The sequence below is a fragment of the Malus sylvestris genome, chromosome 2 (assembly GCF_916048215.2).
Source record: "Malus sylvestris chromosome 2, drMalSylv7.2, whole genome shotgun sequence".
Taxonomy (NCBI): Eukaryota; Viridiplantae; Streptophyta; class Magnoliopsida; order Rosales; family Rosaceae; genus Malus; species Malus sylvestris.
Window position 1 is genome coordinate 10761163 of NC_062261.1, and position 71100 is coordinate 10832262.

Genomic DNA, 71100 nt, shown 5'->3' on the forward strand with positions numbered 1-71100 from the left:
GAAATCGCCATAAATTATGCATGTACTAAGAATTGTGGGATCGAAATGAAATAAGCATTGATGACATGTTCGCATTCATAGTAGCCATTGAAATCATATTAAGCGATGATATTGAGCCCTGCTCTGTCGAATGCAAACAGAAATAAGATTGGCCTAAGTGGAAAGATGCAATCCAAGCAGAATTAAATTCCTTGGAATGGCGAAGTATTTTTGGACCAGTAGTCTAAACTCCTCCTAGTGTAAACCCCGTGGGTTTTTCCTATTAAAGTAATTTTAACAAGGTAACATAAGCATGCTTAACATTATATCAACAATCCAAGTAAAGTTGTACTCTTTTTCCTTCGCTATGGTTTTTCCGAGTAAGGTTTTAATGAGGCAACTGATGTTGGTATATGGGCATCCAAAGGGGAGTGTTGTAAAATTGTGAGGATGAATGAATGCCCATAATAAGTGAGACTTGAGAATATTAGATTAATAGTGGTGGTGTGGTGTTTTCAAAAGGAGCAATATTTCCCACTTTTGTTTGTTACGAATGTGGCTATATAAATAGAGTACTCTGTGTGTGATTAGTACACACTATGAAACAAAATAACTAAAAGCAATAATATCAGTATCCCTCACTTCCTCTTTTTACCTGCAATTCTTTTGTGTTATAGTTACAAAACTAAATAATGTGATAGTTTGCATCCGCTTCTCTCATGTTCCTGACAAAGGTTATCTCTCTAACTTTGGCCTATTTATAACAGTTTGAGTTTTTTTTTTTTTGGGTAAATCTCAGTTTACTACCCTATAGTTTCATGGTTTTCAACATTTATTACATAAAGTTTTTTTCATCTCAGAATCATACCTAAAGTGTTAATTTTGGGACTGTCTCATACATCCGTTGGTCTGACTGTTAAGTCTCCCGTTAACAGATGACGTGACATCCATGTGAAAAATGATTGAGCACCTCGTGTCATTAAAAAAAATTTTAAATACTAAAATAATAAATTAAAAAAAAAAACCCAGAACCCACTTCTTCTTCCCCACCCGACACCCGACACCCGACTCGCAAAGAACTTCAAATCTGAGACAGAAAAGCTTCAATCACTGGATTCAATAAAAAAATATTGGGATCATTACAAAACAAAAAATTCAACTCTAGTCAAAGGAAAACCCTAAATCACTTACCAAACTGAGCTTGGAAGAGCAAAGAGCAGAGATTCCACTGAGATAGAAAGTCGATGACGATTGCAACAGAGCACATTTAATGATCGAATCGAAGAAAGGGAGAATTTGAAAAACGATTTGCTCACACGCAATGCGGAGTAGAGAGAGGGAGAGAGACTGAAACAGTCCGGAGCTCTAAATAAAAATAATAAAAAAAACCCAGAACCCACTTCTTCTTCCCAACCCGACAACCTCCATCCCCTCCACCCCTTCTCCCCTCCATCCCCTCCACCCCCTTCGTCTTCTCCACCCGAGCAACCCGTTCTCCCATCCCCTAGCACCCACATCTTGCCCACCCGAGCCACCCCTTCTCTCATCCCCCATTTCCAACCCCACTGCCGCCAAGTCCGTCATCGTCATCTTTCTCCAAAGCGTACACAGTCTTTGAGGCTGAGGCGGCTCTGCTCTTCCGCTTGCAGCTGCTTGATTCTCATATCCTCTTCTTAAGATCGTTGATGAAGTATTTATACTGACACATCAAACACAAGAACTAATTGAGACTGTCCGCAAGAAAGGATGTACTTTCACCTTCTTGCTCTTCCTTACAGAGTTTATTTTTGTCATCCATGCCGAGGTAGCAGTGTACCCTAGATCTTCCGAAAATTCCAGATATCCAAAATACAGGAAAAGAACCCTTCTTCTCCACCTAGAGTGGCAGATTCTGTATCGTGGCGATCTGGCAACTTGATATGTAGAGTGGATGCAAACATACTAACCTTTTTTAAGATTGTTCTGTTTTGGACTTGTTCAGGGAAGTAGAAAGTTAATCTTGAAAGCAACAGAGTTTAGTTTTTGAACTTATTCGCGGCGACAGCCTACAAGTACTCCACTCGTAGGCTAATACCCGTTTTTTCTTGATTATAGCTATTGTTTTAGCAGCATAAGGCATCAAAACAGAGCTAAAGAAAATATTTTTCGACTAATATTTCAATGAAGGTACTCATTTATTTTAAAGTAGTAGTGATACCAAGCCCCAACATCTAGAAAGAGATAATCTCAATCTAAACAGATGATTAGTTTAATACAAATTGGGATTTCTAGCGGACAAACGTTTGCTGCTTCTTTTTGTGGCGATTCTTCTGTTATTCCTCACAGATTTCTTCTGTTGGTTCCCAGTTTTCTGCCTTTTTGCTGCAGTCTTCTTCTCAGCCTCCGCCTCACATTCATCGCCTTCCAATTTCTTCCTCTTTAAAAGCTTAACAAGCCCTTCGAGTGCAGTATCAACATCTTCACTCTTCATCAGCTCTTCCGCAACGTGCGCTGGAGTCACCTCCGTTTCCTTGAGTAAGTCTTGGATTTCTCCATAGAGGTGATGGTGGTTATGGATGTCCAAGTAGTTCGAGGCCAAGAGTTTGAATCCATGGTATGTGCAGTAGGACATGTGAATGTGCATGTCCATGCGCCCCGGCCGCAGAAGGGCGGGGTCTAGCCTGTCCTTGTGGTTAGTGGTAAAGATTATGATCCTCTCATCCCCACAGCTAGACCATAAGCCATCTATGAAGTTTAGTAGTCCAGAGAGTGTCAACTGCAGGAAGCCAAAGACGATAGAGTTAAAATTCTTTTGTACTGAGAGTGCATTTTCCGGGGTTAAAGCTGGAGAAAGAAGGGGCCTTTTTATAGTTTTTATTTTTTATTTTTTATTTATATTTATTTTTAATGGGACAACCAATAGTGTTAGTGGGTAAAATTATTAGTTGCTAGGAGAAGGGGGATCGGTGAGAATCGAACCCGCACTAGAATGCGTAGACATGATTGCTTTCCACCATTTCGGTACAGCCCGTACTAGAATCTAACCATCTGATGCACTAATACATCCACTGGTGCAGTGTAAAATTTTCGGAGTAAAAACAAGCGATTTTCTTTCTAATCCAATTTGAAAACAACAATCTTGAAGGGAAATAGAAAGAAAGCAACTTCCTACCAAACTCTTGAGGGTGCTAGTGCTTCCCCCCAAGGATAAAAAACGAAACAGCAGTGAAGAAAGACAGTGAGGTGGGGTTGGTTGATTGTGAAAGTAGCTATCTTTTAGGTTTTGTGAAACGCTTAGTGCTGAGCTAGTTGTAAGATGCCAATACAACCAATCGGATGCTAATATAACCAAGATTCACCAAATCACAAAGATCAGTTCAAAGCATTAAACTCAACAAATTTATATAAGGAAAAGATGACACACCTGTACATCGTGTTGCTTTTTTCCATCTGTATGTCGACGATCGGGCAGATCAACGGTACAATCAATGTCCTCGATCACAAGAATCGACCTGTTCGCGGTGCCCAGCAGCAGTTTTCTCAGGTCCGAGTCACGAAGAACGTTAGCCAGCTGCAGGTCATAGACATCAAACTTGAGATAATTAGCCATTGCTGCTACCAAGCTCGATTTTCCAGTGCCCGGAGGACCATACAACAAATACCCTCGTTTCCACGCCCTTCCTACTTTCTTGTAGAACTCCTTCCTCTTCACAAACCTGTTAAGATCATCGATAACCGCATTTTTGAGCTCTTGGTCCATGGCCAGAGTCTCGAACGTTGCAGGGTGTTCGAGATTGATGGACTCCCATTTGATGCCATTGTAAGGATAGTTGGCATTCAATGTATACATCTTCAATACCCTTTCTTCATCTTTCATTGCGTCGGCCCTTTCAAGAACATAAGGCACATAACATCCCAATACTTTTTCTTTGTGCATCATGTGGAATGTTAGCTCAAAGTAGCGCTTTTCGGACCTCGGAGATGGATCATTAGGGTTGTTCTGTTTGGAATCCGTACAAAGAAACTTCCATTTGAGCTCAATCCCTTCATAGAAATCGACCAACTTCTCGCCTTTCTCGAGTCTGATTGTCAAGTTCTTCCCCTTGGGGCTCTTGCTAACTCTGATCCTCTCAGTGTTGGAGCTGATTTTCGTGCACAAATAAACCTCCGCAGCTTCGTAGACTTGATTGCGCGACATTCCGCTCGATTCCTCTATGACTAGGGTGAGTTTAGGAGAATGAGTCTTGAAGACGTATTTGATGGCAGATAAAACGTAGCCCCTAACTGGTTGAGGAATGAGCTCGTTCGCCATGGACCGGAAGAGCATGATTGACGCTGCCATGGAGGCGTAGGCAGAGAACAACGACGACGGAGAAGGCATTTCTCTGGTGGAGAACAAGTTCATGGTTACAAGCTTGTGTTTTCTCTCAAGTTTTTGTGAAGTGTAGAGGAGAGGTGTGTGAATAATGATTATATAATATAACAAAGGTTTCTTCTTTGTTTGGAATTTTAGGTAGTCAATAAAAATGTACGTTTGTGGAATTGTGCGTGTGCGTGAGTGGATTCCAAAACAGAGATAGACCCCAACATCCCATCATCCCATGTTTCTTCTTTCTTTCTTTCTTTCTTTCCTTCCTTCTTTCCATCCCATTCCAATTTAATATCTTCCTTTTTCTGTCTTGTTTCGGTTTCTTCTCTAGTTCAATTATTGCATTCAAACACTAGAAAAGGTAAAGCAAAGGTGAGTTTCCGAAAAGCTTCGAGCGCAAGTAATTGATGTAAAGTTCTTCCATACAACGAGCGTATATACACAAAGTTCCTCTCATCAAAATTAATTGTACTATAGGTACGTCAAAAAACCATTTCACTACTCTTTTCACAAGAAAAGTAAAGTAAGAATGAAAGAAATTGGCGTGCCAAAGATTTGCTTCTACTTTTATCTTTTGGGTGTTATGAATTATTACGGCAAAAGTTTTTTTTATGCTCCTGAGTATCTTATGTTAAACAAATTAAGGGTTGTGATATTCACACCCTTAACTACTTTTTCCCATATTTCTTTTATTTTTTTAGTACTTAATTGGTATCATACTATTTAATCTTCCATATATACCCTTCCTACTTTTTGACTTTTGAATTTTTATTTTTTTATTTTTTTTATTTTTACACTTACAATAAATCAACACTCAAGATAAACTCCCAGACTTCTCCCCTTCCTCTGTGCCTCTGTTCCCCTGTCCTCTTTGCTTCCATTCATACCTTCCATGAAAAGCCAATCCATTAACCTTCTTTATTACTTGTGAAAACCACAATGGATGACCTAATAATAACAGATGAAGAGCTCCAGATGGACATTGAGTTGTAGAACATATTGGATATGGCATGCAAGGAGGATGGCATGGATGAAATTTCAGAATGCATTCCTCTTCTTAACACTTTTGATGGTAAGTTTCTAAAGTATTTTCTCAAATTGTTAAGATTGATTTTGGAATTTAGGGTTTTTGTTCTCTTCTTGCGTTAGGTTTTGATTTCAAGATGACAAGAATGATGTCCACACATGTCATTCGAAAGTTCATGGTTATGCAATAAACTTTTTATCTCTAGCTTCCAAAATTCTTCATGTTTCTTTTTACGCCCCCTGGCTTCAAATGGACATTTTATCGACCCTCTAAAACTTCACTAGATGAAGGAAAACGAAACTCAGGATATTGACTCATAAATTGTCCATTTGAAGTCAAGGGGCGTAAAAAGAAACGTGAAGAATTTTGGAAGCCAGAGATAAAAAGTTTATTGCATAACCATGATCTTTTGAATGACATGTGTGGACATCCTTCTTGTCGTCTTGAGATAAAAACCTAACGCAAGAAGAGAACAAAAACCCTAAATTCCAAAATCAATCTTAATAATTTGAGAAAATACTTTAGAAACTTACCATCAAAAGTGTTAAGAGGAGGAATGCATTCTGAAATTTCTTCCATGCCATTCTCCTTACATGCCATATCCAATATGTTCTGCAACTCAATGTCCATCTGTTGGATATATGTCAACAATCTGTGATAAATTTATATATGCTAATAAATAAACAGTGTATGAACAATGAACTAATATTAAACAGAAATATTGAAGATCGAGGCTTGCGTACCGCAATATCCTTGAAACAGAAATTTCGCCCCTACTCAGTGCTTATAGTTCTCCGGATGTCTGTTTCATCAGGATTCAACGATCAAGTTAGAATTTCAGCACCGGAAAACTTAACTTCTGGCGAATTTCTTTGTGGTACTCTCAATAAGAATGCTATGGATTATAGAGGAGATTTATGCTTTCTGTGTCCTAAATGCCATGTAGATGGATGTATATATAGTGAGATTATGCATGTTCGCAACAGATATGAGAATGAGATGTGACTGTTGGGAGACATCTCTTCAGATGAGGTGCTGTGCTCTCTGCGTTTTACATTGACTTCAAACTTCATCTGAAAAGATGAGTTTGTTAAAAAAAATAATTAAATTAAAATCGAAATTAATTTTCAAAGCCCAAGGCCCATCTTTTGATAATTAATTATATATTAATTACCAATTAATTAGTGCACCCCAAAGCCCAACCCCAAGGGTGAGCCCAATTGTATTCTCCAATGCATATTACTCTAATTATTTTCTATAAAGGATAAAGCCTTATAAAGTGATGAAATCTTTTGAGAATGGTCAATGTGAGACAAAGAAATTTCTACTCAAACTACTCAAATTTCCAACACCATCTGGAGCTCTCATCTATTATTATCAGGTCATCCATTGTGGTTTTTCACAAGAAGTAATAAAGAAGGGTAATAGATTGGCTTTTCCTGGAAGGTATGAATGGAAGTAAAGAGGACAGGGGAACGGAGGCACAGAGGAAGGGGAGAAGTCTGGGAGTTTACCTTGAGTGTTGATTCTTTCCAAGTGTAAAAATCAAAAATAAAAAACAACTTTCAAAAGTCAAAAAGTAGGAAGGGGTGTATATGGAAGATTAAATAGTAGGATACCAATTAAGTATCAAAAAATAAAAAGGGTGTGGGAAAAGTAGTTAATGGTGTGTAAATATCACAACCCCAAATTAATGTTTAAAAACAACCGATTCCTGATATAAGATATTCTGGAGTACCATAGAAAATTTCATCATTGTGGTAGGGAAAAAAAATTAGAGTTTGCAATCTTTGAGGGTTACGTGCTTGAATTTTGAGGTACAGGCTAAGAGCCAAATTCATTTGGTTGAGAGAATATATGAGGATTCATTTGGTTGAGAGAATATATGAGGATGTCATGCATATCTTCCTAAAGCCACCCATCCGCTCTTCTGGGGTTTTTCTATAAAGAATCAAACTATATATCACTAAAATTATTACCATTAAAATGGGCCTGCAGAGATTGTCCTATGAAACCCACGCTTTCTGTTCGGAAACCAATTTAGGCATTACTTGTCAAACCAAGTTACATAATACCGACCCAAATCATTTCGAGCAAGAGAGGGTTCGAAATGATTTTCTCAAAGATATTAAACTTGATTTAATGGTCCTCGATTATTCAGTTTAAACCAATAGATTAAATTTAATGCTCAAATATTTATTAGTACTATGTATCATTGAATACTTAAAAAAAATCGATAATCCTACAACACAGTGAACAACAAAAGGTTAATGTTCTCTTTCTAAATGCATCATTTGAACAAATTGGGTTTTGCTTGAACTTTTTCTTACTTTAACTTTATTAGCTTGGAGTGGTCTCCTTTTCTTTTCTTTTTTTTATAGTGTCGTAATCCACAAAACCACTTATCAAGACTATAACATGCATATTATATTTGCTTAAAACTTGACTTATGGGGTACATCTTGCTACTTTCGGCGTGGAAGAGAGAAGTTCCTGATAAAGTTTGCCAAGTAGTGAGTAATCTAAGTCAGTCAAGCACATTTTTAAGGAAGTTTAACGAAAAATTTCAGGTACTATTTATTTTCACAAAAAAATTCATATTTTTACAGTAAAAAGTCAATTATGGTACTATTCATTTTACCATTTATTTTATCTTTATTATTAAAACTAAGGATTTTCAAGCTCTTTTCATTAGTTTTCCTCATTCTTTATTCAACTAATTCTTGTTCTTCATCATTCCATTCCCAACAGGATCATCTCCCAATACTTTTGGTGAGGATCCTAGGGATCCGTGAATCGTGTTCGTTCATCGTACATCGTGCGGTCAGTTTTTATCAAGTATTGGTTATGTTTATTTTTAAATAAAAATATTTAAAATGATTTTTGACCGCACGATATACGATAAACGGACACGATTCGCGGATTCCCAGAATTCTAACAAAGAGGATCTAGCGAGGATTCAGACTCATTCCATTATGTTGACCCTAAAAACTACTAAGCCTATGTGGCGTGCAGGCCAAGTAATCAATAAGCTAACTACGTTCTTCGGTTATGTGCGGGGCGTGCTAACTCATCAGTCTAGCTTGGCAGGGGAGTAGAATGTGTTGATGTTGCGTTGAGCGCGTTGCTGACTTCTTGATCTTGCGACTGCGGCCGAGGAAGCAACACGTCTCGGCCTTTGGGTTCTAGAGCCTGAAGACAAGGTTGCTAGTTCTGCAAAATTCAATATCAAATTCGGCTTTCAATGTGCCGAACGTAGTAACCTGTAACACCTCACTTTGCTGCTTCGCCAAGAATGCTGATGAGATGACCTCTACCAATAAGGACTCGAAAATCCTTGTCGATCGAGACTTAGATAGATAACCAGTTAGCCTCGATGCAATGCTGTTTATCCAAACTGAAGGTGCTCCGCGATCGGCTGATTCTACGATAACAATGTTGTTTATCCAAACTAAAGATGTCACCAGTTGCATTCACAGTGCTATTTATCCAAACTGAAGATGTGTTGGCAGACAAAGAAAATAAAAAATCTCAAGGTTGTTGAGAGGTTTCGCGTAGAGCGAGAGTTTACGCATGGCAGTTTGTGTGTTGAGTTGGAGAGAGCTTTTCATGTTGCACGACCTCTTGCATTTATAGTGATTGTGTGCTTAGTAGCCAAACCGTGTAGTTCTAGTCGAAAGCAGAACACTTTTCCTGAGATAATTATCACAAAATCCCTTGCCATCATCTCGATATCTGGGAAAGATTGGCAATTGTACTTTCCTTCTATTCAAAGTAGATACACTAGTCACTTAATAAGGCTCGTAATTGGAGTTATTGTTAACTTCAAATTTCCATGCACCACATGCCATATCCTATCACCCACTTCCAGATCATCATCATGACAATTCCAACTTAAACAGGAATATGCCCTTGCTAGTAAACTGAAGTGACACGCCCCGACCGGAGTCGAAACATGTTGGCCATCACGTGAGCGTGACGTAGCCTTGTGCGCAAAGCGGAAGTGATAAATAGTAAGGAAATATGACAATTTAAAACCAAGCAACTAGCAATCCTAGTTAAGAAAGGATGCTAGTAAGAGTCTAAGTGTATAAATACACTTTCAATGCAATGAGAAAGTTTAGTTGCAGTCAAGTAGGACAATTACTAAGATTCAACACTCGAAGGTGAATCCTACTACTTCGGATTCTGTCAGAACACCGTGGGATTCCTCGTGGCCCCCAAACTTTGCTATCTAAGACCTGGAGAGGCGAAAAAACAAAGTTGAGTGGGTCAGTAAAAACATTCTTACACGAAAACTTTATTTTTCTTTGAATATACTAACCCCTCGCCGTAAGGCAAGTATATAGAAATTTCCTAGAAAATAGAATACATAAATATGTATATATCTCAAATCATGCTCAAAATCAAGATTCATATTTGTATGTATGTCATGCCTATATATAACAAAATAAGCAATTCAGGTAAGAATAGTTTCATAGAAATATAACATGTTAGCCGGAACCTCTGTGGTAGTCTGTATGGCTGAATTCATAGCTCAAAAGTCAATCTAACCGGAGTCACTACAATGACCTATATGGCAATATACTACACAAGAGTCGGAACCAAATGCAAAGGTATGTACGACGATAATGAGTGTAATATAATTATGCTCAATACTACTTTCACATAATAGCCGGGCGATAAATCGCTAGTCACCTATGAGTCGGAACCATAAATAAGGTCTGTACGACAAGACTGTGCACCTAAATTGGATCCAATGTGAGCATATGGTGCGGGAGGTGACATAATAAACAGGCATGTGTCATATCTCTGGCTAAATCACAATCACCCTAAGTGCAGTTTTATGAGCTCAACAATATTCAATCACACATCACATCATCGACAATTCACATAACCAAACATAACTTACCTAAGCTTACTTAAGCCTCCATAGCACCATGCAACAATATGCATAATTATGATAATGCATATACTAAAATAAAATATAGGCATAGCATGGCATTTCAATCACATTTCCTTAAATACGTTTTCTGGGAAAAACGTCAAGTATATATATATACACTGAAAATAAATGCCCACTCACAGATATGCAGCTGGGTCGTAACCCCCATGCCTAGCCTGGCTACGCTCGTCCTCCGGATAGGTCTCGCCTATAGGGGAAACAACTATATAAACGTCACTTTAATGCACATATACAAAACTATGTAATAACTCTTCATATATAGCTCAAATTGGGAATATGAATATATCACAATTACCTACACAATCTCAGGATTGTCCCCAAATTTTTAGAATATATTTTCGAGGCCTCACGCGCCGGCGAGTGCACGGCCAGACGTGCCCCCATACGTGGCCAACCCTCACGGAATCCTAACTGCCGTTAGGAATATTCCGTTAAAAGCTAACGAAATCCGTCTAAACTAACTAACGGTGTGAGAATATTCCGTCAGACTTGACAGAATATTCCTTCATCTCCTACCTCCAGCTTCGGCAACCGTCGCTGGAGCCGGAAACTGGGCAATTTTTCAAACTCTTTAATCTCGCTCATTTCTTCACCATTTTTCATGCAATTTCCACCAAATGAAGTTTAGGAGGTAAAGAATTGCGTTATACCTTTTTCACGCCTTGAATCACGTGAAATCAAGTTGGAGAAGTCCTCGAACTCCGACGACCTCTGCAAAACTTCGTTTTCGAGCTTCCCGTGACCCAAATCCTATCAACAATGCACTCCGAGCATCGTGAGGACCTCCTTGAGCTCAATGTGGTCTTAAAATTCACAAAAACTCAAGGGTTTAAAAGTTGATGAATAGTACCCAAGTCGAAGGTCTATTTTCCGGGGTTTTCTGATGTCCAAAATTGTTCCAATTTATGCCAAAACAAACCAGATGACTAGGAGATTACCTTTTGAGTCTTAGAACAGCTTGAAACCTCCACGAACTGGTTTGGTGTACTGTACACCCACGACTCCCTTTCAAACTAGGGTTTCTCGAAGGTTTCCTTGCTGAAAATGGGTATCACTCGACTCGTAAGGATCCTAGGAGCACATTGGAGACCTCAGAACCTTCGATCTGTGTTGTTTTGGGTTTTTTTGTGTGTGTCCGTACGAGTTCGAAGAGAGAGAGAGAATGAGTCTGAGAGAGAAAGCACGGGAAGGAGAGAGATAGAGGGTAAATGGGTGTGTGGTCCAAAAGCCACCAATCAAAACTAAGAGAACACTTAGTTCTAATTGGGTCCAATAATAAAGGAATAGAACTAATAGGTCCACAACCTTAAGTCAAAACCACAACACTCCATAATAATTCTCAACGTCCAAGGGTATTTAGGTAATTTCACGCCGTCGATAATTAAATAATATACTTCTCTAGGACGAGCTGTAACAGAAGTGTGCGGCATCTCCTTTATTTTTGCTTAGATACATCCATGCATGCAACGCAACTTGCAATTTAATTGCATCAATGTTTACTTGTTTTATCCCATCTTTCTTTCCAATTAAATGCAAACCATGCATTATCAAAAAATTCAACCTAATCACATCTCCCATTTCTGCATGTTGTCTTATCCTTAGATTCTGATAAGTAGCACTTTTCCGTGTTGATCAGGACGTGAACCAACCAAGTTGCACAATGTGTAACCACACAGAGTCCTTGTACAATTGTTACTACTTTCATTTATTTGACTCTCACGTTAAGATAATTCCCATTTTTAATAAATTCCTAATAAAATGGTAATATCAATTATGACCTCCTTCATCCAACGACTTTAAGTATTTGGGCCGAGTACGTACAAAATCATGGCCTCTTAATATTCAAAGTCATCCGACGGTCTAGAATTTTGCTCATTCAACGGCCTCAATTACTCGAGCCGATAGTGTAAAATCGGGTCCAAACACATTCACACTTCAACCATGACACGTATCAAGCTCACATATTCTACCCATGATTCATATACATTACTATATACAGGCAATAAATTATCACACGCTCTTTTAGCCTCACACGAATAGAAAAAATAGACATGATTAAACATGGGTGTGTATAAAAAAAAAAGTATGTTTGTGTTTATCATTTCTTTAATGGAAAACTAATGAAAAGAGCTTGAAAACTTTGAGTTTTAATGATAAGGACAAAATAAAGGGTAAAGTGAATAGTACCATGATTGACTTTTTAGTGTAAAAATGTGGTTTTTTGTTAAAGTGAACAGTACCGGGTGCTTTTCGTTAAAGTTCCCTTTCTTTAATGGGTTAGGATCCTGAGATATACATTTTGGGCACACATTTTGACACACAATTTTTATGGGGTTCACTTCGTAATGCATTTCAATGATCTAACGGTCTATCTCTCAAAGATCATATTTGTCTACCAAAAATACCCGAATCTGAAGCTATATGACTGTTGGACAAAATTTAGTGTTTCTTTAGAACCGTATTTTTCCATTTTCTTTTACTACTAATGAATGTCTCAATAGAGCTAGATTTGTCTAATTTTTTACAAGAATGACCTGTGAATGAATTGAAATATAGACGGGTTTGGATCCTGGAAAAAAATTACGAAATGAGAGCCATAAAAGCATGTGTCAAAATATATGTCAAAAACATGTATCTCGTATCATAACCCTTCTTTAATATCTAAACTACATGTTAATAAAACTTTTTTTGTCAACCAAAACTTCATAAAATTACCATTCTAAACTACATGTTAATAGAACTCTCTTTGTCAACCAAAACTTTATTTTAAACTATATGGTAATAGAACTCTCTTTGTCAACCAAAACTTCATAAAATCACCATTCTAAACCTCTCATCAAAATTGAACAAAAACAAAAAGCATGGGCAATTTTGTGATTACATACAACACAAATTTTGCTTTTTTTATTTATACAAACCTCACATCACAGCCATTTAAACATACTACATCTATTTAAAAATTAAATAAAAAAAATTGCGAAGGTTTTCTTTAACGCCAGGTCTCCCACATCAACCCCTCCCCTTCTTCCACGCACATTTTTTTTAATTTAAAAAAAAAAGTTTTCGTTATTTAAAAAAAATAATGTCACTGAGTACTACAGTCTTGTGGTATTATTCTTTACTTAAAAATGAAAGGTTTTAGGTTCGAATCTCATGGATTACGAATTCAATACTAAATTAAGCTGCTCATTGTGTGGCTTAATCGAATTCTCCATCCCCTAATATAAAAATATTGATATACTAAAAAACATGATATAATATTTTTATAACAGATAATTGACTAGTATGTGTGTGTGTGTATATATATATATATATATATATATATATATATATATATATATATATAAACCGCGTCCGAATAATCAGAAGAGACTAAGCAAGTAGAAAACCGTGTCTAAATTGCTTCGAAACTAAGCAAAAAAATTGAAATTAAAACGCCTCATTACTTCATGTTTCTGCACATCTTGAAAAATACACAATGTTTTCTTCTCTCAATCTCAAAGAAATGCCAACAAACGCGTCCTCCTTGTTCTCAGCCTATGCCTCCTTCGCTGCATTCATGATGTTGGTCCGCACCGCGGCCAACGAACTCATGAACCTTGTACCCGACAGGGTCCGGGCGTACATAGAATCTGTCCTTCTTCGTCTATTCAGCCCTCTCTCGGCTTCCCATGACCTAACTCTCGTTATTGACGAGAACGCTGGCATGACAAGAAACGAAGTCTATGAGGCCGCGGATGTCTACCTCCAAACCAAGATCAGTCCCTCAAACGAACGTCTTCGGGTCAGCAAAACACCTCGACAGAAAATCATCAGCCTTGCCATTGAAAAAGGCCAAGAAGTCATCGATACCTTCGATAACATTGTTCTAAAATGGCGTTACGTCTGCATTGAATCCAACAATAACTTTGGTGGTGATCAAAAGCGTCAGTTCGAGCTAATATTCCACAAGAGGCACAAGGACAAAGTCGTCATATCCTACTTGCCTTACGTGCTTGATCGAGCCAATGCAATTAAAGAACAAGACAAAGTTGTGAAAATTTATACACGAAATTCATATTCGCACTACAATGATGATGACAAGGGGGACTGGGGTTCGATAAGTCTGGAGCACCCGGCTACGTTTGAAACAATGGCGATGGACCCCAAGCTTAAGACAATGATTAAAAATGATTTGGACAGGTTTGTAAGGCGGAGGGAGTTCTATAAGAAGGTGGGGAAGGCTTGGAAAAGAGGCTACTTGTTGTACGGTCCTCCCGGCACCGGAAAATCTAGTTTGATCGCGGCCATGGCAAATTATCTCCATTTTAACATATATGATTTGGAGCTTTCTAGCATTTACAGCGACTCGGAATTGAAGAGGATATTGTTGTCTACTACAAACCGTTCGATTTTGACAATTGAGGACATTGATTCCAGCATTGATGTCGAAAATCGTGAATCAGAGGAGCAGCAGCAAGCTTCTAAAACCAAATTGACGCTTTCGGGCCTATTGAACTTTATTGATGGTTTGTGGTCGAGCTGCGGTGACGAGAGAATTATTGTGTTCACTACCAACCACAAGGATCGATTAGACCCTGCATTGTTGCGTCCGGGACGAATGGACGTGCACATTCACTTGTCTTACTGCATGGCAAGTGGATTCAAGGTCTTGGCGTCGAACTACCTTGGCATTGGTGACGAAAACCCTCATAGGCTTTGTGGGGAAATTGAAGGGTTGATAGAGAGCGCGGAGGTGATCCCTGCAGAGGTTGCTGAGGAGCTCATGAAGAGCGATGACGTTGATGTGGTGCTCGAAGGACTTGTCGATTTCCTCAGATGTAATAAGGCCGAGAGGCAGCGGAAAAAGGAGGAAGAAAGTAACCAAATTAAAGATCAGGAAGCAGCTATTGAAGGAAAGAATCACAACTGATTTGATTACATCCTGTAATTGCTGTCATTAAAACAACTTACCTAGAATAGGTCCTAGAATAGTGGATCGTATCATATGTAAACTGTATATATGCTGTAAGACTTTGCACAATGCAATACACATAAATTATTCTCATTACAAATTTCTATATGGTATCGAGCCATCGCTCTTGAGAACCTAGAAATTCATACAAACGAATACCTCATGACTGGTGACGAAGAGCAGAGACTCATTGAACCCGGAAAGGGCTCAAACTCTTCCAAGACCTCAGAATCATGGGAGAATTCCAATCATCCTCTTTTCCTCCATCACTCGGACCAACCAGGTGCGGTCCTTGTTTCACAACCACTGATGGAAGACAATTATAGAACGTGGGTGCAGTCAATGAACATGGCGCTCACCATAAAAAACAAGAAGGGTTTTATTGATGGAACCCTAAAAAGGCCGACTCACAATCCTGATGAACAACTGCAATGGGACCGATGCAACGTCCTTGTCAAAACCTGGTTGCTAGGAGCCATGTCAAAAAACATCTCAAGCAGTGTTATCCATTGCAAGGATGCTAGAGGTATGTGGTTAGAGTTGCAAGAGAGATTCTCTCACACTAATACGGTTTCGTTGTTCCATATAGAGAACGCCATACATGAATGTGAGCAGGGCACAAACTCAGTCACTTCCTTCTTCACAAAACTCAAAAGCCTATGGGATGAAAAGGATGCTCTCTGTTCTTTTCCTACTTGTACCTGTGAAGCAGCAGCTGAAGTTAAGAAGTTTATGGAGACGCAAAAGACCATGAAATTCCTTATAGGACGTAATGAGAATTTTGCACAGACCCGCAGCAACATCATAAGGTTCGATCCACTTCCGAACCTGAACAAAGCCTATGCGATGGTACTACGCCAAGAGAAGTAGGCAGAAACTACTGCTGGCAAGTCCATGGCACCACAAGAATCTTTTGCTTTTGTAGTAAAGAAAGTGACTCGTGATTTCAAGTCTATAGAAGGAGAAGCAAAATTCTGTGAAAAATGCAACATGACCAACCACAACACAAAGAACTGCAGAGCTCATCATAAATGCACATATTGCAACGGGAAGGGACATACATATGACTACTGTCGAATGAGGAAGAATGCTACTGAAAGTGGCAAAGCAAGATCAAAAGAAAATTATGTAGCTCCTCAAGATGATCAAAAGGAAGCTGTGAGTGAGTTCCCTTTTTCACGAGAAGAGTGTCATCAACTTCTCAATCAGCTCCTAACCAAAACGAAGGCTGCTTCAGCCAATTTGGTCGGTAACATTCCCAATTATGAAGAGCTTTTAGGTAAACTTTGTTCAGGTGCACAAAATAGTAAAGAGCCAATATGGATATTAGATAGTGGTGCAAGCGATCATATTGCTTGTAATCCCAGCTTGCTTACCTCATTTAAGACAATCTCTAATCGTTGGGTCAAACTTCCCAACAGTACCACAGCACATATTACTCATGTTGGCACCATAGCCTTCTCTCCACATTTTGTTCTTCATACCGTTCTATGTGTACCCTTGTTTTACCTTAACTTGATTTCTGTGAGCAAACTAGCGTTCGACTCTTTCCATATTACCATATTTCTAAGACAAATTTGTGTCGTACAGGACCTACAATCGGGGAAGATGATTGGGACAGGAACTGAGAGGGAAGGACTCTACCGACTCAATCTACCAAAGAAAGGAACATGCAATGTGGTACACACCAACTCGGACAGTTTATGGCATGAACGACTTGGGCATCCTTCAAATAAAGCATCTTCATTATTTTCATTTCTTGCAAATAAAGCTTGTGATTTAAGCTCTTGTTTTGTTTGTCTTTTAACCAAACTTACTAGACAACCGTTTCCATTAAGTACTACTCGTAGTGCATCTTGCTTTGATTTAATTCACATTGATATTTGGGGAGGTTATCATGTTCCAACTTTTTCTGGTGCACAATATTTCCTAACAATTGTTGATGACCATTCACGAAGCACTTGGGTGTATTTGATGAAACACAAGTCTGAAGCACGCACTCTCCTCACCCATTATTCATTTGGTTGCAACTCAGTTTGGTAAAAATGTTAAGGTCGTTAGCAGTGACAACGGTCCGGAGTTTAAGATTCCCCAGTTTTATTCTTCTCAAGGCATTATCCACCAAACTAGCTGTGTCAACACACCACAACAAAATGGTGTTGCTGAACGCAAACATCGCCACTTGCTCAACATGGCCAGGGCCCTTCTTTTCCAAGCCAATTTGCCAAAACCTTTTTGGGGGGATGCCATACTTACAGTGGCTTACTTGATTAATCGAACACCAACTCCAATCCTTCAGGGAAAAACACCTTTTGAAAAACTTTTCCATAAGGAACCCAGTTATTCTCATTTAAGAGTCTTTGGTTGTCAATGCTTTGTATCCACACATCCCACTCGCCCTAGTAAGTTTGATCATATATCAACGGAGTGCATTTTCCTTGGTTATCCACACGGTCAAAAGGGGTATAAAGTTTATAACTTGACAACTAAGAAATCCCTAGTTTCAAGGGATGTGGTTTTCTTTGAGAATGTCTTCCCTTTCCAGAAAAATTCGGAATCTTTTCCACCCCAAAATACTAATTTGTTCCCTTCTCTAACTCGTCTGGCCCATTATGATAATCCTTCAATTCCTACAATTCCTTCTTCAAGTCCCACACATCACTCTCCACCTCCAATCTCTCACAATCCCTCGTCTTCCGTTGAGCATCATCATAATCATTCTCCTTCCACATCTCTCTCATCTACAGAACCCGTATCCTCTAATATCACCCTTCCTAACTTGGACCCAATCTCCTTTGATCACATTCAATCACCTTTGACTCTAGAACAATCTCCACCACCACCACGCAAGTCTTCTCGTGCTACAAAGCTCCCTACCGCATTGCAGGACTTTCACATTGATGCGGCCCTCCCCTCATGTCTCGCTCCGTCGTCTTTTTCGAATGCGGTCACAACTCCTGGTACGGCTCATAGTCTCTCACATGTTCTTTCTTATGCCAATCTTTCTTCTCCTCATCGAACCTTTACTACTAATATTACCATGCAAAGAGAACCTACATCTTTTTATCAGGCCTTTAAAGACTCAAAGTGGAGAGAAGCGATGCGGCTCGAGGTTCAAGCACTGCAAGCTAACAAAACATGGAGCCTAGTTCCACTACCGACTCACAAACGACCAATCGGTTGTAAATGTGTGTACAAAATCAAGTACAACCCCGATGGAACCATTGAACGCTATAAGGCCCGGTTAGTGGCCAAGGGTTACAGCCAAGTGGAAGGCCTTGATTATAGGGAAACGTTTGCGCCAGTTGCTAAGCTCACCACCGTTCGAGTTGTGACATCCCACATCGCACAGGGGAGTGATCCTTAAATGTATATTCCCATCCTTACCTAGCATGAGGCCTTTTGGCAGCTCACTGGCTTCGGGTTCCATCGGAACTCTGAAGTTAAGCAAGTAGCGCACGAGAGCACTCACATGATGGGTGACCTACTGGGAAGTTCTCGTGTGAGTTCCCAGAAACAAAACCGTGAGGGCGTGGTCGGGGCCCAAAGCGAACAATATCGTGCTACGATGGTTGAGTGGGCCCGGAAAGTGGTCCGCCCCGGGCCGGGATGTGACAATTTGGTATCAGAGCCTAACCCTGGCCGTGGTGTGCCGACGAGGACGTCGGGCCCCTAAGGGGGGTGGATTGTGACATCCCACATCGCCCAGGGGAGTGATCCTTAAATGTATATTCCCATCCCTACCTAGCACGAGGCCTTTTGGGAGCTCACTGGCTTCGGGTTCCATCGGAACTCTTCCCATGATGGGTGACCCACTGGGAAGTTCTCGTGTGAGTTCCCAGAAACAAAACCGTGATGGCGTGGTCAGGGCCCAAAACGGAAAATATCGTGCTACGGTGGTGGAGTGGGTCCGAGAAGTGGTCCGCCCCGGGCCAGGATGTGACACGAGTCTTGCTCAATATCGCAGCTTAACAAAATTGGCATCTACACCAACTCGATGTGAATAATGTGTTCCTCAATGGAGACCTCCATGAAGATGTGTACATGCAACTTCCTCCTGGCTTCGAACGCAAATGGGAGAATAAGGTCTGTAAGTTACACAAATCATCATACGGCTTGAAGCAAGCCTCCCAGCAATGGTTTTTGAAGCTTTCCTCAGCCCTCAAGTCAGCCGGTTTCAAACAATCATGGTCTGATTATTCCATGTTCGTCCGAAGCCATCAAGGTATCTTTACAGTTTTATTGGTTTATGTGGACGATGTAATTCTCGTAGGCAACAGTTTAGATGATATTATGAGGACCAAAAGCTTTCTATCAAGCCACTTCAAACTGAAGGATATGGGACAGTTGAAATATTTTCTTGGGTTGGAAGTAGTGAGGTCCAAGCATGGCATTGCATTAAGTCAAAGAAAGTATGCATTGGAAATACTTGAAGACACATGATTCCTTGGTGCAAAACCTTCACGTTTTCCAGTTGATCAAAATATAACCCTGACACAAGAAGGTGGAAGATTGTTATAAGACGCATCTCAATATCGAAGGCTTGTTGGACGCCTCATTTATCTGACAATCACAAGACCGGACCTCGTGTATGCAGTTCATAAACTTAGTCAGTTCATGGATAAACCAAGACAACCTCACTTAGATGCCGCTCACAAGGTGTTGAGATACCTCAAGCAGACGCCAGGTCAGGGCATTTTCCTACCTTCAAAAGGGTCATTGAAATTAAGAGCATATTGTGATGCGGATTGGGCGCGTTGCAAAGACACTAGAAGGTCAATAACGGGTTATTGCATCTTCCTTGGACATGCTCCCATTTCATGGAAAACAAAGAAACAGAGTACGGTCTCACGTTCGAGTGCAGAAGCTGAGTATCGTTCTATGGCCACTGCTTGTTGTGAGATAACATGGTTGCAATACATTTTGAAAGACTTGAATGTTCAACATTTGCAGCCAGTCAAGTTGTTCTACGATAACAAGGCTGCACTACACATAGCATCTAATCCTGTGTTCCATGAAAGGACCAAGCATATAGAAATAGACTGCCATGTTGTAAGAGAGAAAGTGCAAAAAGGATTGATTCAAACAGAACATATAAGAACCAAGGAACAACCAGCAGACATTTTTACAAAGCCCCTGAGTTCAAATCAGTTTTCAACGTTGCTAGACAAGTTAGGAGTGATCAATATCCACTCTAACTTGAGGGGGAGTATTGAAGGAAAGAATCACAACTGATTTGATTACATCCTGTAATTGCTGTCATTAAAACAACTTACCTAGAATAGGTCCTAGAATAGTGGATCGTATCATATGTAAACTGTATATATGTTGTAAGACTTTGCACAATGAAATACACATAAATTATTCTCATTACAAATTTCTATGGCAGCAATGCAGAAAACGGATGGTGATGACAATGCTGACGACAACGGCAGGGACTCGTTGGATTCGAAAACTCTGAATCTGATGTAATGGCTTGCGTAACTTGAACGACACAGATTATTTTAGGGTCTATTTTGCCGTCTTTGGTCAACAGAATGACTTGTGCCAGTCAAAGAATTCGGCCTTTTTTGTCATATCAATGCTCTCTCCACTATACATGACATATGGTGTCTAATTAAATTGGATGTGTAGACCAGTGCAAAAAATTCCAAAGACGGATAGTTTCCGGCGGCTTCAGAGAAATTTCTTTTCGATGCATAAAGAGCCAATGAGTTTCTTTTGACGAGATGGTCCACTGCATACTGAACGACCAAGCATTTATAAATGGAATATAGACCGGTGTACATCACATCATTTGAGCTCAATCCCTTCATAGAAATCGACCAACATCTTGCCTTTCTCTGGTCGGATTGTCAAGTTCTTTTCCTTGGGGTTCTTGCCAACTCTGATACTCGCAGCGTTGGAGCTGATTTTCGTGCACAAATAAATCTCCGCAGCTTCGTAGACTTGGTTGCGCAAAATGCCCGCGTGTACCCTTGTGGTATGGTAAAATCTTTAGTTCATGGGATACACGAGGGTTTTATTAAAAAAAAGTGAGTAATTTATGTACACTCTATACAATCTTTATTAATTTTGTCCCTCAGTTTTCCTTTTATTTGTCTAGTCTAATAACTAGATTAAATAAATATAAAAGCAGATATCAACTCCCCCAATTCGCACATAAAGTTATGAACTCCAACAAATTTACGATCACAGGCAAAGACAGAAAAAACACACATAATATGGGTAGCTCATCCAATCATGGTTAGATATCAAGCATAAACTAAAATAAAGCCTCATATTGTTGTAAAATTGTGAGGATGAATGAATGTCTATAGTAAGGGAGACTTGAGAATAATAGGGTAATAGTAGTTGTGTGATGCTTTTTAAAAGAGCAATCATTATGTTTGTTTGGTTTGTCACGGATGTTGCTCTATATAAAGAGCATTATGTGTGTGATCACACTAGACACTGCAAAAGGAAAAGAACTGAAAGCAATAATATCAGTATCCCTCATTTCATATTTTTACCTGCAATCTTTTTGTGTTATAGTTACGAAACTAAATAGTGTGATATTTTGCACCCTCTTCGTTCATGTCCCTAACAAAGGTTATCTCTCTAACTTTTGCCTATTTATAACACGTTATCAGTACGACTCTCTAACTTTAACCAGTTCTCATCTTCCTTCACCGAAAATGCTTCCTTTAAGGATTTTCCTGTTTTTCTTCCTCCTCTTCCTCACATGCTTGACGTACCCTCGCGAAGAACTGCTAACACCATGTTTGCTTCTAGTTCTCAATATAACAATTACTTATATATTTGATTTCTTATTTGGTATCGCTCCTGATTACTAACTCAGTGTTTATTTATATCAATTTTACTACGATCGAAGATGGTGCGGTATCATCGCCCATCTTGAACTGCAGATTTAATTTTACTACAATTTGTAGGTGGTGCGGTATAATCGCCCATCATGCTCTGCATATTTAAATTTTCCTGCTACTTGAGTGGTGCGGTATAATCGCTCATTCTATGCTAGACTTTTCAATGAGAGAGGTGCGGTACAATCACCCTCCTCAATAATCATGTAAATCTCAAGCTTGAAGTTTCGAGTGCTTATCATTTTGGCCTGAAGATCAAAATGAAAAATGTATAAGAACTAGATGTTCTAACACTACAAAATACATATTATTGCAAGTTCTTACACATCTCAATTTTTTCTTTTAGAAAAGAAAATGGCGAACTTGGCAAAGCTTGAATTCGTTGCCCTGGATATTACTAGGAAGAACTACCTTACCTGGATAGTGGATGCCAAGATCCATTTGGAGGCAGAGAATCTTGGAGAAACCGTCAAGGAGGAAAACAGTGCATCATCTTAAGATTGAGCGAAGGCCATAATCTTTATCCGTCACCACCTTTATGAACTGAAGAGCGAGTACCTAACGGTTGAAGATCCATTAGCCCTCTGGAAGGCATTGAGAAATAGATACAATCACCAGAAAAACGGTGATTCTTCCAAGAGCTCGTTATGAGTGGACACACCTAAGTATCCAGGATTTCAAGTCGGTGGCTGAGTATAATTCTGCAATGTTCAAAATTAGCTCCCAGATGAAGCTTTGTGGGGTGACCATCACTGAGGAAGATATGCTGGAAAAGACTTTCAACACATTTCATGCCTCCAACATGCTTCTACAGCAGCAGTATAGTGAACGTGGCTTTACTGAGTATAACCAACTGATATCGGTGCTCCTTGTGGTTGAACAAAACAATGAGCTTCTGATGAAAAATCATCAGTCCCGACTTACTGGATCGGCACTATTCCCAAAAGTGAATGATGCTTCTCTCGAAGTGAACACCGCATCCTTCCGTGGCAATAATCACAAACGAAGACGTGACCACAAGCGAGGCTGGTGGAACGGGAAATGAAAGAATCATGGTGTCCAGTTTTACAACTAGGGTCCAAGGAATAATTCAGGCCCGAGCTTCAAGAATGCTAATCGTCACAAAGGTAAAACTCATATGAATAACACTCCTAGAAATCCTGAAGGGGTTTGCCATAGGTGTGGCAATAGACACTGAGCACGTACCTTTCGTACCTCAAAACATCTGGTGGACCTTTATCAAGCCTCCCTCAAGGAGAAGAGTGTTGAAACCAATTTCCTCGACCAGGCTAAATTGATGGATATACTTGATTTTGTGTTCGATTTATCAGGGCAATTGAACACAACCCACCTAGATGTCTCATACTTCATTGTGGAAAGAGGGAATGAAGTGTATCGGCCCGATTGAATCATTTATGTTTGATGTACTCTTATTATTTTGAACTTCTAGTTTAAAACTCGCATTTCAATTCAATAAAAGTGACATTTCGATTTCCTTTTATTATGAATAAACTGTATGACGGAGATATTTTTCTTGCAGACAACGCAACCACGCATATAATACTTCAAGATCGAAAATATTTCTCAAGCTTGATGCTTACAAAAGAAAGGTAACAACAATATCAGGCCAATAAGATGTAGTTGAAGGCTTAGGAAAAGTCCAGATCATGTTACCAAATGGAACAATATTGTCCTTACAAAATGCATTGTACGCTACTCGATCTACTCAAAATTTGTTGAGTTTTAAAGACATACGTTTGAATGGATACAACATTGAAACGGAGAGTGCAGAAAATATGGAATATCTATGCATTACCTCCAATGATACCCAGAAGCGTACATTGGAGAAGTTGTGTGGTTTATCGAGTGGATTGTATTATACATACATAAAGACAATTGAAGCACATACGGTCATGAACAAGAAGTTCATTGATCAAAAAAATTTACATGCTTTGGCATGACCATCTAGGTCATCCAGGATCCACCATGATGCATAGAATCATTACCAACTCTAATGGCCATCCATTATTGAGCAGAAACATTGCTATGTCAAATGAAAACCGTTGCAAGGTTTGTTCTCAAGAGAAGTTGGTAATTAGACAATCTTAATTAAAGATTGATGCTGAATCCCTATCATTCTTGCAAAGAATTCAACCACCTTGTGGACCATTTCTATATTTTATGGTTTTGGTTGATGCATCTACTCGATGGTCATATGTTTGCCTCTTGTCTACTCAAAATGTAGCTTTTGCAAAACTTCTTGCTCAGATAATTAAGTTACGAGCACATTTCCCAGGTTACCATATTAAGTCAATCCAACTTGATAATGCTGGTGAATTTACGTCTCAAACCTTTGATGATTACTGCATGACACTAGTAATTGATGTTAAACACCATGTTCCTCATGTTCATACTCAAAATGGTTTAGCAGAAGCATTTATCAAGCAACTTCAATTAATAGCCCGCACTCTGCTCATGAAAACAAAAATGTCAGTCTCTGCATGAAGACATTCAATCTTACATGCTACATCATTGGTTCGATTGAGACCTATAGTCAAACACCAATACTCATCAATAACTCGTGTTTGGGCATCAGCGAAACATTTCACATTTACAAGTTTTTGGTTGTGCTGTTTATGTGCCTATTGCACCGCCACAAAACACTAAAATAGGACATCAATGCAGACTGAGAATTTGTATGGGTTTTGATTCACCATCTATCATTAGATATTTGGAACCCTTGATAGGTGATATGTTATAGTTCGTTTTACGGATTGTCACTTTGATGAGACAGTATTCCCGTCGTTAGGGGGAGAAAAAACCGTTCCAGAAAAACGGTAAGAGCTGACATGGGTTGTACCCACCTTATCTCATTTTAATCCACAAAGCACTCAATGTGAAAATGAGGTGAAAATGATCGTTCACCTTCAAAGTATAGCTAATCAAATCCCAAATGCATTTAATGATGTTACGAAAGTGACAATCATATATACCAGCTGCAAATGCACCTGCAAGAATTGATGTCCCTGTTAGACAAAATAAAGTGGCAGTGAATGATTCATCTGGCGCACACTTGAAGTGTGGTAGACCCCCAGGTTCAAAAGATTCAACCCCTCGAAAAAGAAATATGAGGGCACAGCTGAATCCAAATGAAATCATTCAGGAAAAGAAAATGAATGACAAATCCACAATTCATGATTCTGTACTTTCAGAAAAAGAAAATATCCTTGATGAGACACATGTTCCTGAAGAGATAGAAGTACATGAAAGCAAAGAAATCTTTATAAATTATGCATATACTAACAAATTGTGGGATCGAAATGAAATAATCATCGACGATATATTCACATTAGCAGTAGCCACTGAAATCATATTAAGCGATGATATTGAGCCCCGCTTTGTTGCTGAACGCAAACAGAGACAAGATTGGCCTAAATGGAAAGATGTAACCCAAGCAGAATTAAATTCCTTGGAAAGGCAAAGATTTTTTGGACCAGTAGTCCAAACCCTGCCTGGTGTAAATGCCGTAGGTTACAAATGGGTATTCACAAGAAAACGCAATGAGAAAACGAGATTGCAAGATATAAAGCACGACTCATTGCACAAGGTTTTTCACAAAGACCTGGAATTGATTATAAGGAGACATACTCTCTTGTAATGGACGTAATTATGTTCCGTTAGTTAATAAGTTTGGTGGTTTCAGAAAAACTTGACATGCGACTTATGGATGTCATCACCGCATATCTATATGAAAAATAAGATATTGACATATATATGAAGGTCCCAGAAGGACTTAAGTTGCCTGAAATGACTAACAAACCACGAGGTATGCTCTCAATCAAATTAAGGCGATAATTATATAGGCTAAAGCAATCTGGACGAATGTGGTATAATTGTCTCAGTGGGTATTTGATCAAAGAATGATATACCAACAATGTCATTTGCCTTTGTGTGTTCATTAAGAAATCAAATTCTGGATTTGCTATATTGGCAGTTTATGTCAATGATATGAACCTAGTTGGAACCCTTGAAAAGCTCAATAAAACTACTGAGTATCTGAAAAGCAAATTTGAAATGAAAGACCTTGGAAAAATAAAATATTGTCACGGCCTGCAGATCGAGCATTGTGCTAATGGAATTTTGGTCTATCAATTAGCTTACAGTGAAAAAAATCCTGAAGCAATTTGGCATGGACAAGGCTTATCCACTCAACACGACAATGGTTGTTCGTTCTTTGGACATTAAGAAAGATCCATTTCGTCCAAAAGAAGATGATGAAATGGTCTTTGGTCCAGAAGTACCCTATCTGAGTGCAATATGTGTTTTATTCTATTTAGCTCAATGTACTAGACCAAATATAGTTCTTTCAGTCAATTTGTTAGCAAGGTATAGCTTTGCTCCAACAATTCATCATTGGAAGTGTCACAACTCGGCCCGGGCCCCTACGACATCCTGGGCTCGACTCCACTTTAGCACGATATTGTCTGCTTTGGGCCCCGACCATGCCCTCACGGTTTTGTTTTTTGGAACTCACACGAAAACTTCCCAGTGGGTCACCCATCCTGGGAATGCTCTCGCCCGAACTCGCTTAACTTTGGAGTTTCGATAGAACCCGAAGCCAATGAGCTCCCAAAAGGCGTCATGCTAGGTAGAGATAGGAATATACATATAAGGCTTACAGGATTCACTCCCCTAGGCGATGTGGGATGTTAGATTTGGTATCAGAGCCAATCCTTGGCTGGAAGTGTGCCGACGAGGACGTGGGGCCCCTAAGAGGGGTAGATTGTAACATCCCACATCTCTTAGGGGAATTGATCATATAAGCCTTATATGTATATTCCTATCTCTACCTAGCACGAAGCTTTTTGGGAGCTCACTAGCTTCAGGTTCCATCGGAACTCCAAAGTTAAGCGAGTTTGGGCGAGAGCATTCCCAGGATGAGTGACCCACTGGTAAGTTCTTGTGTGAGTTCCCAGAAACAAAATCATGAGGGTGTGGTCGGGGCCCGGGCCAAGATGTGACACTTCCAATATCGTGCTAACAAATTTCTATCAATGTGCTAAATCTTATAAACATCACGCTAATCTAGGTGTATTATAGAAAAATCTTTGTGAAATGTATAAATGGAAACTAACAATTATATATATACTATATAAAAGAAAAAACCCACACACAGTTACTTGCAATGTCACATCCATTCGAGCTAGGAAAGCCGGAGTCTCCAATAGTAATTGCACCTAAGCATAATATTGGGACCCATTAGTAAAACTCCATTAAGACAAATAAATTTGGGAAAACGGAATACGGATTTGGAATCAGGGCGTCGACATTCGCTAAGGAAGGTTCCCGACAAATTTTGTAAAAAGTCAACGGTCAACCATAAAAAGTCAACTGAGCCGCCCCAACGATCAACTATTTTAAAACTTTGAAATTTCACTAAATGGATATAAAAAATGGACTCGAGGTGTTGAGATTAGTCTATGATAGTTTCTGAGAAAATTCCGAAAAAGTCAACACAAAGAATATTCTAGAGAATATTCCTAGAATATTCTAGAGAATATTCCTAGAATATTCTGAGCCCATTTCAGAACTGGGCCGGTTGGAATAATAGCCCAAAGGTTTGGGCCGGACTTGGGTTAAGGGCTTATGGGCCAAAGTCTTGGATTAGGTTCTGGGCCAGGCTTGAGCTTAAGGCCTTTTTTTATCTCTTTTTTTCCGACCGATTGCTGCTGCAACCGCCGGGATAATCCCAACTCCAACCACACCAAATCTTCACTAAACCTAGCCTTCCAAGATATCAAATCGAAGCTCATAGGACAAGGAATCAGAAAATATCTTTGGTTTCCTCGACCGTGGCCGGAGTTGGTCGAAAAACGGCTCGAAAGCCGCCATAAATTTGGAAGTTCTTCCCCGACATGGTTCTGCATTCCCAAGTTTGTCGTGGAAGGAAGAAACTCATCGGAAAAATCAAACCAATACAAACTCCTTGGTCCGTACACGACCAAATAGCTCAGTTTTCAAATGGAGGTTGATAACTGGTATTGTGGTGGTGGTTCAGTAGTTAAATGGATTGTCAGAGTGACAAGGTGGTGTGGCGATGCTTGTCGTTTTGGTGAGGGTGGTACGATGTGGGGTGGTTCTCTGCACTTGTAGAAAGAGAGAGGTAAGACGGAGCTAAGAGATGAGAGAGTTTTATAGAGATAGAGGTCCAAGAGAGTTGGAGAGAAAGTGGAAGGTTGAGACAATGATAGGAAACACGGGAGTGAGGGGAAGAATGGCGTGGTTCGTTAAGAGCAACTCCACCCTTGGAGCCCTCCCCCTGGCAATCCACTATTCAATCCACCTAGTAAACAGTAACTGCCCTTAATAAATAGTAATTGTCATTTGCATCTCCACCCTTGGAACCCTTCCCCCTGGCAATTAGTAATAAAATATTAATATTTTTTTTCTCACCTAATCCATAAAATATTATTATTTTTCTCACCCAATCCATAAAATATTATTATTTTTTCCTAATTTTGACCGGTACTCTCTCTCTCTCTCACAACAACAACCATGGAACACCGAGGAGGAAAGAGGACGAGGAGCGGAAGGAGGACGAGGAGGAAGGAGGACCGGTCCTCTCTCTCTCTTTCTCTCTCTCTCAGCAGCAGCCATGGAACACCGAGGAGGAAGGAGGGCGAGGAGGGGAAGGAAGACGAGGAGGAAGGAGGAAGGAGGACACAGAGAACACCGAGCGCATGCACCGATGTCGCACATCAGCCATACGTCACACAGCCCTTAGGCTCTCAGGCTGGCAATCCCCGTCGGGCCTGTCGCTCGGGCCCTTTCTCCTTGCCTGTCCCCCGAGCAACCAGCAACGCTGGAGTTGCTCTAATGGCCTTCTTGGCCTCTTTGTTTTCAGAGAAGAAAATGGTAATGAGGGAGAGATATAAAGTTTGTAAATAATAAACTTAGTAAGAAGGAGTAAGGTGTTAACAAGAGTATGGTCCAAAAGTTAAAAAAAAAATGAGAAAGTTTGAAAAAGAAAGAAATCGAGATTGCTAGAGGGAGAGGACACGGGATAGGGCAAAAGTGGGGTGTGGGCCCCACGTGGCTCACAAAAAATCTCTAAATATGAAATTACCAAATCGCCCTTCACGTTTCATAGTTTCATAAAATCTACATCGTATCTCCAAATTCGATTTTGTTTCTGCCTATGTGTTCGTATTGTCGAGTACTACAAAAATAAGCTAAAAGAATATTTCGTACGTCTCACTATACACTGGTCCACGAAAGTCAACACCCTCGCTTCTAGGGGCATTTTTGTCAATTCACGCATTTAAAATTTCTAAAATTGTAAAATTAGGGACGTGTTGTCACAGTACTACTAAGTAGCAAAACTTTATTATTTATAATGCAATAAAAAATAAATCAAAACGAGGCTTTAAGTGATATACTAGTGTGAGAACCCTAAAATTAATGTAAAATATGTAGTGGCGGAGCCACCAAGGGACTAGGGTAGTTTGAGGCCCATCCTGACTTTTGTGAAAGGTGTATGAAATCAACCAACAACCCCAAATATTTATTTACAAAGGTGTGAACCTCATGGAAGAAGATGAAGCAAGTCATTAGGCAATTTTGATTTTGAATTTGTTTGACTTTTTAATGAAATAATGAGTTTGGTAGGGGGATTTCTAAAAGGGACGTGCAATTTAAATGGGAAAAACAACCCTACTACTGATTCGATTCTCTCAGCTAACGGTAATATACACCCTATAATTTTTTAAAGCAACCCACCTTCTTTTTTATTTGCGGACCTTCCCCTTATCCTTCTTTTTCAACTTCTTTGTATTTTCTTTAGCCTTCCACAGTCTACCTCTTACTTTGTTGTCTGGGTTGGTACATATTTTTCTTCTTAGTAATGAATTTAATAGAAGTCTTTCAGATTTGTGAAGATTATACAAATTGCATATATTAACATGAATTCAACTTTTACACACACGTGTGTGTACACACATTTATTTATTTATTTGTGAAAAGCTCTTTCTCATTTAGAATTTTGACTCTGTCACTGAAAATATGAATGGTAAATTCCATTTGTGATTGAAGTGTTTTGTGTGAGACAATCAGTATATAGTGGACCATCACATCAAATGGAACGCAACTTGGAGGAAACGCAATGGCAGTTGTAAGCATCGAAAGGAGCTTTTCTTGGAAGCTACCGGAAAGTCTTTGTCTTTGGATCTTTTAAAAGAATTTTCTCGGAATCTGCCGGGGATCTTTTTTACATTGGTCTACAAATCCAATCTAATTAGATGCTGTGTGTAAGTATAAGAGAGATTTTTCAATATGATTGGTATACGAGATGGTACACCACGTGTCATTATATAAATAATGAGATATGTGTGTTAAAAAGTTAATAACTTAAAAAATAAAATTTCTCACCACTTATATAAAAACACATGGTGTACCACCTGTGTTCCAGTCACAATGAAAATTTCTCCAAGTACACAGGGCATATGACAAAAAAGCCTAATTCTTGTTGTTCATCATTCCATTCATACTTCAGCCATGACAAATATCAAGCTCAAATATTTTACTCATGATTCATATCCATTAGTATATAAGAAGCTATTATCACACGCTTTTTTAGCCTCTCACACTAATAGAAATAATATACATATGATTAAACATGGATCTGTATAGAAAAATTAAAGTATTTTGTTTTTATTATTTCTTTAATCGGTTAGAATCCAGAGATATACATTTTTGGCACACATTTTTGTGGAATCTACTCCGTAATGTATTTCAACGATCTAACTATTTTTCTTTTATGTGTTACCTCAAAGATCATATTTACTAAAAATCACCCAAATCTAAAGTCATATGATAATTGGATTAAATTTAGTGTTTCTTTGTAAAAATGCATTTGTCAATTTTCTTTTACTAAAAATGAATGTCTCAATAAGTTTTTTTTTTTTTTTTTTTGTCAACGATCTAACCATTTTTCTTTTATGTGTTACCTCAAAGATCATATCTACTAAAAATCACCCAAATCTAAAGTCATATGATAATTGGATTAAATTTAGTGTTTCTTTGTAAAAATGTATTTGTCAATTTTCTTTTACTAAAAATGAATGTCTCAATAAGTTTTTTTTTTTTTTTGTCAAGAATGTCTCAATGAAGTTAGGTTTGTCTAATTTTTTTTTTTTAAAAGAATGATATGTGAGTGATGAATTAAAATATGGGAACTTTAACGAAAAGCTCTCGGTACTATTCACTTTAACAAAAAACCACATATTTACACTAAAAAGTCAATTTTGGTACTATTCACTTTACCCTTTGTTTTGTTCTTATCGTTAAAACTCAAAGTTTTCAAACCCTTTTCATTAATTTTCCCTTAAAATATAGGCGGTTCATATCATTGAAAAAAGTTACAGAATGAGAGCCACAAAAGCATGTGTCAAGATATATGTCAAAAACACCATTCTTTAATATCTAAACCATATGTTAATAGAATTATGTTAGTCAACCAAAACTCTTAAAATTACTATTTTAACCCTCTCGTCAAAACATGGGCAATTTTTTAATTACAAAAACAAAAATTTTGTTCTTTTTACAAAAATACTATTTTTATCACCTATTTGTACCATCTCTCTAGTATAGATGGGGATCCATATACGTTGGCAGACCCTATCTTACTAGAGAGATGGTACAAATGTGGTACAACCAGTGTTTAAAATATCGGTATCAATGGAAATATCAATATGCAAATTTGTAGAAATATCGATAGATATATCACATATCTATATCGATATCGATTGCCTTCGATGGAAATGATGGAAATTTGTTCAAAAACATGAAACTATAAAATTATTTTTTAGGGAATGTCATATGAAACGACAACACATGTATGAATCAAGAATTAATGATTAGATACAATGTAAACAATAAATATGTGATATGTGAGAAGAAAAACTTCCTTATAATGACAAGTAATAAAATAAAGCGTTTCATTAGAAAGAATAAATTATACATAACTTAATTGAAATTTTCGTCATAAAAGTAGCATAAGTTTTATTAAAATAAACTACCATAAAGACAAATTAATAAAAAAATAATTAATTAATTAAAAAAAAAGCATTGGCTCATGAATATTTCCTGCAAACACTGGATATTTCCTGAAAATATCGAAAATATTGAGGAAATTGACTGATTTCCAGAAATATCGTGGATATGGGGTGAAGTTTAGACTTCACCATCTCCTTCCATATCGTTCCCTGAATTTTGGATATTTCCGTGGAAATATCGAGTATATCTAGGATATTTCAAACACTGAGTACAATTAGATGATAAGTGTAACATTACTTCTTCTTTTCTACACAAACCTCACATCCATGTAAACATACTACATCCTATTTAAAAATCAAATAAAAATAATTGCGAAGGTTTTCTTTATCGGAAAGAGATCCTCTTCGGATCTCTTCCACCAAGGTCACCAGATCAAGTGATCTAGACCCTTGAAATTTGATCTAACGACTAAAGTTATTATAACTTTTAAAAGAGACCCTTGTTTTTAGTCGTTTGATCAAATTTCAAATGTCAAAGATTCAATGGCCTTGACGGAAAGAGATCCGAAGAGAATCTATTTCCTTCTTTAACCCCATATCCCCCACTTCGACCCCTCCCCTTCTTCCACGCACATTTTTTTTCATTTAAATTTTTTTTTCTTTTTCCTAAAAAAATGATATAATATTTTTTTATAACAAATAATAGACTAGTGTATATATATAAAACAAAATTTTTATTCTTATAATTTATTTGTATCATTTCTCTAATAGAGATAAGATCTACATGCGTTGGCAAATCCTATATTTATTAGAAAGAAAGATGATACAAATAACGGTATAATAAGATGATAAATGTATTACTACTTTCTATATAAACCGTCTCTGAATAATCAGAAGAGACTAAGCAACTAGGAAACCGCATCTGAATATACTCAGAAGGCAGAATTGCTTCGAAACTAAGCAAAAAAATTGAAATAAAAACGCCTCATTACTTCATGTTTCTGCACATCTTGAAAAAAACACAATGTTTTCTTCTCTCAATCTCAAAGAAATGCCAACAAACGCGTCCTCCTTGTTCTCAGCCTATGCCTCCTTCGCTGCATTCATGATGTTGGTCCGCACCGCGGCCAACGAACTCGTAAACCTTGTACCCGACAGGGTCCGCGCATACATAGAATCTGTCCTTCTCCGTCTATTCACCCCTCTCTCGGCTTCCCATGACCTAACTCTCGTCATTGATGAGAACGCTGGCATGACAAGAAACGAAGTCTACGAGGCCGCGGATGTCTACCTCCAAACCAAGATCGGTCCCTCAAACGAACGTCTTCGGGTCAGCAAAACACCTCGACAGAAAATCATCAGCCTCGCCATCGAAAAAGGCCAAGAAGTCATCGATACCTTCGATAACATTGTCCTAAAATGGCGTTACGTCTGCATTGAATCCGATAATAACTCTAGTCGTGATCAAAAGCGTCAATTCGAGCTAATATTCCACAAGAGGCACAAGGACAAAGTTGTCCTCTCCTACTTGCCTTACATGCTTGATCGAGCCAATGCAATTAAAGAACAAGACACAGTTGTGAAAATTTATACACGACATTCATATTCGTACTATAGTGATGATGACGATGGTGATTGGGGTTCGATAAGTCTGGAGCACCCGGCTACGTTTGAAACAATGGCGATGGACCCCGAGCTTAAGATGATGATTAAAAATGATTTGGACAGGTTTGTGAGGCGGAGGGAGTTCTATAAGAAGGTGGGGAAGGCTTGGAAAAGAGGCTACTTGTTGTACGGTCCTCCCGGCACCGGAAAATCTAGCTTGATCGCGGCCATGGCAAATTATCTCCATTTTAACATATATGATTTGGAGCTTTCTAGCATTAACGGCGACTCGGAATTGAAGGAGATATTGTTGTCCACTAAAAATCGTTCGATTTTAACAATTGAGGACATTGATTCCAGCATTGATGTCGAAAATCGTGAATCGGAGGAGGAGAAGCAACAGTGTTCTAAAACCAAATTGACGCTTTCGGGCCTATTGAACTTTATTGATGGTTTGTGGTCGAGCTGCGGTGACGAGAGAATTATTGTGTTCACAACCAACCACAAGGATCGGTTAGACCCTGCATTGTTGCGTCCGGGACGAATGGACGTGCACATTCACTTGTCTTACTGCACCGCAAGTGGATTCAAGGTCTTGGCGTCGAACTACCTTGGCATTGGTGACGAAAACCCTCATCGGCTCTGTGGGGAAATTGAAGGGTTGATAGAGAGCGCGGAGGTGACCCCTGCAGAGGTTGCTGAGCAGCTCATGACGAGCGAGGACGCTGATGTGGTGCTCAAAGGACTTGTCGATTTCCTCAAATGTAAGAAGGCCGAGAGGCAGCGAAAAAAGGAGGAAGAGAGTAACCAAATTAAAGATCGGGAAGCAGCAATGCAGAAAACGGATGGTGCTGACCATGTTGACGACGACGGCGAAGGGATCGTTGGATTCGAAAACTCTGAATCTGATGTAATGGCTTGCTTAACTTGATTGATGGTGTGGGTGAGGGACATTCTCACCGTAGTGTGAGTTCTAGTTTTCATTTCAGGTTTCCTGCTTAGCCGCCGGCCCTGCTATGGCCAGGGTTGGTGGCAGTTCCTGCTGTTTTCTTTTCCTTTCCCTTACTGTCTTTTGCAATAAGCCCAGCCCCGTTTCTCCGAACTACCCTTTTTTTGTGGTTTGTGTGTGCTGGGCTCCAAAGTAGACTTCGGGCTTTGTGTGTTTTTGGGTCTATGTTTTCTTGTATTGAGTGTGTTTTTTGGGCCTCTTTGCGTGTACTATTTCGTTGTTGGTAATAAAATTACCTTTTGACAAAAATTAAAAATTAAAAAAAAAAGAAATTGAATGATATAGAATAATGTTAGGTTCTGTTTTGCCCTCTTTGGTCAAAAGAATGACTTGTGCCAGTCAAAGAATTTGGCCTTTTTTTGTCATATATAGGCACTATACATGACACAATATTGAATTAATGAATAATGTTAAGAAAATTAAATTTAAAAATTAAATTTAAAAATTAAATTTTGAAAATTAAAGGACAAGTAAGTTGACGATTGGTTGATTACTTAAGCGTTGATAGACGTGCTCATTTATATTGGTGACACATCATTTAATTTGTAAATTTAGTCTATGTAGTATTAGTCATAATTAAATTGGATTTGTTGTCCAATGTAAAAAAGATCCGAAGACAAACTTTCAGGCAGCTTCAGAGAAAGTTCCTTTCGATGTAAAAAGCCAATGAGCTTCCTCCAAATTGATTTTTATCTGATGAGATGGTTCACTGCATACGGAATGACAAAGCATAAATGGACCGTATATACAAGTTTACATCACATGATTTGAGCTCAATCCCTTCATAGAAATCGACCAATTTATCGCCTTTCCAGGGTTCTTTTCCTTGGGGCTCTTGCTAACTCTGATACTCTGCGTTGGAGCTGATTTTCGTGCACAAATTACTCTCCGCAGCTTCGTAGACTTGGTTGCGCAATATGGGCACCTGTGTACCCTGGTTGTATAGTAAAATCTCTTCAGTTCATGGTATATACGAGGGTTTTATAAAATAAAAAAAGTGATAATTTATGTACACTCTATATAATCTTTATTAATTTTGTCCCTCAGTTTTCCTTTTTATTTGTTTAGTCTAATAATTAGATTAAATAAATATAAAAGCAAATATCAACCCCAATTCATGAACTCCAATAAAGTTTATGATCACAGACAAAGACAAAAAAACACACATAATTTGGATAGCTCATCCAATCATGGTTAAGATATCATGCTTGCTAGCTCATCCAATCATGGTGAGAAATCATGCTTATTTGTCCCTTATGACAATACAAACGTAAACTAAAATAAAGCCTCATATGAGCTTATATATTTAGTTTACAAGAACTCAACAGTGTGTTGGAAGTGACACCACAAAGAAATTAATTAAGGGTTTGATTTCCAACTAATACAATTAAATAAATCTAACATTCATCACTAATTAATCATCTACTTTCTTGTTAATATCTTCATCATTATCTGCTTTCCTGCCCTTCATCTCACTCTTAGCTTCCTGAGAAACCCTACTTTCCTTTTCCTTAGCCTCTAGTTCTTGTTTCCTCTTAGCCTCAGCAGCTTCCTCATTTTCCTTTTTCTTCACCTTGAAAAATTCAATCAGGCCTTGCAGTGCAACGCCAGGCTCGTCGCTCTTGATCAGCTGCTCAGCCACTTCCGCCGGAGTTACTTGAACGGCTTCAATTTGTTCCTCAATCTCACTCAACAAAATGTGCTCCTTAATTCCAAGGTAATTGGAAACTAGAAGCCTAAAACCACATGGGGTACAATAGGACATGTGAACATGAACGTCCATGCGACCAGGGCGCACCAGTGCAGGGTCGAGCTTGTTCTTGTGATTGGTTGTGAACACGATAATTCTTTCATCGCCGCAACTCGACCAAAGGCCGTCGATGAAATTGAGCAATCCTGACAGCGTCACCTATTGCATACATGACTTCAATTAGCTTGGAAAATAATACATATGAATTTATGACAAACATGACAATGTCGACAATGTTTTATCACGTTTTGTATAGAGCTGAAATTTACTCCTGTTAATGGGCTCTAGCTACTTTGCCAAATATGTGATCAACAATGTCGATAATAATGTGAAGCAGTTATGATATTTTTTTGTACTTATTAGTTTAGTTTCCCGCAACTCATAATGTTAATGATAAACTCTTAAAGAATCAAACTACATTACAATTTTTTTTTTATTATTTATAGTGCAATAACAATTCGATGCAATAACAAAATAAATCAAAATGAGGCTTTAAGTGTGAGTATAAAATTGAATTTAAGTATCTACTAGTGTAAGAACCCTAAATCTTAATGTAAAATATGAATGGTAGATTCCATTTATGATTAAAGTATTATGTGTGAGACAATAAGAGCATCTCCAATGAGAGTCCCTACTTAGGAACTCCTACTATCACTTTTGAGGACTCATTTAAGAGTTTTAGAGGAATATTTGAGTCCCTAAAAGAATATTGTCTACAATGGAAATTCTTTAGGGAGTTTTAACGAAACACTCCCGGTATTGTTCACTTTTAACGAAAAATCGCATTTTTACCTTTTCCTGGTACTATTAACTACACCTTTATTTGTCATTTTTCATTAAAACTAAAAAAAAAAAAAAATTACTTTTTGTTAGTTTTCCTACTTCTTTATTGTATAATCTCTAAATATAGGGACTAAAATATTAAAAAATTATTAATCATTTCATTGAAATATTGTAACCATTGATAAAAATAAAAAAAAAAACTATCTCTACCATTAAGTCCCTATATGTAGTTTTCATATTTGAGATTTCTTTTAAGATATCTGGCGAGTCCCTATGTATTAAGATACTTTGAAAACTTCAATTCCGGCCCATTGGAAATCATTTGTTCCTATATTTAGGAACTATATTGTTGTAGGGACTCCATTGGAGATGCTCTAAGTATAGGAATGTGCTATCCACACACTCATTTTTACTTTTTACATATTTTTTAAATTTATAACAATCAAATTAAATGAATTTAAAAAAAAATCAAATGATAGAAATTAATAAATAGTGTATGAAAAGTAAAAAAAAAAAAATATATTTGCATAGCACACTCCTAAGTATATAGTGGAACATCACATCAAATGAAACTCAACTTGGAGGAAACGCAATTGCTTTTTATATGCATCGAAAGGAACTTTCTCTGAAGCTCCTGGAAAGTCTTTGTCTTTGGATGTTCGCATTGGTCAACAAATTCAATATTGATATGAACCGAGGCTGAGACTGAACCAGATATTGCCAAACCACTTCAACCCGGAAGAGATGGTTTTTATGTGCAATGTATATAATGCATATGACAAAAAAAGTCTGGTTTTTCACAAGATTATGGCATGTGCTGTCTCTGACTCGGTTTTCACGTTATTCTAATTAATTCGTTCTATGAATTTTTTCGGATTTCCTTTAATTTAATTTTATGCATTCGTGTAAGAGCACATTGCTAACTACATTTTTAATATAAGAGCATTTTCACTTACTATTATAATTGTGATGTATGCTTATATTAATGTTATTTATTTTATTTTATTGAATATTGCTCGACTATTTTATTATTTAAAGATTGACGGTAATTTTATTTTCCCCAACGACAAGTACCCTTTTAATACACTTTATTTTTTAATTTAAAGCGAAGAAAATTTTGTAGTGTCTTAGCAAGAGACAGAAGGGTTAAGAATACAAATAACATTATTTTATTCAAATAATGGCATCACAAAACACAAACTCATTTCTAGTAATGTGTCAAATACACCCTGACATGTATTCATAAAAAACTGATAAAAACATGGGAACTTTAACGAAAAGCACCCGGTACTGTTCACTTTAACGAAAAACCACATTTTTACACTAAAAAGTCAATCATGGTACTATTCATTTTACTCTTTATTTTGTCCTTATCATTAAAACTCAAAGTTTTCAAGCCCTTTTCATTAGTTTTCCTTAAAAACATACAAAAAAATGTTTTTGCACATGTATAATTTCAAAGTGGTACGATCGAGAGGAGGAATGACTATTTTCAGAAAAGGAGCAAAGTATATTTTTCTATATTTCCAATTCAAGTCCAATGAAAGACACTTTCCACACTTCAAACAAAATAAATAAAACAATATATAAGGGAGAAAATAGTGAACACCAAATTAAACACCTAGAACCAAAAAAAAAAAAAAGGGCATGCAGTACAAGAAGAAAAGACTTAATGCTAACCTGTTTCTCTTGGGACCCACGTGGGTCTGAAGCTCTATTGAGTCTGCCCTCAGCCATTCGATCTTGCAACTCAATGGTACAATCAATATCCTCCACCACCAATATCGACCTATTAGCCATTGCAATCAGCAACCTCCTAAGCTCCGAGTTGGACATCAACGCAGTGAGCTCCAAGTCATAGATATCAAAGTTCATGTAATTAGCCATTGCAGCAATCAAGCTTGATTTCCCGGTCCCCGGTGGACCATACAACAAGTAACCTCTCTTCCAAGCCTTCCCAACTTTTCTGTAATAATCCTTCCTCCTTGTGAACCTTTGAAGGTCTTGAAGAATGAAATTCTTGATCTCCGAGTCCAATGCCAGCGTGTCAAAGGTTGCCGGGTGATCGAGATTTGTGGAGGTCCATGTGTCGCCTGGGTTGTAGTACATGTGGTCAGATTGAAGTGTGAAGATTTTTAGGGTTTTCTTTTCTTGCTTCATGGACTTTGATTCTTTTACAATGTGTGGGAGGTAAGAGTTTAGCACCAAGTCTCTTTGTTTCTTGTGGAAGCTCAGCTCAAAGGATCTCACTTCTGATCTCAAAGTTGAGTTGAGGTCTCTAGGGTTGTGGAAGTTCTGGGATTCAACTTGCCTGTAACAAGGTATTAAATACCGAGATTTATTTTTTAGAGAAATATCGACAAACATATTAACAGAAAATTATCAGCACATTGGAAAAACGGTTTATATGTTGTCTAACAATGTTCTTGTACCAAACTTATGATTTAGGCAGACAAATATATTCAGGCAAAAATCAACTTGATCGATCACTGATCTAGATTGGTACAGTCAAACTTAAAATCTTATATTATAAAACACATGCTTAATGTTGTCAAACTGTAAATTCATTAGATCGCGCACATTCACTCAAGACTCAATTTGATCAAATATTTATCAAACAATATAAACAGTTTTATGCTATATTAGAGAAATTATGAAAAGATAATGGGAATTTCAGAACATGCCTGGATACCAATACCCAAGTGAATTTAACTCCACTAAAGTCGTCCACAATTTCTTGATTGCTTTCCATAGTGATGGTGAAGTTGTTTTCTTTCTCGGCCTTGCTGACTTTAAGTCTTCTCGTCCACGGGGAGACTTTGCCACCCAAGTAGATTTCTGCAGCCTCATATATCTGGTTGTTGACAAGGCCATCGAACTCTTCTATGACCATGGTGAGTTGTGACGAAAATCGACTAAAGAAGTTTCGGATGCCGGAGAAGAAGTAGTATTGGATTTCATGGGGGAGGAGGTCTTGAGCGATTGACCTTACTACCATTGCCGTGGCAGCCAGAGAGGCTGCCGTTGATAGAATTGTCTTGGCTGTTGCCAGTTTGGTTTCAGCTGAAGAAGAAGATGAAGCCATTCTGGAATGTGAACTGAAAGTTTGGTTTTGGTTAATTATATGTAATCTGTTTAGTATATTGATCTCAAATGTGGCTATCTCTATATATAGAAAATGTTCGAGTGAGAAATAGTGTGAATTGAGCTGATGAGGACGGCTGACTTCAACTCAAAACTATGAAGAGAACCTTCGCAGCTTCTTCCTTGAGGAGTGGATTTTACTTCAAAATTAAGACTTGGGGTTCTGGATATAAGGTGAAAGGAGTCAAAGGACTGAAATTAATTTTTTATTTTTTTAAGGGTCATTTTGGTTCTGGTTCCTAATCAACTAGTTGTTAGAATGCAATCTTATTTGTTTAAATAGTTTGATCAAGGTCTCTAGCATCATTTAAGGGATTTAATTCATGCACTTATGCATTTAATATCCCACAAATTATGAAATTTAAACAAATCCAAATAATATTGTTACAAATATAACAATTGCTTAAAAATCAATAATAGAGTAATTTGTTCTTCACCTAGTTCTAGCAAAAAAAAATGTATATATGTAATTATTAATATAGTTCAAGTAATAACTATTGATATATTTTAAAGCATAATTGTTGACCCTAAAAACTACCAAGCCTACGTGGTGCGCATGCCAAGTAATCTATGAGCTAACTATGTCATTCGGTTGAATGCGGTGCCAACTCGACGGCCAAGCTCGGCCGAGGAGTAAAATTTGTTGATGTTGCGTTGGGTGAGTTGCTGACTTCTCGATCTTGCGACTGCGGCCAATGAAGGAACACTCTCAGCCTTCGAGTTCTAGAGCCTAAAGACAAGGCTGCTAGTTCTGCGAAGTTCAATATCAAATTCGGCTCTCAAGGTGCCGAATGTAGTAACCTGGTAACACCTCATTTCGCCGAGAAAGTTGATGAGATGACCTCTGCCAATAAGGATTTGAAAATCCTTCTCGACCGAGACTTGGATAGATAGCCAGTCGACCTCGTCGCAGTGCTGTTTATCCAAACTGAAGGTGCTTCACGGTCGGCTGACTCTACGACAACAGTGTTGTTTATCCAAACTGAAGATGTATTGGCGGAAAAAGAAAATAAAAAATCTCAAGATGTTTGAGAAGTTTCACGTAGAGCGAGGGTTTGCACAGGGCAGTTTGTGTGTTAAGTTGGAGGTGGCTTTTCACGTTGCACATCGCCTCTGTATTTATAGAACTGAAGTTCTTGCTCTCCACGATCATATAATGTTGTAGAAACCGACTGAAACTCAAACTCGTAAAATGACTGATCCACGGCATAGGCGCTAAAGCCTATCTTCATATGGCTAACTTTTCAAAATAATAAAAGCCCATTCTGACTTATCTTACCATGACTAAAAACCTAGGCTAGCTAGGCTTTCCTATGTCATCATAACACCACCATCAAAAACCTAGCTTTTCTAGGTCTTGTCACATCATCATCACCCAAAGTCACCATTTCTTTACCCCATTGTCGTATGCAACCTGACCCTATGAATATTAAATTCATTTTTAATTATCACCATATTTAAATAGATAATAATCTGATCAGAATCCAATCCCCTCAGTAGTTTTCAAGTAACCTCATTTATCTAATGTTATGCATATCTGTTAATCAAAACTAATCCAAACCACACTTCCACATCAACTTGTGCCGCCTGTTTAGCTTGGAGATATATTATTTTCATAAGAAAATGTCAAGATAAATCATTATTAAAAGATAATGTTACTTTTAATATTAATAAAATTATCTTCACTTTTCTATATAGAGGTATGCTTACTCAACGGCCTCGATTGCTCGGGCAGATAGTGTAATTTTGGGTCCAAACAATAACATAACCACATATAATTAGCATGGGTACATTCATAAATATAGATACAAATTAAATTAAAAATATGGGTGCATTTTAAAATTCAAAACTATGGGTACATATAATTAGTATGGGTACGTTCATAAATATTGGTACAAATTAAATTAAAAATGTGGGTACATATGAAAATGATTAATAATTTTTTCATTTTTTAATTGACATATAATGACTTGTAAATAATTTAATATTCAAATAAAGACATGAAGAAAAGTAAAGGGATCTTGCTAAAAAAAATGAAAAATGAACAAGATTTCAATTAATGAGAAGAAGAAATGAGGAGGGGTGAGAACCTAATGGCTTGTAAATAATATAATGACAGAAAGACGTTAAAGGGTGGAGAATTCGGAGTCAAGTCGCACAATAGATAAATTATAATTATTTGATATTAAATATGTCTTCCATGAAATTCGTGAAAAAAAATTGATGATAAAATTCATTTCAGTAGTACTTCATCCACTGGAGAAAAGAATTGAAGAATTTAAAAAAAAAAAAAAAAAGAAGACTAGTACTTTTAATTGGTCAAAGTCTACAAGAACTTCTTGGTCGAGGCGTAGGCACTACGGTAAGTATGGTCCATATATTAAATTAGGTAAGGTATCAATTTAGTTCCTGAACTATCATTTCAATGAAAATTAGGTCATTGAATTATTTTTTTTCGGTAAATTAAGGCCCTACATTCATTAAAAATTGGTAATTTCATCCCTACTATTATATTCAAAGTTATTTTATCTAATTTTTCGTCAACTTAAGTCTTTTGACACACTTTAGAGTGTAATATCGTTCTTTTCACGCCTATAAGCCCTTAACATTTCATATTTGTTGCGAATCTAATGTCTCAATTACCCTCCAAAGTTAAACGAATGTAACATCTAATTTACCCTCTAAATTTAGCTCCATACACTATTTTTTTTTATATTTAAAATTACCAATCTACACTCCCATATGTATCACATGCAAGTAACATGATTTAAATCAACGAAAAATTGAATATAGTAGCTTCGAATATAATATTAGGGATGTAATTGGCAAATTTTTATAATTCAATGACTGCTTTTTCTGAAAAAATAATTGAGGGACCAAATTTTCACTCAAGTGATACTTCAGGGACTAAATTGACAGTTCACCCTATTAAATATGAATCTTCGTGGCATTAAACATGGATGTTAGTGGCTTCTCATCTATCAAAGTCATGCTTTGTACTATTTTAATTAGGCTGCATTGTAACTATAATATGTTATTAATTGTCTATCCTACCAATGTATTCTAACCTCCTATTTAAAGGGCTCCATATGTAAGGTTAAGTAGTGAACTGGTGAATTAAAAGTTAATCTAAGAAGATGGTGGTTTTTCTCCTTCTTAAACAAGCATTTGGCTAGGTCGTGTGAGCGAATTCACGATTAGTGATGTCAAGTGATTTTGTTGCCCCTAGTTAAGTAATTCCCAGGTTCTTATTCCCCATCTCCTCGGGACTCCCTTGGTTTTACTGCATCAGGTGAGAAAATGGGTTAAAATTTCGCTAAGAAATATTGTTCAGTTTCAAAAATAAAGTGTTCAGTTTAAGAAATAGTGATAGTATCAGTGTTCAGGCCGAGAAATAGTTGTAGTACCCACGTTCAGTTCAAGAAATAGTGTAGTACTATGTTCAATTTCAGAAATAGTCAATGTTAAGTTTTTAAGAACATAGTGAATGAGGGGGAGAGTGTGTGTGAGTTAGTTTTTTATTACTTTATTTTATTTTTATTATATTAATTTTTTGTTCTTTTCTTTAAAATTTAAGTCATTTTCATTAAAGTTTAAATCATTTTGATGAATAAATTTATTAGATGGCTTTTTGTTAATAAAAAAATTTGAAGAAACTCTTTTCATTAAAGCTCTGTAAAATTTAATGGAAGTTGATGTTCGAACAAACTCCATCCTCTTCCACATTCATTGACACATTATTATCTTTTCTAAAGTAGAAGATGAGCTGGCTACAGTCAATTCATTGCCATCCAATTTCACCTTATTTACAAGAAACCCATCAGATTTGGGTTGCTATTGGGACTGAGTTGTTTTGGACCGCTCATGATATTGTCCCTAGGCTTTCTCATTTGTTGGTGTGAGGCTGGCCCTTTAGGAGTCTAAATGACAATACTTCCCATCTGGGCTTCAAATCGCACAATGAGGATTGCAAGTTAAAGGGGTGCAGTCGTCATTTCGATCTTGGGGTTTCAGAATGATTGGGGTTAGGTTGTTCCCCATAATTTCGTTCTTCTTTGTTGAGCCTATGCCATCATAGAGAGACGGAGAGATAGAGACAGATAGTGTGACAACCTGTCCCAATTAATTATACGAGTTTTGAAACGAATACGTACTTTTGGTATTTTCAGTGAGGTGGAAAGTTTTTGTGAATGGGGATTTTTTTTGGGCCTTCAATGGTGTGCCCAAGATGGGGCCCACTCCTGTTTTGGTCCCCCGGTTCCCCTTTCTTCCTTGGTTACCATGTGGCAGCTCATCCCCTCTATTCTCTCCCTCGAGCTCATTGTCCCTCTTAATTCACTATCCATCTTGCACAACCCTCTCTCCCCCGAGAACCAACACACACACCCACACCTACCACCAGGGATGGGTTTCCTCTCTCTTTCATCCTTTCTGAAACACAGAGACTATTCGAGGATCCCCTTCGGCGAGCACCGTGGATTTCAGACTATTTCCTGACCGACTCCGGCCACTTCACGGCATGTCTCAGGTACGAACCTCTTCCTCTCCCTCGTAGCTTCAGTTATAGGGTTAGATCGTAAGGTCTAGTGGAGCACCAAATTCGATCGAAACTAGGGAAGATCTGATCTTCTGCCTCGCCGAAATTGGGTCAAACCTGACCCAAATCCCTTCAAATCGGATCCCCTAACCCCGAGTTTTGGGTCGGCTTTCAAGCCCAAAGCCCATGGAACCCCAAACCCAACCCATTAAACCAAAACCCAAAACCAAGCCTCTGGGCCGTGTTGACTCGGGCCTTCAGCCCAATGAACCTATGCCCAACCTTGCAGACTGGTACTCTTAAACCCAAGCCTTTAGGCCATAGAACTCAACCCAGTTGTGAAACCAAAGCCCACTGAACCCAAGCCTAGGACCCGAGCCCAGATCCGAAACAACTCGGTCAAATCCTAGAACCTAGGCTGCACGTGGGAGCGCATGAGGGCAGATCGATGCCGGCGCGTGGAGCACACACGCCTCCGCTAAAGGCATTGTGCTCTGCCGTCTACAGCGGTGTCGGTGACTTTTTCGGCCAACTTTCCAGCGACTTAAAATGGCGTGTGGCGGCGGGTAGCTGCTAGAGCCGCCCCCTTGCGGAGGCGCGTAGGGGAACCTGAGGTCCCCTTTATATTTTTCGACGTCCTGAATCCATTTATGACGTCCGTTTTCCGTGTTCAATCGTTATGATAGAGTTTTATTAATTTGACCATTTATGTGCTTAGGTGCGATTATTAGCGGCGATTTCGTTCTTCCTATTTCGCAGGGCTCTTCGATGATGGAGTATCTGTGAGTGGACCCCTTCTAAAATGCATGTTTTAATAGTAGAAATGCATATATGAAAAGCATGATTTAATGGTTACATTTTATGAAACGTTTTATGAGTAAATTAGATTTACACTTCATGATTATCATGCTTTACTGAGAATATTTTGGAATACCATACTTTATCGAATTTATATTCTTGGTAGTATATATGATGGATGACCATATACTATTTATGAACATGTTTTTACACCCTTTGTAATATATATGATGGATGACTATATACTATAAAGATGTTTTAAGATATATGTACGTATGTTGCAAAGATTATATTCAATGTTTTGTGCTTATCTAGTGGTCACTGTTCTGCCTACGAGCAATGATGCTTATAATTGGCCTAAGAGTCGGGTGATGTAGTGGCCTACAGGTCAAATGAAGATATTCATATATTTGGCCTACCGGTCGGGTGATGTAGGGGCCTCAGGTCAGAATATATTCATATATTTGGCTTACAGGTCGGCTGATGTAGGGGTCTACTGGTCGATTATGAGATTTAGCACATTATATACGATATATGTTTTATGAAAGGTTTTATGGCATGCTAGGGTTTTCGGAAAACCTATTACATATTATGCTATTGAGTTTTCATAAAACTTTAGGAGTTAGTACGTTATTGAATAACTATGTTAGTACTACTTATATATCAACTTGGTCCACTCATGTTTGGTTTTGCGCCCCCTCAGAACTTAGATTCGAGGAGTACAATCCCGGTGTCAAGGCACTCCCGCATCGGCATGTTCGAGTCATCTCGGCGTAGGACCCATTCCTTTGTTCATTCAAATTTATAGTATTCCTTTTTAGTGTCTTAGATTAGTTGTATGCTCTGAACACGTTCCTCAATTGCATAGTCATTATATTTAAATTCGTAACTTTTATTTATGTTTGTTATTTCCCATGCATGTTAGTATGGCTTCGTCATCTTCGGGTGTCGGCCAACACATGCCTACTCTGAGTATTTGAAGGATATCGGAATTGGGGGTGTCAAAGAGAGAAAGAGAGAGAGAGGGGAGCGGTAGGGGTCGGGATGTCAGTGCATTCTCTGTTGCATTTTCAGATAAGTGCCTTTTTAAATTACATTTTGTACCAAATTTTTACTTTTTTTTTATTGTTTCTTGCATTTATGGCTGTGTGCATGTGCTGATTGAAAGGTCAAAAAAAAATTGCAAATCTTTTTTCACTATTTGGTTAGGTTAGCCTTCTTTTTGTTTTAATCAATTTTGGGATTTTCTGGGTCTCTATATACTTGGTTGTTTCGGGGTTTTTCTTCCCATTCTCGGTCCTTCCCTGTCTGAAAATTTTTCCAGGGTTCTTTCCTTAACTTTTTTTTTTTTTTGCGTTTTCAATTTTTTGCATATGTGCTTTGCCATTCGTGTTTGATTACAATATTTATGCTTGTAATAAACCCTTTGAGTGTATTGTTAGCTTCTATTTAGAGTGTTGTTAGTTGTTGTTAAGTTGCTGCCATTTTTTGGTAATTAGTATTAAAAGTTTTTTATCTGTGATTTGAATTGGAACAAAATTAGTAAACACAATAGACTGATTTACAATCTATGATTTTCTGAAGAAAAAAAAAATCCATTTTTAAATTGAGCTCTGTTTTAAATTTTTTGTATTTGTGCCTGTGTATGTATATGTACATCTGTGTGTATGTGCATGCATGTGTATGTGTGTATGTATGTCTGTCCACGTGTAAAAAACCCTTTAACTAAACATGTTTTTACAAGTTTTAAACACTCACCTTTGTTAAAAAGTGCAGTTTATATGTGTGCATGTGTATAAGCATGTGTATAAATGTATGTGCAAGTATATGTATCAATATATACCTAAGTATATGTATAGCCATCTGTATATGTATATGTATATGTGTGTATGTACATGCATATGTATGCATGCATGCATCTCTGCGTGTGTGTGTGTGTGTGTGTATATATATATATGTATATATATATATGTATGTATGTATGTATATGTATGCATGCATCTATGTGTGTACATGTATATGAATGTATGCATGCATGCATGCATCTGTGTGTGTGTACATGTACGTAGATGTGTGTATATGTAAGGTTTAGGGTTTATGTAGTTTGTATCTGCTTCTCTCTGTGTGTGTGCGCACGCGCATATGTATGTATGCATGTATATATGCATCTGTGTGTGTAAAACCGTTTATGTGTGTGTGTGTGTGTAAAACCCTTTGACCTTTGAATGCGATGTTTTTATTTCGATTGTTTGAGAACGAGAAAACTAATTGTTCCTCTCTTTTTATGGATTGCAGGAAACATACCGCTGACTCGGGATTTTGCATTACAGGTTTCATTCACTAACCCTAAATTTTTAATGTTGTGCAACTATAACTTTTTGTAGCTTAATTATTTGTGTTGTACAAAATGTTTTTCATTTGGTGTTTATTTTGGACAACGATGCGATTAACTAGGATTCTTTCAAAAACCTTTAAAAAAAACGTTACTCCTTTAATTGTTTGTGGATTAATCTATGTTTCATTTTCCGTATGTGTTTTATCTTTTGCCGATGAATTTTAAAATTTGCCTTCATTATGTAAAAACAATATCTTTTATGGTTGCATCTTTTGTTGCCTCAAACTTCAAAATCCGCCCTTTTGATTCTGCATGCTCTTTGATGTACTTTAAATTCAGTTTAAGTGCAAGTTAAAATAGCCATATCGGTTAACTTTGGTCTTCGGTTATCAAATTATGTTGAATTATTTGTGTTTGCTTGTGTTTTTTTTTTTTTTTAAATTGGTTGAACTAAGATGTGCATTTTCTAGATTAATCTAATTGAAAATCCATTACGGAATAAGATCCCGCAGCATCGCGGGCAAGTTTTCTAGTTGATACAAATTTTGAAGAATGAAAGACGAAGACGTCGTCTTGGCATATCTAAATAGAGTAATGGCATTTCTTCCAAGATTTGGTAGCGACTTTACGTTTTGAGAAATTTTGGTTTCGCGAAATGATGGGCAAACCAGAACCGACTCCCAGCACAAACGTTTGGCATGGTCTCGACTCTCAACCGTACACAACTGAAGCCGTTCGGCAGCCAGGGCTAAGTAAACAAAGGATAAAAGATTGATGAGGCATGTTGAAGACTAATCAGTGCATGATCACCGCTTTACGACTCTAACCTTGACACCATTCTTGAAATTAAGAACAATGCCATACTCAAGTGCCAGAGGTTTCTCCATGTTGGGAGAGTGCCGGAATACATACTTCCGGTATAAATGAATCAGCGAGAGCTTTAATTCTTGTAGTGAAAATTTCTGACCAATGCATGCTCGTGGCCCGATTCCAAATGGTATAAAAGCATAAGGATGCCTTTGTTTCTCTTCGTTGCAATCTGGATCAAATCTCTCTGGCCTGAACGTGTCTGGTTCCGGAAAGTTGTTTGGATCTTTCGCTAAAACTCCGAGTGCTAGCCACACCCAAGTCCCCTGCTCCTCGAAAAAAGTTAGGCCCATAAAGTTTGCACTCATTTCCAATTCACATAGGAAAAGTAGAACAATACCTTTGGTAGAAGATAGCCTCCTATTTCGACTTCTCTAGATGTTTCTCTTGCAACCAATGGTGAAACCAAGTAAAACCTCATTGCCTCTTTAATAACCTGCATTTGAAAAACCACTAGGAAGGCATGATTATCCAGTAAATAAAGCCCTAGGAATTTCAAAGCTTTTACGAAAGTCTAAATTTATATGAAATTCGGAAGACATGCCTGATCAATATAAGGAAATTTGTGTTGAAGATCATAAGCAGTTGGCATCTGATCAGGAGGTCCAAATCCATCAATTTCCGCCAGCAACTTCCTCTCGACTTCTGGGTGTCCAGCTACCAAGTAGACAGTTGAAGACAATGTGAATGATGTAGTGGCTGATCCAGCTAGGAGATGCTCATAAGTAACCGCACTAATGTAGTCTTGAGTGAAGACATTCTTTGCAACAGTTTCCGACTCCCTCGCATTCATTATGAGTGACAAGAAGTCCTTTGAACCGCGTTCACTGTCTTTCATTCTTTTCACCACAATCTCATCAAGCCGGCCACTCAACTTCCGGTTTGTACGCTCAACCTTCCAGTCCATTGTCCCAGGAATTCTTTTCAAGACCTGCCTAAATGGCTCCTGCAGAATAGGGGCAAGTAATCCCAGTATAATTGAGAAGGAACCGGATAAGTCCATCTTAAGCTGAGTAGTGGAATAGATGTGTTGGTTAATAAAATCTGAGACTTGGTCATCGTCGTTGTTGTCTTTGCTGTCAATCTTGTCGATTGATTCGTTGATGGATTCCAGTTTAGAGAGGCCAAAGTTGACTCCGAATGCAGCTTGTCCTATTACATCAGTGGCCAACCTGAGGGAGAGGTTAGAAAAGGTAATATCTTCCGCTTCTTTGGAGGAGTCGAGCTTTTGAGTTGCAGACTCGATGAACGACTGCATTGTGGGCACAAGGCTGGCTAGGTGTGATGGCTGATACAACGATAATATAGTGTTTCGCATCGTCGACCATCTTGCATCCCTGCAGGATATACGTTTGAATTCCATCAGATTATTCAATAAATTTGATGACTACTGTAACTGATAGATACTCTACACTATATTTCACTTAGCCTTTCAATACAGTTTTAAAATTCTGTGGTCATATCTAATTGCGTCGTGTATCGCACTTTAGCCCACCTGTCAGTTTTTCTCGTATGTTTTGGGATCACATAACACAATTTAGTTGACCAAAGAATCTATGAACTGAATGGAAGGATCAAGGTTAAATAGGAGTATAAGTTTCGTAACCACTGTCGTATATAGCCCGTACAACAAATACCTGGTGAAGAAGAGACCCTTCTGATGGAGTGGGGAAGCTGCGATGGGAGACGGAATGCTTCTGTTGTTGATATCTTTGAAATTTTTTATTCCTACTTCTCTACAAAGCTCTGCATCTGCTACAATTATTAGTGGCTGTCTACCCATATGAAACCTGCCAAGATGTGTAGAATCAAAAACTTAATAGCTATACTATCGCCATACGCATGCGCGACCAGTTTTAACAAATTCACAACTAAAGTGACATGACTAAAATATACCGTTAATTACGAGATCCTATGTTTACCAACCATCATCCAGTCGAACCATACATTTCAATCATATAACGTATACGATTTTATGAAATTTCTGTGGAAAAAAATTGTAGAAAAGAAGACATAATTTTTTGTCGCAAAGGAGATTACAAATGCAAATCTGCTACATATATATATAAAATATACACACATGTATACATACTAACCTGAAAAGAGGGCCATATTGTTTGGCAAGAACTGAGAATACATCAGGACCATACTTTGCCAGCAAGGGAAGGTGTCCTAGCAAGGGGATAACTGGAGGGCCAGGTACCCTTCTCACCCTCCAGTAGGGCCCATACAAGTAACTCAAAACTCCTGCAAACATTGCCAACGCCGTGAAAAGGGTCGATGGTGATACCAGAAAACCATTGGTGAACAATAACTGCAGTTCCATGCTTGTTGCTGCCTATCAGTTTCTAAATCCTGATTACTCAAAGCGCTATGGTTGCTTAGTATTTGCTACTCTTCAAAAGATTCTTTGATGAACTCTTATAGAAGTATATGGTCCTTGTCGCTACAGATTGAAGATGCTATAACATTTAAGAAAATATTCTACTTGGCATAAGTACAAGTTTGGACTTATTCCACATAACCCCAATGTTTAATTTATTACACAAACATTTGATCTTTTGTGGTTGACGTTTCCTTCCTCGTTTTGTATTTTAATTCATTTGTCTTTTTGTAGATGTGAATCACTTATTTTAGGATGCCACAAGAAATGTTGGAATTACTTTAGTCTAAAGAAGGCTTTTCAATTGCACTGTACCAATGAACAGTGTTTTGAACCACATTTCGGTTTATTTACAAGATTGCCATCGTCCCTTCACTGCTGTTCAGATTGAAATTTCTATTTATTTACGAAATTGCCACCGCACTGTGTGCAATACTTTTCCGTCTGTTCCATCCTCTCTTTCATACCCTCTTTCTCTCCCGACTCTCTCTGTAAACATCCATCAAATCCCCCCATCCCTCCCTTTTCTCACTTTGTAACTTCCCTCAGATCCCTCACCGATTCTCTCTCTCGCCATTCTCAGTCTCGCCAGCCGCGAACTCCTTGACGGCTCGCCATTCTCACTCTGTATGTTCGGCTGAGAGAACTCATTCAACCGCAGAAACGAGGTGTGAAGGTGCGGACTTTACCAATTCTGCGCTTTCTTTTCCAATTAATATCTGAAAATTTACAATTTTAAAATTTTTGTTTTATCAGAAACGATCGGAGGAAGTGGGAAATGGCGAGTGCAGTGGACCCAATTTCATGGCAGGTTGGTTTAAAGCAGTTCCAAAATTTGCGATCGTTTTAGATATTTTTAGGTTTTTCTGATTTTTGAAAAAACCATGGTTAAGAGTAAATTCATTATAATTTAATTTTTATTGAATTCAGGTAACCATCTTCAGTTTTTCGGTTTGATTTAAAGGGATTTTTTAGGTAGAAAAGCTAGGGCTTTCCGGTGAGTTCTTCGGGTTGTACATCCGGGTGGCTTTAATTTGTTTAAATTTGGGGCTTTTGTGATTTGGGACTTATAAATGGTTTGAAATTTACGTTTTTCTAATTTCAGTACCCACTCAGAAGTTTGTACTGCCTCATCATTAGAACTGTTTCCTTTTGCTCTTCTTCACGAAACAAGGTTGCAGATCCACAGGCCATCAAGGTATGTCATTTAATTATATATTGTATATGTATGTATTGTATTATGCATGTGTGTGAATGCGTTTTTCTCTGTTAATCTGTATTGGTTTTCTTCTGATTTAGTTAATGGACTTTGTTTTTATTTCAGATAATTTGGTTCATGCTAAAGTTATTGAAAGTACGATGGCACCAGTGATCTTTCAAAAAGGTTGGTTCTTCTATATTTGTATCCCTTTGGTCGTTTTGAATGGACTTCCTGTATTCTTAGTGAAGCTAAATTGAATAGCTGTTTTTCGTATACTGTATTTGCTTTGTTAAATTAGTTCTTTTTTTGTTGAAAAATGTTATTTGGTTTTGCAGATCAAAGTTTTTCAACAAGAAAATTATCTGTCAAATTAAATTTATTGTTATAATTCTATATGTTCTTGGTTTGCATTTATTTTACTTGATTGTATTAGTGGTTGCTTTTGTTTTCATCCATCTACCAAAACTTTGCCTACACTGTCCATCTCTGTTCTCCGCCGTCCGTGACTGTAAGTCCTTTTTCTTTTTCCAGATTTTTCAATCCTTTTATGTTTCATTTTATGAAATCTTCATGTTTGTGCATATATATATGTGTATATATTGTTAGATATGGGATTGTAAGCAGTAGTGGATTAGTGTCAAATTGCACTTATTTAGTGGTTGGGGTGTAAGTAATGTGCTTATGCGTATGTGTTTGTTAGTTTTAATTAAGTTTTCTGCATTTAAAGAGTGGTTAAAGAAAAGTTGTATGTAATTGATTTTCTGCTATAATGTTTTGAATTCCTTATTTATATAGTTCTACATGTTCTTGGTTTGCATTTATTTTACTTGATTGTATTAGTGGTTGCTTTTGTTTTCACCCAGCTACGAAAACTTTGCCTACACTGTCCTACACTGTCCATCTCTGTTCTCCGCTATCCGTCACTGTAAGTCCTTTTTCCTTTTCGAGAATTTTCAATCCTTTTATGTTTCATTTTCTGAAATCTTCATTTTCAATGCATAAGCAAATCTGGGCTGAAATTCCTCTCTAGGGATTTTCGTTTGTAGTAGGATTGAATCGTTTAAATTCATCTTCATCATTGTATGAGAGTGGCCATTTTTTATGTTGTTGTCATCTTTCTTGATATCCTAATTGATTTGACTGGATTAATATGAACTTAGTAATGCATTCTGGCAGCAGTATGCATGTTAATTCAACCAGAGAGTTAAGGTTCTATCACACAACAGGAAACTGGATTGATACCTACTACCTGGCTATCAGTAAATGCTTAATAACAAATTTAGATAGATTATAAAGGTTCATGCATTCACAATCTCATTTTAAACTTGAAGGTAGTTGAGCTGAATATACTGAAAGATAGAGATGCGCGCACCGCTTTCATCATTTTAGTTATGAGAAAAATGTTTGAAAATAAAATATATTAATTTTTGGTTCGAATTATTTAATCCACATGAGAGCTATTGCCTTAAGGTCATGAGTTTTTTGTTGTAATTGGCGTTTCTTATGGGTCAACACAACACAAGCTTTACTAGAGCACGAGCTAATACTTTACTAGACTAAAGTAGAATGATTGTGTTTTCCAATTTGTCTGATTGTAATCAATCAATAATTTATTAAGCCAGTAGACTAAAGTAGAATGATTGTGTCTTCCAATTTACTAGAGCACTAGCAAACAATCAACTTTCTGAATCCCAATTTGTTTGCAGCGTGTCAGCAATGAATTAAAACAGTTTATGGTAGATAATCAATTGGAAACAGCTTCAAATGGGAAGTTGGGCTGAATTGGCACTTGATTGGGCTTTAGACTGAGAGAGTAATCTGGTACAATAGAGCCGATACTAACATCTGGTTCTGTCTAGACTCTAAATCACATCTTTGGTTGTCACATTTGAAACTTTGAATTCTTGAGTTTATACAAATTTTAATTCTCATTAGTTAATGCTTAACATTTGGCCTTTTGTTTAGAATAAAATCATTCCAATTTTTTGGTGTGTTTTTAGGGGGGATTTGGGATATGGTTTATGTTTGGCCTATGTGAGTGATCCCTGCTACAGGAATGACCTCTGTTAAATTTGATTTTCCTAAGCATTTCTTTTGTTTAATGTCAAAACTATTTATAAATCATATTTATAAGCAAGTGTTTATATTAGGAGGTGGTACGTTGACTAAGCTTTTAAATTAGAAGGTGGAGCTGTCTTTAAGGTTTAATGCAATAGATAAGTGGGTTAGATTTCTTAACTTTTAAATTGAATGTACCACTGATGTGGGTTTTTGACCTTCTATTGGATTTATCACTGGGTTAAAAATTCTAAAGAAATGCATGAACTTGGTGGTTATAATGATGTGTTTTGCTGTTAGGTTTGGGTATTGGCAATGTGGGTCAGATCCCATTTTCTGTGACACTGCAGGTTTCTGCCTTTGGGATTTGTGAAATAGGAAAAACGAATTTTGGGTGTCTGAGTCCAAGGCCATAAAAACCAAATCTTTCAACAAATTTATAGACCTTTGCAGAGTTATGATTAACAGAGATTTCGTGGAGTGCAGTATTTGAGTCTGTTTTTGGCTAAATGTGAACATTGTAATACATTGGTAAGGAGATGCCTTGAATTTTCCCTTATCTGGACAGTACTGAAATCAGTAATGTGAAACCTCCTTAGTTTACGTTCCATTGTTGGAGGAAACTCTATACAACTTTTGATTTGCCAAATAATCTGCATGCTGTGTAGGTGCTTTATAGTGCATGTAATCATATCAATATTTCTTGGGGATGGATGGAGGGTTGTGTGGGTATGCTAGGCTGATAGCATACTTTTTTGCTTCAAAACTGAGTTGCTATGGTGCTTCTTGGATTTCAGAACATTGGCTATGTTCTATGGTACACCAGCCTATACAATGTTATACGGAATAGGACCAAAATATTTGCTTTTTGAAAGCGCTAATGAGCAAGAAAATGGAAATCTGTATTGAAATGGAAGCATGTTCAATTTAATGTTTGTTAAAGGACCTTTTTTTTATTATGGTTTCTTCGGAGTTTATTTTTCATTCAGTGATGTAAATAATTTTCATCTTAATTTGTTTGTTTAATATAGGTAAGGGTGCTCTGCGAGAAGGCCAAGGAAATATTAATGGAAGAAAACAATGTCCAGGTGGACCTTTTTAGTTGCAAGTTTCTGTTTCATGTCTTTCTTTGTATTGTTTCATACAGGTTTTGGACCTATAAAGATTTGGGCATGTCATGAGGTAAATGAATAACCATTTTGGGTTTTATGTGTTGCAGCCTGTAAAAAGCCATGTAACTATCTGTGGTGATATTCATGGACAATTCCATGATCTGGCGGAGCTTTTCCACATTGGAGGAAAGGTATTGTTCTGATTTGGGCTATTTAATTTATCGTATGTGTTCTTCAAGGTTGTTAATTGGTTGCTGCTTATTGGTGATGTTTTCTCTTTCTTATTTTGTAGTTTTCTGGTTTGTTCTGCTGGATGGTTCACTTTCCAAAAATAACATTAATTTCCTGTTGCAATTTTTTTGCAGTGCCCAGAAACAAACTATTTGTTTATGGGAGATTATGTGGACCGTGGCTATTATTCAGTTGAAATAGTGACTGTAAGTATTGAATATTTTTATTTCTACTTCTTATCTTTCAATTAGTTAAGCTATAATTTTAGGGTTCTCCTTCTGGCACTAAGATAAATGTATTTTGGAAACTCTGTGTAATGATTTGGTTTGATTATTTAGGGTTTTGATCAATGGCAAGCCCAAAAGGCCTTACTATCTGCCTCTGGAGGTATGCCAGTTTCTTTTGATTTTCATATTATTCTTTCTTAGACTCTTAGTCTTATCTTTTTGGAACTCCTTTGTCTGATATCTAGATTTGTGCTTCCCCATGGGGTTTCTCTTGGTGTTTTAGCTTTGTTCATTTGTTTCGCTTCAACGGTATACAAAAGCATTATCTTCAAAGCAGAGGGCATCCTTAGTTGAAAAATTAAGGCAGAAGCCTCAGGAAAGAATAAGAACTATGACTGATATAGGTTTGCAGGTCATGAAAGGTTTAGTTTCTTTACCACATATTGTAATAATTCTTCTTGCTCATTTGATTTACTATTGCAGGCTATGAAAAAATACCAGTATGATGATGATCCTGTGCTTGCTACATGTGGTATTTCTATAAATAAGGACTTGACTCAGGTAAAGGGCGGTGTTCTTGAGACTCCGAAGGTAAACTGTCACTTTATCTATGGGCTCTGCGGGGTTTTTTTGGGGGGGATTTGCGACTTGGATATTTCAAATGAGCTCAATGTGGCTCATAGGTTGCATCGAATGCACAAATGAGCTCAATATGGCTCATCGGTTATAGAGAATTAGAATTTGCAACTTGGATATTTCAAATGACTAACAATTTAACTTTTCTTCCTTGTCAATTTTAGTGCTTTTTCTTTTCTTATTACTTTTAGGAGTTCATTTTTGAGATATATTATGACTAACAAACTTGAATTTTTTGCTATTTAGTAGTGAATTTGTAGCACAGTGGAAATATGTGGAATGAGGGCGATGTCTTCTACTTGCTCACCCAAAGGTTCCAATTTTTTGCATTCTTTTGGGTTTTTTTTTTAATTTTATTTATGAAATTTGATGACTAATTTTTAAATAATGAGAAATTAGTTCTTCGATGTGAAATGTTCATTTTTCAGTGTTTCTATTAAAACAATGAAATCTTAATCTTCTATCAAATGGGCTGTAATTTCAAATGTTTTAATGTAAACTGTTCACTGATTATGGTTGTAGTGGGTTGGTCTGAATTGTAGGATTATTAAGGTCTGGAAAAGTTGTAGCCTGAGATGGACCAACTATCAGAGGCCAAACTTGAAGAGAGGTCTTTTATCATAATATGAGGAGAAGATATGTGGATGAAGAGGTGAGTGAGAGAAATGGTGAGGTTTTATTTTCTGATTTGGATTTTGAAATTGAGTAATTTTCTGATTTGTGTCTTTTGAGTAGGTGTGGGATTTAGTTTCATGCCAGGGGTTGTAATGGGTGGATTGGATGTAAAACTTTCTTTTCGAATTTCAATCCCCCCTAAATCTCTTCATTCCAACCAAACATTTGAGGATTTGGTTTTAATTGTTTGTTTGGACTTTTGAGCTTTTGACCAATTATTTGGATGCTAGGAAAATTTACATGCTATTTGGATACTAGGAATATTCATGGAACGCAAACAAGATTGTTTTCATAATTTTTTGAGAAATGTGGAATTTCGTTTCAGATGGTAGTGACTATTTTTCAAAATCCTATAATCTGATCGAAGTTCTGAATTTCTATTAAGATCAATATTAGTTGTTTTTGGTTCAAGAAATTCCAACATTCTTTGTTGGTCCTTGAAATTTTCATTAGCATTGAGTATAGTGGTTGTTGGGGCAGGTGTGCATGGAAGATGAGAAGACGATCTTCATGTCCCTCGAAACTTCGGGAAGCTCGATGATTCGTCTATGTTTCGCAAACAGGTTTGTTCATTTTCTAAATGTTAATATTTAGTGTATTTACACTCAGGTGTTGAGCCATACGTATATAGATGTATGCATGTTATTTGTTTTCCCCATAATTTTCATATAATTTATGAAGAATGTATACGAACGACAACGATTGAGTGGATTATGCAAGTCTCACCATATAAATTGTAAATTCCACATGATTGTTCTCCTTCCCCCTCTCAAAACATAGTTTGGGTGGATTAATTAAGATATGTGTAGTTAATCTTTTTGTTTGTCTACAAGTCCTGGTTTCGAACTTTTGATGCTTGGTGACTAACAATGTAACATATAATTAATGGGGCAGGCAGTGACACATTTGGGCAGGGCTTGGAGAGGCAGACCCCATATGGTGTATGCCTACACCAACATGACCAAGGTGGTTAGCCCTGCCGGCTGGAACAACGATAACCACCCTGAATGTAACAAGTAAGCAGATTATGTCATTTAAAACATGATTAAGCATTTTCATATAATTAGTTTTGAGAGTTAATAATATAATTTGAAATTGCAGCAATGTGGCCTGTGAAGAGTACAAGCGCATGGGTCCAGGTTCAAGAACATATAATGAGAGAAATTTGAGCAAAGAACTGACTAACAAACAAGTCAAGTTTTTCATTAGCCTTGGATATATTCAGGGTATAGTTGCTTCCTCCTCCAAATCCAAAAGTGTAGTTATATATATATATGTTACATATATACACTACTAATTTTGTTAGTACTAGGGAAATAGTTGATTTTTCTACGTGCACATATACATACATACATATATATATATATATATATATAGATATAGATATGGGTTCGATTAAAAAATTCTGTCGATTGAAAATGATACTTTATGTTATCATTTACTTGGTAGATGTTTCATTTTGAAAATAAAAGATAGACTATACTTGGAACAAAATTCTTGAGACTGTTGAGGTGCCTTTGGATGCGAACTTGGTTCTTAGAGACTGTTTTGCATTGCTTCTTTCCTTACCATGTTATATGATATGGACATAATTTCTTATTTATCGTTTTGAAGTTTTTCTGGACCCTTGACTTTTTAACGTGCAAGTCATCAAGAGAAAATCAAGAATGTAAGCCATAATTACTGTAAAAAATTCCCCCCTCTATCTAACTCTAACTCTCCCCCCCTCCTGCAGTTTTGATATGCTTATAACTGAGTAAAATTAGTTAAATTCACCCCTTCATTATTGTAGCTTCAAGTAGTTTGAGCTGTTGCTATTCCAGAAAGGCTGCTGCAAATCTTCCTATTTATGTCTGTTGGCATTACCGCCTCAGTATGTTGGTTTATTAAACTTGGTCAAGCAGGCCTTTTGTCTTAATTGGGATTTAGTTTGGTACTGTCATACTAATTTCCATTGTTTATAATAGTTAAAAAACCAAAAGTGCTTTCTTTTGATTATTTTCTAATATGTTTTAGCCAGTTGACAATCCTAAAAGATTTACTTAGGCACGCATCAAATTGTGTATTATTATACATGTACCTAAGATATAATGCTAGGTATATTATTATAGTTGTCTCATATTATATAAAAAAAAATTAAAGTACTCTCTTTCTCTGCATGAAAACTATCTATTTCATCATGCATTTTTTAGTTAAGCTACTATGTTTTTGTAATTGTTTTGACAGAGGAGGAGGAACTGAGGCTAAAGTACCTCCAATTTGTTCAAGAGGACGCTCATGCCGCAGTTTGCTTCACAAACTTTTACTGTTAGCTTCTATACAGTATGTTGTATGTTTCGGGATATCTTTACATCTTAATTTCTACTCTCAGGTTTTTGAAAGTTTGTAATTTTACTTGCTATTGCTACTTGATTATAAAAATGTAAAACAAAATCTGTACGTGATTTATAAATTTGTATTTGATTTTAGATGTTTTTCCAGTGTAAGGCATATGTTGCACATGCATGTAAATGGTACAAATTGTTTTGGTTTTGGACAATAAGCTTTTGAGTTTTACAACCCTTGCAATGGGATTGTGACTCCAACAAATTTAGTGTTGGGGGATAAAGTTTGGTTCTTAATACATAATATAACAAAGGCCTAGAAACCTTCAAGGAATATGCAAATGTTTTTTGCGCATCTTGGCCTGCAGTTTGTGTGAAGGGGCATTAGTGTGTTATCTGCATTGGTGCATTTGAGGGTGTGATTCTGTTTTTTACCTCCTTTTTAGGTTTGAACATCTGTGCTTGACAACTTAGCTGCTCAAACAAGAACAGAACACTTTTGCAGTTTTTGGTAAGTGCTAAAATAGGTGCCTAGCCTGTAGGACATATTTTGCCGTCTTAATTGCAGGGGCAAAATATGTGTGAATTGCATGTTGCTTCTGTTTCTTCTGTTTCATATGGAAACAGGGCTTCTGCATATTATTGGCTTTGAACATTTGTGCTTGGAAAATTAGCTACTTGAACAAGTACTGAACACTTTCTATATTTTTTATTAGTTGCTGAAGCAAAATATGTGTGAACTTCATGTTGCTTTTGTTTCTTATGGAAACAGAACTTTTTTGGCAACGATGTCTTTGTGATCAAGAATGTTCAGTTTCTTCCTACTAATTGTGCAATGTCTTTACATGTTAGCTCAATTGAATGTATATAAAAGCCAAGCTGCTTATCTTATTGACCTCATTTACTCATGTGTCTCTCTGTTCATTCATGATTGTGTTGAATTTATTCAGGATAAATGTGTCTTAGTCATGCACTTACGCTTGAAACAGTGGTTCCCGCTGCAACGCGTGGGCTTATTTTCTAGTTCTATCTAAATTTGTCTTTACAAATCAAGTGAAAATTACCAAGCATTCGAATATGATATATGTGCATGATAAACATGGGCGTACGTGCATAGAGATTAAGGTGGCCCTAGGATCATCTGGAATCCGGAAAATATACATGTAAAAGTCTTTTAAGGACCTTCCGAATGTTTGGTACGGAGGTCTTTGTGCCTACCAAATGTTTAACGTAATGTCTGCTAGGCATATCTTAACAGGTTGCGTCTACAACAGTTTGGACCCAATTTTACACTATCGGTTTGTGCGATCAAGGCCGTTGATGAACATAACTCTCAAACGTTGGACGACAGAATGGTTAAGATAATTATTATTGAAGGATATCTTGTGACTTTAATCATGATATTATCTTTTAATGGTGAAATATCTTGATATTTTCTTGTACAAGATGAGATGCGAATTATATCTCCAACTTGAAAGCGAGCAGTACAGTTCAATTTAATTTGGGATTCAGACGTGCGGAGGATTAGAGCATCAGAGTATTTTATCAAGAGTCCTAATACGTTACTGCAGTGTTGGCAAATGGATATAGATTGGCATAGATATTAGTGCAAGATGAGGATGCCAGATTGGAGTAATCAAAATAAGGTGATGTGATGGTAACAGGATGGTTTTGCAGATAATGCAATACTATCAACCATGATATTTTGTTTTTTTATGCATGCATGGTAGACCCGGCAGTTTCTAACACGACACGAAAATAACGGGTTTCGGGTCAACACGATAACTTATCGGGTCATTATCGGGTGATCCGTTAAGAACTCGTTAATAACGGGTTCTTAACAGGTATACATGCGGGTAACACGTGGGTATCCCGTTAAGAAAAATTTTATTTTGATAATTTTAAAGTTTAATTACTAAAAGATTTATTATAAAATACAATAGCCATATTAATATATACAATATATTCAATATTAAATATATAGTTTTGTATTATTATTCTATATAAGTTTAAAAAAAAAAAAAAGTTTTAGTTATTATTTATTTTTATTATGAGAGTTCCTTATTATCATTATTAGGATAAATTTTATTTAACATGTTGTTGTCCAAAAAAACTAATATAATATTTAGATAAGCAAAAACTAAGAAGACATACATACAAATGTGAAAGAATATATAAACACTCATTTAGATAATGGTTAATCATTTAGATTTTTAAAATCCTCCAAACCTTCATGAATAATGTTTTTTATTTGAGGGCAAAATTAATAAAATTAATAATAATTATTGTAGAAGTGTAAAAAATGTAAAAAAAATTATACAATCACTCATAGTGACAAACTTTACAACTTTCATGAAGGGGTCAGCTTCGAAATCCAACACTATAATTCATAAACCTTAAATTTATATTTAACCGTCGATTGTTATTTACGCTTTATTCTTCTTATTGAATTTCATTTTTAAAATTTTCTTTTTTGAAAACATGATCATCTGGCAAATGTAAGAAGATGAACGGTTCAGATCTTTGATATCACGTTTCAATATTTACGATTAACTGAAATATGAGTCAATGTCATATAGTTTATAGAAACTTTATAAACATCAAGCAATATTTTCACTAACCGTAAAACTCTGAATATAATATCAACGATCCAAACTGTTCATCTTCCTGCATCCTCTAATAGATCAAGTTTTCAAAAAAGAAAATCTGAAAAAATAAAATTTGATGAGAACAATGAAGCGTAAATGTAAACAACAATCAACGGTTAAATTTTGATCTATGATTTATATGATTATAGTGACGAATTTCGAAGCTAAGCTCTTCATGAAAGTTGTAAAGCTTGTCATTACGAATGTTTATATATTTTTTCTATATTTTTTTTACACTTCTACATTAATTAAAAAACTATTAAAGACTTTGGGTAAGTGAAAATATACGTAAAAGAAAAATGTGTTTTTATGTTTTGGATGTGACAATATGGTATGTATATACTTATTTAGTATTATGTTTTTCATTTGATTATTTATTGGTTTAAAATATATTTTCCTTAACGGATAACGGGTCGGGTCATATTACCTGTTAATATTATCGGGTCGATTTCGGGTCGGGTCCCGTTTATTTTAACGGGTGTTATACGACACAACCCATTAAGATATCAGGTATGACATGAAAACGACACGAACATGGAAAACACAACATGAATACCAGGTCTAATGCATGGGATGTAAGGATAATGAAAATAATGGTCTTGGATAATGATGACAAGTCTAGCTAGGCTAGGCTATGATGATAAGAAGACTTTTATTTTGATAGGCTTTTATGAGGTTTCGAAAATCACGAACATCTATCTGAAAGATATGCCTTGGTCTCTGACTCTGATTAATTTCGGTTCCGAGAAATAGAGTTGCAGTTGGACAACAAAATTATTTGGACGTGCCAAGCGAGTACATCAACCCTATAAATACAGACGCAGTGGCAACGGGAAAAGCCCTCCAATTCAACACACAAACTGCTATGCGCAAATCCTTGCTCTACACGAAACCTCTCAACAACCTTGAGATTTTTATTTTCTTTTTCCGCCAACGCATCTTCAGTTTGGATAAACAGCACTGTGAAGGCAACCGGCAAACATCTTCAATTTGGATAAACAGCACTGTTGCAGTAGAATCAGCCGACCGTGAAGCACCTTCAATTTGGATAAACAGCACTGCGACAGAACTGACTGGTTATCTATCCAAGTCTCGATCGAGAAGGATTTTCGAATCCTTATTGGCAGAGGTCATCTCATTAGCTTTCTCGGCGAAGTAAGGTGTTACAAGTTACCACATTCAACACATTGAAAACCGAATTTGATATTGAACTTCGCATAACTAGCAGCCTTGTCTTCAAGCTCTAGAACCCAAAGGCCGAGAGTGTTCCTTCCTCAGCTGCAATCGCAAGATCGAGAAGTCAGCAGTGCACCCAATGCAACATCAACATATTTTACTCATCGGCCAAGCTCGGCTGACGAGTTGGCACGCCCCGCATCAACCGAAGGACGTAGTTAACTCACTAGTTACTTGGCCAGCGCACCACATAGGCTCGGTAGTTTTTCAGGTCAACAACAACATTAGACAAACTCTCTCAATATCACACATCAAATTGCTTGACATATGTCGATATTTGTTGACATGTGCGCAACATGGTTTGGCTGATGAAAACAAGCACACTAAGTGTTTGACAGCATGCCCAACACCACATCAACATTCATTTTACTCCCCAGCCTCACTCGGCAGATGAGTTGGCACGTCCTGCATTCAACCGAAAGACGTAGTTAGCTCATTAGTTACTAGGTCTACATGCCACGTAGGCTAGGTAGTTTTTAGGATCAACAACCCTCAAATCTACAAAGAGAGGGATTTAAACATGGTTGTAACGGGGCAAGATCACTTTCTCCGCCAACTGACCTAACCCATACCTACAAACACTTCATTCTTCATTACTATCAAGTTATTGACACTGAATGATGCACTACATATCGTTAGTGTCAGTTCTCTCCAAGAAATGCCAAAGCCATATAACTATTTACCATTTGGGTCAGGACGAAGGTCATGCTTAAGAATCAATATGGCCCAGGCGACAATCACGATCTTTTTACACCGTGTAGTTAGTAGATACAGGTGAGTGAGAGTTTGCAGTGCAGATCATTTGATTTTTTTTATCTTGTAAGAGCTATGTTTTGGCTAGTCGTTCAGGCGTGTATGTGCAATTTATTGCCGTTTGTTTTGAGAATCACATTTGAGCAAACGTAAAAATTCGCCTACGCACCGTGGAATGTGAGTATCTTATATTGATGAATCTTAAACTCTTTCCCCTAATTGTGTAGCTGGACAATTCATGATTGGGATCCTAGCCTGGAAAAGATGTCACATTCCAAGGTTAAGAAGTGGTTTGCCCATTACCTTGAAGGCCTTGTAAGAGAGTAGAACCTGGTACGCCTGAAAAGTTACGGTTCAATAATCCGGCATCTTGCCGATTGTGTGGATAGTCATTACCCCATGGTTAGCGCCGGCAACGGAGGCTGCTCCTGTATGCAAGAAAATATTATGCTTATGTCTTAGGGCTCAGATTTCTGTTTTACTGGGGCATTATGTTTGGGTCTCATTTGTGATGGTCCTTTGTGTTTTGTAGCACCTATTGTTGCTATTTTCTGGGTTTAGTCTCGCACTACTGCGGCTTGTTCCGCTAGTTTCCTCTGTTAATGAAGCATTTCTTTTTCTGTAACAAAAAAAAGACATCGGTAAGCATGTCATTTGGCAAAATAAGTACGAATTCTTTTGTATAATGTAACCAAGAAAATATAATTAGGATACAAGCACAGCGCGAAGCATCTGGGCTTAAGCAAAAACAAGCAGATCAAACTTCAGTTGATGGAAATCGATTTGTACTCTTGGACCGTGGAGGTGATAGCCTGTTCGACAGGTAACCTCTCCACACTTGATGCCCCATAAAACCATGAACTCCCTTGGTGTTCTTTAGTATAAATTCTGCTTCTCTTGGACCCGAGTTGGACCTACAAATTGTGCCAAATGATCTTTGTTGATGCACAAAATCAGCGAGGACTTTGGTACAACAGAAAGTGTCAGGTTTGTGACCTTCGCTTGGTTGCTTCGATCACTTGTGAAGATAAGTATGTAAATGAATAGGGACAGGGAAGCAAACACAAGATGTACATGGTTCACCCAGATCGGCTACGTCCACGGAGTAGAGGAGTTCTCATTAATTGTGAAGGGTTTACACAAATACATAGGTTCAAGCTCTCATTTTGTGAGTTCTAGTGAATAGTTTAGTACAAAATGACATTAGAGATTATTGTGGGAGAATGATCCCTATTTATAGAAGAGAGTTTCTAGTTTTGTTCTAACATTGACACGTGTCGTGTTGTGATTGGCTTCTGATGTTGACACGTGTTGAGCTGTGTTGACACGTGTTGAGCTGTGATTGGCTTCTGATGTCGACACGTGTCACATTGTGATTGGCCTCCTGGTTGAAGGGAAGCTCTTTTGGGTCCTTGACGGTATAACGTTGACCGGTGCTCAGTAGTTTCGGGATTTGTCAAGTATGGTACAAACAGTGCTCCCCTAAGTTCCCGAGTGAGGGAAGCTCCTCGGTTGGGGACTTGCAAGATCCAAGCCATTGAGTAATCACGAAACTTCTAAGTACTGAAGTGTGGTATCATTTTCACGTGCCTTATCTGTCTCATATGTAGATGTGGCATCTTCTCTGGAAGTACTTTTCCTCAATCTATGGGTGGTATCTTTAACCGATGAAGATGCACAAGGTAATTTATCAATTTCACTTGAAGCTTACTTGTAGTTTCGGGCTTGGTCAAGTACGATACAAACCCTATAGTATGAGTCCCCCAAGTCGCCGAGCTAGGAGATCTGCCGAAAGAGGTGACAGACAAGGTAAGCAGTCAAACTTCCAAGCAAGCAAACCAGGATTGGAGGTTCGACTTTGGCTTCCGGTTGATTGTTCTCCTTCTCTTGTCTCTCATTCAGCTGCCAGGATAAGGAGAAGCAAATGGAGAAGAGATGATATGAGATACTTTTGCTTTTGAAGAAGTAACTTTCCACAGGCTTATTCTTGAACTGTGCTGAAGGGTTTTCTGGTTCCCTTCAGAGTATAAGGCCGACTCAAGAATTTGAGGGTCAAAACAAGTCCATCAAATCTAGAGTACGTTCGACCTTGATGATATGGGATACTTTTGCTGTTGACGGAATAATGAATGTGGTATGGAAAGGTGTCGTGCTGTAGTGATCTGTTTCAGCTCACCGTTGAACCTTCTTCTTCAATCTTTTGCATGGCAGAAGTGGTGTGCAACCTTTGCATTTAAATGGTCCTTCAGAACATTCCTTCATAGTGACTCATTCACGCTTGGCAGCTTCAGTGTAAAGAGCCAATATCTAATCAACTGTCATGAGGTATGTGCCGGTGGAATTCATGACCTCGACAGCAGTTGAGGATGAGTTCTCGAGAGCAATGCTAAGTAAGCAACCAGGCAAAGGTCTCAGGCAGTCAGTTCCAGATTGGAGGTTTGATTTCAGGTTCCGACTGACTGCTCTCTTTCTCTTTGTCCTGCAGGTGTGGACAAGGACGAAGACAAGGACAGGGAGAAAGCATGATATGGGATACTCTTGCTTTCGACCCTGATGATATGAGATACTCTTGTTCTTGGTGTGGCTTATTTGCTGAGGTATTATCGGGGGGAAATAAACCTGAGTATTTCGAGAGGTTATGTTGAGGGTGCATTCTCGAATGCGAGAAAGCGTTGAGCATTTTTGCAGGTTTGCCTGTCCGTTGAGGAGGGAGGTCGATGTATATAGGGATTTCCCAATAACAAGTAGTAATGCTATTCCTTTACCCTTCTTGGTCACAGCAATGTAGTGGGAGCTGCCAGCTTCATGTGTTTTAACTTTGTCAGAGCACTTTGAAAAAGTGGTATGTGGTATCTGGAAAGCTAATGTTGCGTGTGAAGATTACAAACAAGCTTTATCTAAGGAAATCTGGCTCTCGAAGTTCTGAGAGCTGTGCCTCTTCGGTTTTCGAACAAGCAATCCCGTCAGGGATCTGGCTCTCGAGATTCGGAAAGCGGTGCCGCTTCGGTTTTTGAGAAAGTAATTATGTTGGGAGTATTTTCTCGAATGTGAGTAAAGGTTGGACGTTCTTGCCAGCCTGTCTTGCCACAGAACACGGAGGTCGACACACATAGGGACTTTCCAGTTGTCAAGCAGTGGTGATGTTCCTTTACCCTTGTGGGTAATAGTAGGATAGCTGGAACTTCGAAATTCTCGCGTCTAAATTTTGTCAGAGATCTTTGGCAAAGTTATATGTGGTACCCGAGGAGTTGATCGTGCGTGTGGAGAGTGGTGATTGAACAGCAAGATTCGCGTGCTTTCTACTTCACCAGAAATCTTCGACAGATTGCCCGTAATTTCCGCAAAGCTGAGTGTGCATGTGACAGGTGCTGACGAGGCTGAAAAAGCAGGTGCTTCTTCAATTTCTGAGATCGGCCATCGTGGTCTCTGAGTAGCCTAGCTTTTGAGAAAGGAAGCGCCTCTTTGATTTTTGTGATCGGCCCTCGTGGTCTCTAAGCAGCCCAGCTTTTGAGAAAGCAAACGCCTCTTCGATTTCTGAAACTCTGTCGAGTGCAGATTTTTATAGAGGCTGGCATTAAGTTCCACAACACACTTGAATCTCCACCAGTAGAAGCTCCCTTCCTGCACTTCTAAGATCTTGATTTGTCTGACCTCTTCCCTCTTCAACACCTTTGAAAATGTTTGAGCCCTCCGACCGTCGTTTTGACTTGAACCTTGGAGAAGAGACAGCCACGCCTTCTCCAGACAACATATGGCGGCCATCCTTCATATCCCCTACTGGTCCTCTTACCGTTGGGGATTCTGTGATAAAGAATGATATGACCGCTGCGGTGGTGGCCAGGAACCTTCTCACTCCCAAAGATAACAGACTACTTTCCAAACGGTCTGATAAGTTGGCTGTTAAGGATTCTCTGGCTCTTAGTGTTCAGTGTGCAGCTTCTGTGTCTAATATGGCTCAACGCCTATTTGCTAGAACCCGCCAAGTTGAATCATTGGCTGCGGAAGTGATGAGTCTCAAACAGGAGATTAGAGGGCTCAAGCATGAGAATAAACAGTTGCACCGGCTCGCACATAACTATGCTACAAACATGAAGAGAAAGCTTGACCAGATGAAGGAATCTGATGGTCAGGTTTTACTTGATCATCAACGGTTTGTGGGTTTGTTCCAAAGGCATTTATTGTCGTCGTCTTCTGGGGCTGTACCGCGTAATGAAGCTCCAAATGATCAACCTCCGATGCCTCCTCCTTCTGGGGTTCTGTCCAGTACTGAGGCTCCGGATAACCACCCTCCGGTGCTTTCTCTTTCTGGGGCTCTACCGACTGCTGAGACTTCTCCTGAGCAACCTTTGTGAAGGCTCCTTCTTGTTTGTTTATTTTGATTCATGTATATGTACATATTTGTAACTTATCGGAAATATCAATAAACAAGATTTGCTTCATTTCAACGTATTGTGTTAAATACACCAAGGCCTTCTTCACTAAGTTCTTTGAATTTTTCCTTTTGTTGAAGCTTGTATGTTGAAACTTTGTGAGTGAAGCATGTAGGTTGAGGTAGTGCTCCCTTAATTTCCCGAGTGAGGAAAACTTCTCGTTTGGAGACTTGAAAAATCCAAGTCACGAAGTGGTCGTGAGACTTCCGAGTATCAAGGTGCAGTAGCATATGGTAGGAGTCCCCCAAGTCTCTGGTCGAGGGAGTTGACGAATGAGGCATTTCCTTTCTAAGTGGTAGCCCAAAACTCATTCTTCATATATATTTGTTATGAAAGTTGTTAGGCCCAAAGAAGATGAGGCCTAGGCATTTTTTTTTTTTTTTTTTTTTGAATTTTCGAATTTCCGAAAAAATAAAAATTAAAAATAATATATATATATATATATATTTAAAAGCTTTGTTGGTGAAGCTTTGGTGTTGAAGCTTTGTAGGTGAAGCTTTGAGGTTGAAGCTTTGTTGGGCATCATGAATTGATTTTGCTTCACACTATCTTGATGAAGAGTGTGTGAAGCTTTTATATGTTTTGGTGTTGAAATTTTGTATTGTAGGTGAAGCTTTGGGGTTGAAGCTTGATAGGTGAAGCTTTGGTGTTGAAGCTTTATAGGTGAAGCTTTGGTGTTGAAGCTTTATAGGTGAAGCTTTGGTGTTGAAGGGTTAAAGCTTTATAGGTGAAGCTTTTGTTGGCACCATAAATTAATTTTGCTTCACACTATCTTGATGAAGATAGTGCAAAGCTTTTGAGATTGATATTTGTCCTCCATTGATGAAGCTTTTGTTGGCACCATAAATTGATTTTGCTTCACACTATCTTGATGAAGATAGTGCAAAGCTTTTGAGGATTGTAGTTGTGTTCCATTGATGAAGCTTTGTTGAATTTCCCAATTTCCAATTTCCTTTTTTTTTTTTGTTTTTTTTGTTTTTTTTTTTTTTTGTTTTTTTTTTTTTTGTTTTTTGTTTTTTGTTTTTTGTTTTTTTTTGTTTTTGGGAAAACTAGAAATTTGAAAATGTGGGAGAGATAACGTATAAAAATTTTGCTTCCATACTGTTAAACGAGAGATTGTGGTGCAAGCCACATCTTGTAGTAGTCGAAGGTTTGGATGAACCATAGAAATTGAATTTGTTTCGAACAGTCTTGATCAAGAGCGTTTGAAGCTTTCTATGAGTTGTAGTGTTTGCATTGTTACAGAGGAGAAATGTCTGAAGCAGATGCAAGAGGGCTGAAGAGCTTGATCTTCGTATACCATGCACTGAAGCCATTGTTGGCTTGCAATAAGACTTTGTTGGTGACTATAGCTCTTGTTAGGCATAAGTGCTCCCCTAGTTGAGTTGTAAAGCTTGATGGTTTTTTATTATTTGTGAATGCTAGGAGTTCATATGTACAAGTTGTACCACTCGTCTTCTGGTTAGTGGAATGAATGGTGGGTTGCTTTCATCACTTGGTTGGTGGTACGAATGTGAATTCCTTAATCACCTTTCATCACATTTCATCACCTGGTTGGTGACATGAAGAAGAGTACGCGTTGTACATTTCATCATCTGGTTGGTGGCATGAAGGAAAGTACGCGTTGTACATTTCATCACCTGGTTGGTGGCATGAAGATGAGTTCTTTCTTCACCTGATTGGTGATAAGGGTGGCAAGTTTCCAAATAATATTAGAGTACGGGTTGTACATTTCATCACCTAGTTGGTGGTACGAAGGTGAGTTCCTTCATCACCTAGTTGGTGAGAATAAGGGCAAGGTGTCGAGGCACATTGTGGCAAATGTCGAATGACACAAAGTGTGTTGAACCATTTCGAAGCACAGTTGGCTTATGTATAGATATGTTGGAATGTATGATGTTTATGCATGAATGTGTTGGAATGTATGATGTTTATGTATGAATGTATTGGAATGTATGATGTTTATGTATGAATGTGTTGGAATGTATGATGTTTATGTATGAATGTGTTGGAATGTATGATGTTTATGTATGAATGTGTTGGAATGTATGATGTAGATCCTTTGTATAGTCTTGTTGACACATACTTAGATTTTGTTTTGTATTGGAAACATTTGCGTTGAAGCTTCAACACTTGAGTGTTTCATTGCTCAGAATGTAAAGGAGTTTAT

At 37.7% G+C, this 71100-nt stretch overlaps 7 protein-coding genes across 15 annotated transcripts; 4 read left to right on the forward strand and 3 right to left on the reverse strand.

Annotated features, from left to right (window-relative positions):
- Positions 1-2109: 2109 nt before the first annotated feature.
- LOC126587041 (AAA-ATPase At5g17760-like) lies at positions 2110-4470 on the reverse strand. Its single transcript, XM_050252021.1, has 2 exons — positions 3383-4470; positions 2110-2734 (listed from the first exon to the last, which is right to left on the reverse strand). Exons 1-2 carry the CDS (start codon positions 4361-4363, stop codon positions 2228-2230), a joined length of 1488 nt encoding a protein of 495 aa, XP_050107978.1. The 5' UTR covers positions 4364-4470; the 3' UTR covers positions 2110-2227.
- Positions 4471-13726: 9256 nt separating this feature from the next.
- On the forward strand, positions 13727-15373 carry LOC126613839 (AAA-ATPase At2g18193-like). The gene has a single exon (XM_050281446.1). It carries the CDS (start codon positions 13798-13800, stop codon positions 15229-15231), a length of 1434 nt encoding a protein of 477 aa, XP_050137403.1. The 5' UTR covers positions 13727-13797; the 3' UTR covers positions 15232-15373.
- Positions 15374-33037: 17664 nt separating this feature from the next.
- Positions 33038-35076, forward strand: LOC126613838 (AAA-ATPase At2g18193-like). The gene has a single exon (XM_050281445.1). It carries the CDS (start codon positions 33213-33215, stop codon positions 34722-34724), a length of 1512 nt encoding a protein of 503 aa, XP_050137402.1. The 5' UTR covers positions 33038-33212; the 3' UTR covers positions 34725-35076.
- An 844-nt stretch (positions 35077-35920) lies between these two features.
- LOC126591185 (protein HYPER-SENSITIVITY-RELATED 4-like) lies at positions 35921-40617 on the reverse strand. Its single transcript, XM_050256780.1, has 3 exons — positions 40020-40617; positions 39016-39646; positions 35921-36711 (listed from the first exon to the last, which is right to left on the reverse strand). The coding sequence occupies exons 1-3, from the start codon at positions 40418-40420 to the stop codon at positions 36217-36219; spliced, it is 1527 nt and encodes a 508-aa protein (XP_050112737.1). The 5' UTR covers positions 40421-40617; the 3' UTR covers positions 35921-36216.
- A 7994-nt stretch (positions 40618-48611) lies between these two features.
- LOC126591178 (cytochrome P450 711A1-like) lies at positions 48612-51379 on the reverse strand. Its single transcript, XM_050256769.1, has 5 exons — positions 51113-51379; positions 50654-50806; positions 49561-50353; positions 49357-49452; positions 48612-49282 (listed from the first exon to the last, which is right to left on the reverse strand). The coding sequence occupies exons 1-5, from the start codon at positions 51340-51342 to the stop codon at positions 48956-48958; spliced, it is 1599 nt and encodes a 532-aa protein (XP_050112726.1). The 5' UTR covers positions 51343-51379; the 3' UTR covers positions 48612-48955.
- Positions 51380-51808: 429 nt separating this feature from the next.
- LOC126591208 (putative serine/threonine-protein phosphatase PP2A-4 catalytic subunit) lies at positions 51809-57516 on the forward strand. 8 transcript variants are annotated; one of them, XM_050256817.1, is made up of 12 exons: positions 51811-52075; positions 52156-52210; positions 52505-52625; positions 52724-52783; positions 53464-53525; positions 55690-55746; positions 55878-55961; positions 56136-56207; positions 56340-56388; positions 56712-56819; positions 57111-57177; positions 57387-57516. In XM_050256817.1, exons 2-10 carry the CDS (start codon positions 52178-52180, stop codon positions 56732-56734), a joined length of 561 nt encoding a protein of 186 aa, XP_050112774.1. In that variant the 5' UTR covers positions 51811-52075; positions 52156-52177; the 3' UTR covers positions 56735-56819; positions 57111-57177; positions 57387-57516. The 8 variants fall into 8 exon arrangements, with proteins under 8 accessions (XP_050112761.1, XP_050112774.1, XP_050112767.1 ...); XM_050256810.1 differs by having other exon boundaries at positions 57407-57516; XM_050256815.1 differs by having other exon boundaries at positions 57114-57177; positions 57407-57516.
- A 488-nt stretch (positions 57517-58004) lies between these two features.
- LOC126591256 (probable pectinesterase 48) lies at positions 58005-60007 on the forward strand. Of its 2 annotated transcripts, none has more exons than XM_050256854.1 (4): positions 58005-58102; positions 58434-58555; positions 58641-58765; positions 59766-60007. In XM_050256854.1, exons 1-4 carry the CDS (start codon positions 58088-58090, stop codon positions 59849-59851), a joined length of 348 nt encoding a protein of 115 aa, XP_050112811.1. In that variant the 5' UTR covers positions 58005-58087; the 3' UTR covers positions 59852-60007. The 2 variants fall into 2 exon arrangements, with proteins under 2 accessions (XP_050112811.1, XP_050112822.1); XM_050256865.1 differs by having other exon boundaries at positions 58018-58102; positions 58438-58555.
- The last annotated feature ends 11093 nt before the right edge of the window (positions 60008-71100 follow it).

Coding starts and splice junctions, on each gene's coding strand:
- LOC126591208 (XM_050256804.1), top strand. CDS start 52,178: ATGGCGAGTGCAGTGGACCCAATTTCATGGCAG. Junction 55,747..55,877: donor TGGAAGAAAACAATGTCCAG/GTGGACCTTTTT, acceptor TATGTGTTGCAG/CCTGTAAAAAGCCATGTAAC. Junction 56,389..56,511: donor CTTACTATCTGCCTCTGGAG/GTATGCCAGTTT, acceptor TTGGTGTTTTAG/CTTTGTTCATTTGTTTCGCT.
- LOC126591178 (XM_050256769.1), bottom strand. CDS start 51,342: ATGGAACTGCAGTTATTGTTCACCAATGGTTTTCTGGTATCACCATCG. Junction 50,807..51,112: donor CAATATGGCCCTCTTTTCAG/GTTAGTATGTAT, acceptor ACATCTTGGCAG/GTTTCATATGGGTAGACAGC. Junction 49,453..49,560: donor AATTTCCTTATATTGATCAG/GCATGTCTTCCG, acceptor TTTCAAATGCAG/GTTATTAAAGAGGCAATGAG.
- LOC126591185 (XM_050256780.1), bottom strand. CDS start 40,420: ATGGCTTCATCTTCTTCTTCAGCTGAAACCAAACTGGCAACAGCCAAG. Junction 39,647..40,019: donor ACTTGGGTATTGGTATCCAG/GCATGTTCTGAA, acceptor ACCTTGTTACAG/GCAAGTTGAATCCCAGAACT. Junction 36,712..39,015: donor GTGGGTCCCAAGAGAAACAG/GTTAGCATTAAG, acceptor TGTATGCAATAG/GTGACGCTGTCAGGATTGCT.
- LOC126591256 (XM_050256854.1), top strand. Junction 58,556..58,640: donor AACCACCCTGAATGTAACAA/GTAAGCAGATTA, acceptor TTGAAATTGCAG/CAATGTGGCCTGTGAAGAGT. Junction 58,766..59,765: donor TAGCCTTGGATATATTCAGG/GTATAGTTGCTT, acceptor TTGTTTTGACAG/AGGAGGAGGAACTGAGGCTA.
- LOC126613839 (XM_050281446.1), top strand. CDS start 13,798: ATGTTTTCTTCTCTCAATCTCAAAGAAATGCCAACAAACGCGTCCTCC.
- LOC126587041 (XM_050252021.1), bottom strand. CDS start 4,363: ATGAACTTGTTCTCCACCAGAGAAATGCCTTCTCCGTCGTCGTTGTTC. Junction 2,735..3,382: donor AAAAGCAACACGATGTACAG/GTGTGTCATCTT, acceptor GGCTTCCTGCAG/TTGACACTCTCTGGACTACT.
- LOC126613838 (XM_050281445.1), top strand. CDS start 33,213: ATGTTTTCTTCTCTCAATCTCAAAGAAATGCCAACAAACGCGTCCTCC.